Below are 71,133 nucleotides of genomic sequence, written 5' to 3' on the forward strand. Positions count from 1 at the left end.
CCCCCTCCGTCAGAGCGCCGAAAAAAGCCGCAAGATGGGATCTCACGGGTACAGAAGGTTGCGCCAGTGGAAATAGGGTTTCGTGGTGCTCCCGGATGTTTTCAGGGTATATGAGTATATATAGGCGAAAGAAGTCGGTCAGGGGAGCCACGAGGGTGGGGGCGCGCCTACCCCCCTGGGTGCACCCTCCTGCCTCGTGGACACCTCATTGCTTCCTTGACGTCCACTCCAAATCTCCTGGATTGCGTTTGTTCCAAAAACGATTCTCCCGAAGGTTTCATTCCGTTTGGACTCCGTTTGATATTCCTTTTCTGCGAAACACTAAAATAGGCAAAAAAACTGCAATTTGCACTGGGCCTCCGGTTAATAGGTTAATCTCAAAAATAATATAAAAGTGCATAATAAAGCCCATTAAACATCCAAAACAGATAATATAATAGCATGGAACAATCAAAAATAATGGATACGTTGGACGTATCACCTAACAGCAGCCAATTTTCCTCCACAGGAATATTCAAGTGATACAACCAATTAACAAAATTATCCCTAGCTTCCCCCTGGCAAGGTCCATAGACAACCACTAAAGTCCATTTCTCATTGTTTTGTCTTGAGACAAACTCAATCATCACAGCAAATTGCTGGACTTCCAAGAGGGTCCCAGCAAAGACCGAAGAGTTCCAAACCACAAGAACTCCTCCAGATGCACCCGTAGAAGGTGAGTAAGCAAAACTATCAAATCTCTTAGGACATAAACTTTTAATTTCTCTAGAATCAAAAGAGGTGCATTTCGTTTCTTGAAAGCAAGCAATGGCACAATGGCTTTCATCAATTTTTTGTCTAACAGCTCTTTGCCTATTCTCAGAATTTAAACCTCTTACATTCCAGCATAGAACATTCCAGTTTCTACATGCATTACTCATAAATAAAGATCATTAAAAGTTACAGAAACGATATGACACACAATGCCATATGTCCAAAGATCGCAACCAAGTCCAAGCCAACATTATTACAATGCAGTTTATCAGAACATAAGAACCAAAAGCATAGAGCACATTTAGGGGCTTGCAAAACCCAGCACAACATAAGCACACTAATCATTGGTGGCATCATATTCAGCATTAGCAGGATCCACCATAAGTGCATCCACAGAAAGCAATGAAGCATCAATTTCCAGCTTCTTCCCAATTGCCTGCAGACGACTGATTGGGGTAGGTGGAGGAACATCTGCATGTGCTAGATCATCAAGCATCTCAGCAGAGAGAAGCTTGGCCTTGGGCTTCTTCTTCTTGGGCTGTAGGGCAAGCTCATGGAAAGTGGGATTAAACCCATCATGCTGGGCCGAGCTTTTGGTGCATCTTCGAACAGAGGTTTCAACAAGAGAGGTTGGCGCCAAAGTCTTGCATGGCCTACTTGCCTTAGAGCGCACACAAGGAGAGGGTATAGCAACAGGTGCATCCCTGACAGCATCATCAATGAACAGGGCTCGAGCAACAGGTGTGGCAGTGTCCTGCTCCTTCCATGTCAGTAGAGGAAGATCATCTTGCCCGAAGGCAAAGTCTCAGTTCCTCTTTGAAAGAATAATAGGTGATAGGGGCTTGGGAACCAGGGGCTTGGGAAGCAGGGGCTTTGGAACTTCAAAAACAGTAGGGGCATTCAGAAGATTTTCAATTGAGCGTCTCCAAATCATCTCAGGGGGCAATGGCGGCCCAAAAGGAACAACAACAACAGATAATTCCACATCATCAACCTCAATCACAAGAGGTTGATAAACCACTATTGCCCAGTTGTTAGCATCCACCAAGTCCAGCTCAACCACCATAGGATCATCTTGACCTCCATATTGGACCTCATCAATGATAATTACAGGAGCAGGATGCACCTGTTGATGGTCAGAACTGGGGTGAGTAGAGAGGTCAATCACCATGGACTCTTGATCCTGGACAATTGGTTGTTCCTCCGGCTCATTCCAATTACCCCAGTTGTCATCTTACACTTCATTATGAGCGGGTTCAGGCGGAGGGGGTGGCACATCATTCCAAACTAGAGCAGGGTACGGAGGCAAAATAAACGGTGGCATCTCCGGGAAGGGCACACCAGGAATTGGGTGAGGATTGCCATTGATGGGCATCCAATCTTCATCCTGGGGCATTTGCTCAGCAAAATTAGCACCAAGGATATACAAAGGTGCCGTCCAAGACACCCTAGCCCCTCCCCAAGCAGCAAAATCCATAAAAACCACATCCCTAGGCACTAGTATATACTCTGGAAAGGAGGCAAACACAAGAGTTCGAACCAGGTAAGGGTCCTCACTGTTCCAATGATGGAATTTCCCAAAGGTATTGACAGCTGCTCTGATACACTCAGTGTTGTGGAGGTCGAGCGGAATCCCCAAGAACATAAGCAACCCCTGACGGAAACCTTGGGCACCCCAGAAAGATTCGCCCTCATCATGCTTCATGAATCTGACAAAACGATCGTTGCTGAGGGGTTGGGGTGGTAACTGCAGAAGCGAGAATCTGGCAGCTGCATCTCGAAGCTCAAAAATACCAACAAACCGAATCCAAGGTTGAGCCAACCTCACAAAAAACCCATGCTCTTCAAGCTATTGGACCACTTCTTCTCTAACAGCACCGATCTGATTAGGAGGAGGGATTGGCATTACCTCAGCAAGCATGAACTCCTCATGGCGGCACACAATTGGGGTATGTGGCGTCACAAAGGTCCAAGGCACATGAGCATCACCTCCGTCCACAATGTGATGGCCCGTCGGAACATACATCATGGGGGCGATGTGGAAGTTGGCCATCAAAGAAGAGCACCCTAGGCTCACCACAGACGGCGAGAACTCCGACGGAGGAGGGGTTTCAGGCGGCGCAGTCGAAGGTGTCTTGGGACCAGGGCTGATGGAACTATTCGATGGAGTAACTGGGGAAGTGCAAGGAAGGTCCAAGTTTGGTAAAAGTTGTGTAAGAGAGATATTCTCGGTAGGAGCTGAGCGATCCTCAAAAGTTGCAACATTACCGGGTTTTGGTTGCCAAACCAAACCCAGGATCCGTGCAAACTTGTTGCAATCTTTTTTGGCGTGGCCCACCCGCAGACAAGAATTACACCGGAACTTGGACGTGCATGCAGCAGCAAAATGACCCTTCCTTAAGAACTTTTGACACGTTAAAAGTTCATTGGCCATATCCAAAACCATATTATCAAAATCTTCCCTGGCTTGCTGAGATGAAGGAATATCAATCCAGTAGGAGACAACGCACAAGTCACCGAATACCTGCACAAACAATCAACAACTAGCACCCAACGAAATAAAGGGGTTGTCAATTCCTTCACGGTTACTTGCAAAAGTGAGATCTGATAGAGATAGATAAATGGTAAAGTAAATATTTTTGGTTTATAGATCGGAAAGTAGAGATTGCAAAATAGTAGGAAACTAGTATGATGGAAAAGAGATTCAATATAATGGAAAAGAGACCCGGGGGCCATAGGTTTCACTAGTGGCTTCTCTCAAGATAGCAAATATTATGGTGGGTGAACAAATTACTGCCGAGAAATTGATAGAAGAGCGCATAGTTATGAAGATATCTAAGGCAATGATCATGAACATAGGCATCATGTCTGTGTCAAGTAGATCGAAACGATTCTGCATCTACTACTATTACTCCACACATCGACCGCTATCCAACATGAATCTAGAGTATTAAGTTCATAAATAATGTAGTAACACATTAAGTAATATGACATGATGTAGAGGAATTAACTCAAGCAATATGATGAAAACCCCATCTTTTTTATCCTCGATGGCAACAATGCAATACATGCCTTGCTGCCCCTACTGTCACTGGGAAAGGACACCGCAAGATTGAACCCAAAGCTAAGCACTTCTCCCATTGCAAGAAAAACCAATCTAGTAGGCCAAACTAAACCGATAATTCGAAGAGACTTGCAAAGATATCAAATCATGCATATAAGAATTCAGGGAAGAACCAAATAATATTCATAGATAATCTGATCATAAATCCACAATTTGTCGGATCTCGGCAAACACACCGCAAAAGAATATTACATCGAATAGATCTCCAAGAACGTCGAGGAGACACATGGTATTGAAAATCAAAGAGAGAGAAGAAGCCATCTAGCTACTAGCTATGGACTCGTAGGTTTCTGGTAAACTACTCATGCTTCATCGGAGAGGCAATGGTGTTGATGAAGAAGCACTCCATGATCGAATCCCCCTCCGACAGGACGCCGAAAAAGGTCCCTAGATGGGATCTCACGGGTACAGAAGGTTGCGGTGGTGGAAAAGTGGTTTCGTGGCTCCCCTGGATGTTTTTAGGGTATAAGAGTATATATATAGGCGAAGGAACTAGGTCAGGAGACCCATGAGGGGCCCATGAGGTAGGGGTGCGCCCTACCCCCTGGGTGCGCCCTCCACCCTCATGGCCGCCTCATTGCGTCTCCCACTTCATCTCCAAGTCTTCTGGTTTGCTTCTGGTCCAAGAAAGATCACCGCGAAAGTTTCATTCCGTTTGGACTCCGTTTGGTATTCCTTTTCTGCGGAACTCTAAAATAGGTAAAAAAACAGAAACTGGCACTGGGCTCCCGGTTAATAGGTTAGTCCCAAAAATAATATAAAATTGCATATTAATGCATATAAAACATCCAAAATCGATAATATAATAGCATGGAATAATCAAAAATTATAGATACGTTGGAGACGTATCAACATCTTGGGAACTGTCGGTGTAAAAACCGGCGGATCTCGGGTAGGGGGTCCCGAACTGTGCGTCTAGGTGGATGGTAACAGGAGACAAGGGACACGATGTTTTTACCCAAGTTCGGGCCCTCTCGATGGAGGTAAAACCCTACTCCTTCTTGATTAATATTGATGATATGGGTAGTACAAGAGTAGATCTACCACGAGATCGGAGTGGCTAAACCCTAGAATCTAGCCTATGGTATGATTGTTGTTCGTCCTACGGACTAAAACTCTTCGGTTTATATAGGCACCGGAGAGGGCTAGGGTTACACAGAGTCGGTTACAATGGGAGGATATCTTCATATCGTATCGCCAAGCTTGCCTTCCACGCCAAGGAAAGTCCCATCCGGACACGGGACGGAGTCTTCAATCTTGTATCTTCATAGTCCAGGAGTCCGGCCAAAGGTCATAGTTCGGCCATCCGGACACCCCCTAATCCAGGACTCCCTCAGTAGCCCCTAAACCAGGCTTCAATGACGACGAGTCCGGCACGCAAGTTGTCTTCGGCATTGCAAGGCAGGTTCCTCCTCCGAATATTTCATAGAAGATGTTGAACACCAGGGTAGTGTCCGGCTCTGCAAAATAAGTTCCACATTCCTTCATAGAGAGAATAATATTTGCATCAATCGGATTTGCTGACGTATTCCGTGGCGTGACATCATGCCACAGCCAGGCTCTTTATTCATTTTATTGTTCCGCCTCAGTGCGTTTAGCGAGGCGGTTTCCCCAGCACGTCTTGTCAAAGCAGAGATCGTGTCCCCTTATTCCGGGATTCTCATCAATACGGGTGTGGGTAACCCAACCGTGATTTAGGTATGACTCCCTAAAGCGAGTCTCAAACGGTTACGGGGAGGGCTCCTTGTATTCACCTCCTTTATAAAGGAACCAAGGCCCGGCTCCCTTGTGCTCAAACCAATCAAATCCGCCCCTCGCTTCGAGTTCCAACACCCAAAGCTCTAGTTTTAGGCGCTTCGGACCTATGAAGATGTCCGGCTCTGACCTTCAAGGCCGGTGGATGCCTTCCTCCATTACGGAAGAAGATGTGCGAAAGCTAAGAGATGTCAGGTATCTAACCGGCAAAATCTCGCACAGACTGCCTACTCAAGGGCAAGCTGTTCCCGCTCCCCAGCCCGGTGAAAGCGTGGTGTTCGCATCTCACTTCCTTCGGGGGCTAGGCTTCCCGATCGATCCCTTTGTGAGGGGGCTTATGTTTTACTACGGGCTGGAGTTCCACGACCTAGCTCCGGAGTCCATCCTCCAGATCTCATCATTCATTGTCGTGTGCGAGTCCTTCCTCCATATCACCCCTCACTTCGGATTGTGGCTAAAAACTTTCAAAGTGGAACCGAAAATGATCGAGGGGCGGCACGCTGAGTGCGGAGGGGCTATAATAAGCAAGATGGACGACGCTCCATGGCCCGAAGGCTCTTTTCAAGAGGAGCTCGGCTTATGGCAACGGGACTGGTCTTACATCATAGCCCCTAGGGGCACCACATGGGTGGCACCACCTACTTTTCGCTCTGGTCCCCCACCACGGCTGGCGTCATGGGTTAATGAAGGACTTATCTGGGGGCGCCCAAAGACGTGCCCTTGCTGCAGGGCCGTATTCGAGTTCTTCTAGAAAGAGATATCAATTTGACCGTGGTGGCGCAAGTCATGGTGATTCACCGCACACTGCCCTGCAAACGTCAACCTCTTCGCCTGTGGGAGTTTAATCCGGAGGGACCACGAGTCCTACAACATTTTATGGGAATGACACCCATGGAGATGTACAAATTGTTCTTCGGATCACAAGCAAGGTGTCCGGATTTGTCCGAGGACGCATGTCTGAGCTGCAATCGCCCGGACGCCAAAGTAAGTAGCCCCGTATTTGAACGCACCATCCATATTTTTATCAAATCTACCCTTTAGCGGAGTTGTCCTCTGAACAGGAGTGGATGGCGAAGGCAAAGCTTATCAGGTGTCCAGCCCCCCTGCCCAAGACCGTGCCGAATCCCATGTTAACTAGGATGCTGGAGGCCGCGCCATTGGCGGAAGGCGAAGGGGGGAACCAAGGAGCTACCGCCTCCACGAAGGAGGCTGTTAGGAAGGGAAGAATCGAAAATTCTCCCGATCAGGGAAAGAAAAGGACTGCCTCTGAAGACCCGGAGGTGATAACCTCAAAACGGGGAAAGAAATCTTCGTCAGAGGGTTCGGCACCAGAGAACGCCCCAGCCGAATCGCCCCCCAAAGGGGACCCGCTCTCCCCCGAGGCGTAAGTGAAGGGAGGGGTTCCATAATGAATCACCTTCATGTTTTATTTCTGAGAAAAATAACCAAAACATTATCTTGCAGTTCAGATCTCAAACCTTCCTAGCAGAGCTCATCTTCAGGGGATCTTCGTCCAAAGATGATAGAGAGCGAAACACCTCCCCTTGTTCCACCGTCTCACGAGGCTGGCGACCCCGAGGTATCGTCCTGGAGGGTGTTTTCAAGTCCGGACTCTGGAAAAGGTCGTTAGACTAGTCCGGCACCCTTTTGCGCACCGGCGGAGGGGCTGAAGGATCTGCTTGGTGGGGCGTCCATCTCAGAAGAACACCGTATATTGATGGATACGGTGATTGGAAGGATTTCATCTGCGGAAAGCGGATTGTACGAGGCTGCCAAGAGTTTACTAACAGGCTTTGAGGTATGTAGAAATGTGTACCTTTTGGTAGAGCCGCATATTAAATGTGCCCTATATGAATAGTAGCCCCTGAGACTCTGTGTGTCGTCACGAGTGACGGCGCACAGAGGATCATAACCCCAGGTATCATATGTCACCTATTCCATGAAGGTGGTGAGGCGTTCGATGGCTAGCCAGACTGATGAATCGGCCAAACTAAGGCGGTAACTTGACGTAGCAGATGCCGACATCGCGCTTGTAAATAAGCGGCTAGACGAGGCTCAAGGTATGTTCAAAAGACACCCAGTAATAGGAGCTTGATGCTCGGGCCTTATATGTATATACTTTATGTAGATGGTGCTGCTGCCGTGGAGAACCTTCGGGCGGAACTTGCCTGAGCCAAGGAGCAAGCAAGGAAAAGCGATGTGGCTGCCGTTAAAGCGGCTGAAGAGCTAAAAGCCGAACAGGCTGCTCACTGCCAGAGCAAGAAGGAGATAGCCGAGATGGCCATAAAATTGAAGGATGCTACCGACCGTTGTAAGTTTCTTGCACAAAAAGATAGGGCGGCCCAGGAGGACCTTGAAAATATCACTGCCGAAGCCAAGGATACTCGCTCTGCCATGAGAGCGATGAAGGAGGAGCTGCGTCAGGCCGGAGATATCACGGCTGGAAAGCCTTATATGCTGCGGATGAAGTTCGGAGATCCCAAGTATGTTCCATTAGAGCGGCAGTGGAGTGCGGAAAACGCTTATCTGGATTTGGCCGCAAGTGCGGCGGACGCGACCGAACACTTCCGCAGCCGAGGTGACCATGAAATGGAAGAGCTGTTTTGGTCGCAGTACCACAATCCAGAACGCCCACTGTCAGTATCCGACCGTTTAGCCGCCTGGGCGGAGCTGAACAGATTATCCGGACTCGCCATGAAGTATGTTGCGAGTCGTCTGTGGCCGGAGGAGCCGGAGCCGAAGAGTTACTTTGGCTTGGTGCAGCAGTTCCTTGGTTCGGTGCCGCATGCTGATGCAATGAAGAGGTCGGCGTGCAACGAGGGCGCACAGATGGCTCTTGCCCGTGTCAAAACATACTGGGCAGATATGAAGGCCAGTATTGTTGCGTCCCAGGATTCGGACGGAAGCCGAGTACTTGCCAAGCACTATTTTAAGGAAGTTCTTCCTGGCGCTCGTATAATAGAGTCGCAGTGCTCGAAGGATGTTGTGTTCGAATAGCTTATACTATTTGTAAAACGAATTTTGTTTTTATGAAAAAAGCTTTTTTATACTTGCGCTTGCAAGAATCATGATGCCTCCTGTGCGGCCGTTTAATGTATATATTTGTATATAACCTGAAAGATGGCAGTCGTTGGCTTCAGCCCCCACGCATAGAATGCGGGGGTGTTCGCAAAAAGGCACCTTTTCACACTTAATCCAACGTCTTGGTCCTACAAAGGAGGTGGTGGCGTGGCGAACTAGGCAACCCGACTATAATGCTTTATCACTTTCACTTAGCCATAGGAGTTTGACAGTGGGGCTACTAAATAGCCCCTAGGGGCACCGCGCTCGCCCGAATTCGGGGCACTAGTGTGCCTGACCGGAAAGCGGCCCTTCGTTAATGCGGGGGAATCCTAAAGATTCCGAAAGTCATCGAGTGGTTGACCAGTCTCTCACTATATCATGACAGTCAGTTTTCGGCTTTCTCTACTGAGGTGCTCACCCGGCCGAACCGGGGCACAATCACAGTAGTTCTCCTGGTGCCGCGTTAGCCGATATAACGGAACGTAAGGCAGCAAAACAACAGGAGCCGGGCAAACCCAACATTTGACCAAAGACATGATTCGGAGCTGATGCATATAGGGCCAAACTCGCGACGCCGAACACTCCCTAAGGTATTCGGTCTTTATGAAGACGGGCCGGAATAGATCCCTTGGTAAAAAAGCCCCTAGTGTCCAGGTACGTGCAAAAATTCTGACGTGGCCACATGCCAAAACGCCAGCCTCCTCCTCGGCTATAGAGAAAGCCGGGGGATGTTACCAACAAGAGAGAGTAAAAAAGGTTTACCCAGGGTCTTAATCTGAAAAGAATCCTTGAACGGGTCCCTGCTGCACGTTTGCGCCTGTGTCTCCGTTGTGCCATATCCTGGACGGGCGTAGCATGATGTTCGTCTGCGAAAGAGAGGAACTTAGTAAAAAAAATAAGCGTGCGAGAAATTGAAATAAATAAAATATAGTTGGAGCAAGAGTTGGGCCGTATTGTCTCCGGGCGTGAGCACACGGAGCCCCTTGCATGGGGGTATGCGGCTGTTGAGCATGTTGACGCCAGACTCGTCGATCCGTGTCCGGGATAGTAGGGCTGGATTTGCGGGTGGCTGTCTAGGCAGTCGCACCCTTGCCCATACTTTGGGGGTCAATTCATGTTCCCCTGTAATGAAATGATGCCCTTTGGGCCGGGTATTTTGAGTGTAAGGGATGCGTAATGCGGTATTGCGTTAAAGCGGGCGAAGGATTCTCGTCCCAGTAGCGCTTGGTAGCGACTTACGAATGGGGCGATGTGGAATGTTAGCGTTTCGCTTCGGAAGTTGTCGGGTGATCCGAACGTGACTTCTAATGTAAGGGAACCCAGACTTGGGGTATCCGAACCTGGCGTTACTCCTTGAAAGGAAGTGTTGTCGAGGTGGATTGCGACTGGGTGTACCCCGAGTTTGCGGACTGTGTCCTGATACAACAGGTTCAAGTCGCTGCCGCCGTCCATAAGGACGTTTCTAAATTGGAGTCCGTTAATGATTGGATTTAAGACCAAGGCACTCCAGCCTGCGTTCTGGTCTCCTCTAGAGTAATCCAGATGATCAAAGGTAATTGGTTGTAACAACCAGTGGGGTTGCTCCTTCGGGGCTGGTTGTACGGCGCGTGTCGTTGTAGGTGTCGTTCTATTCTTCCCCTTCGTCACATGAAATAGATTGACTGTCTTGACTTCTTGTGGGAACTTCTTTTGTTCTCCGGTGATCTGCTCGTGGGGTGCGTGGTCATCTTCGCTTGGTGTGTTGAGCCCCTTGTGTTCGGCGTTGAGCTTGCCGGACTGCTTAAAGACCCAACAATCTCTGTGGGTATGGTTTGCAGGTCTCCCCGGAGTGCTGTGAACTTGACATATTTTGTCTAAAATTTTGTTGAGGTTGGATAGCTCGTCCCTATCTTCTTTGGGGGGCAACTTTTTCTGATTTTGTCGAGGGCTTTTGAATCCGGCGTTTACTGTCGTGCTCATCGGGCTTTTGTCCTTTATCCGGCGCGGTTCTTTGTTACGGCGCGGCTTCCCATTCCCATCTTTGAGTTCGAACGTATTCGGGTCGCTGGTGCTGCTTCTTGCCAACCAACTATCCTCTCCTGCACAGAAGCGGGTCATGAGGCTTGTTAACGCGGCCATTGTTCGCGGCTTTTCTTGGCCGAGGTGTCTGGCGAGCCATTCGTCTCGGATGCTATGTTTGAAAGCTGCTAGGGCCTCTGCGTCCGGATAGTCGACTATCTGATTCTTTTTGATAAGGAATCTTTTCCAGAGCTTCCGCGCTGACTCTCCGGGCTGCTGAGTTATATGGCTCAGATCGTCTGCATCTGGGGGCCGGACATAGGTCCCTTGAAAATTTGCCCAGAAAGCATCCTCAAGCACTGCCCAACTTCCCATGGTGTTCTCGAGAAGGCTTTTAAGCCAATGCCGGGTTGTCCCTTTGAGCTTAAGGGGTAAGTATTTTATGGCGTGGAGGTCGCCTCCTCTGGCCGTGTGTATGTGGAGGATGTAGTCCTCGATCCAGACTCTAGGGTCTATTGTTCCGTCGTATGGTTCTATGTTTACTGGCTTGAATCCGGCTGGGAATTCATGATCCAGCACCTCATCAGTAAAGCATAGGGGGTGTGCAGCGCCCCTGTATTTAGGCGTGCCACGATTTTCGGGTATTTTTTGCGTTGCATCACTCATTGGAGCTTGCTTTCTTGGCCTATAAATGGATCTGGTAGGGCCAATTTTCTGATGCGGATTCTTGGACGGATCGCGCGCTATATTGAGTGTGGCGTCCTTTGACGTGTGAGATTGATCGTAGGGTCGTCTATCCGACCTTGTGGCGTCCTTATTTTTTGACTGTGGGGGCTTTATGGCCTCTTCGTCAAATTCCGGTAGTAGTTTCCGCTTCGGATAGCTCTTTGTGTGGCGACTACTGCCGTACTTGTGTGCGGTATTGAGTACCTTGCCCCATCTGATCCTGAGTGCATCCTCCGCTGTCTTGAGCCTCCGCTTCTGCTTTTTCAGGCTACGTGCAGTGGCGACGAGCCTTTGGTGGAGGTTCTGATGTTCCAGTAATTTGTCTGGTGTGAGGTCGTCCGGGCTATTATCCTTCCCGGGGATTGGTTGTTCGGATTGTCCGCCCTGCTTGGATGGATGCTCGACGGCATGTTCATCGTCCGTTGAGTCGCCCTGCTCTATGGCTAGGTTTTTGTCGAGGTGGGGCTTGGCCTTGCGCTTACGCCGCCGCTTTGATTGTTTCTCGGGGGAGCGATCTCTAGCCGCATCCTTTTGGTCCTCGTAGTCGCTTTTGTTGCGTGTGTCCACCATGTATATGTCATATGACGAGGTGGCTTTCCAGTTCCCTATAGGCACTGGTTCTTGTTCGTCTCCTTCATCGGCGTCCATGCCGTCGATGTCTTTGGAGTAGAAGTCGAGCATGTCAGTTAAATCATCGACAGTGGCTACAAAGTGGGTGGTGGGTGGGCTACAAATTTCTTCGTCGTCCATGTCCCAACCGTGTTGGCCGTAGTCCGGCCAGGGCTCTCCTGACAAAGAGAGAGACTTTAACGAATTCAGGATGTTGCCGAAAGGTGAGTGCTGAAAGACATCCGCGGTGGTGAACTCCATGACCGGAGCCCAATCGGGCTTAACCGGGAGAGGTGCGGGATTTACGGAGTCCGGATCGGAGTCCGGCACCTCAGAGTCACGGGCCTTGCGAGGGACTAGGCTGGTATCCGGCTCTATCACCATAGAGATTGCAGTTTCCGGGGGTGGCGTCTAACCGTCCGTCCCCGACTGGCGTAGTGAGCTCCGAGCTAATGGTTGGAGCGGAAACCTGAGCGACGCTCTGGGCGTTGTCCGATGACAGAGCTAAATCGTGCCCATCATGACAGTGCAGCGTGCCCGGTTGTGGCTCAAATCCGTCGAAGATCAAGTCCCTGCAGATGTCAGCCATGTAGTTCAAGCTTCCAAACCTGACCTGATGGCCAGGGGCGTAGCTCTCGATCTGCTCCAGATGGCCGAACGAGTCAGCCCGCCGTGCGAAGCCGCCGAATACGAAGATCTGTCCGGGGAGAAAAGTATCATCCCGGACCGTGTCACGATTGACGAGCGAAGAAGCCATCGGGCCTAAAAGGCGACGACACAGAGGAACTATCAATGAAAGCACCAATGTCGGTGTCAAAACCGGCGGATCTCGGGTAGGGGGTCCCGAACTGTGCGTCTAGGCGGATGGTAACAGGAGACAAGGGACACGATGTTTTTACCCAGGTTCGGGCCCTCTTGATGGAGGTAAAACCCTACTCCTGCTTGATTAATATTGATGATATGGGTAGTACAAGAGTAGATCTACCACGAGATCAGAGTGGCTAAACCCTAGAATGTAGCCTATGGTATGATTGTTGTTCGTCCTACGGACTAAAACTCTCCGGTTTATATAGGCACCGGAGAGGGCTAGGGTTACACAGAGTCGGTTACAATGGGAGGAGATCTTCATATCGTATCGCCAAGCTTGCCTTCCACGCCAAGGAAAGTCCGTTCCGGACACAGGACGGAGTCTTCAATCTTGTATCTTCATAGTCCGGGAGTCCGGCCAAAGGTCATAGTCCGGCCATCCGGACACCCCCTAATCCAGGACTCCCTCAGGAATGATATTACATCAAGGATGGTTATCTTATGAGAGCTAATAAACTATGCATCCCCGAGTCTTCTCTTGGTTTGCTACTTTTGCAAGAATCTCATGGACAAGGACTTATGGGACACTTTGGACGCGACAAGACATTTGCTACGCTCTCCAAGAACTACTTTTGGCCCAAGATGTTCCGCGATATCTCACGCTTCACCAACCAATGCTCTACATGTCGCAAAGCTAAGTCCAAAGCTCAATCTCATGGTCTTTATATGCCAGTTCCTATTCCGTATCACCCTGATATGTCTCCAACTTATCTATAATTTATGAAGTATTCATGCATGTTTATAATTTTTTTACATGATTTTGGTATGATTTGATTAGAACTAACCCGGACTGGCGTTGTTTTCAGTAGAACTACCATGGTGTTGTTTTTGTGCAGAAATAAAAGTTCTCGGAATGTGCTGAAAATCAATGGAGAATATTTTTGGAAAATATAAAAAATACTGGAACAAAAAGCTACTGGAGGAGAGTCCTGAGGCCACCACGAGGGTGGAGGCCGCCCCCCTAGGGCACGCCCCCTGCCTCGCGGACTCCCCATGGGCCCCCTTGACGTGAAACCAACGCCAATTCTTCCTATAAATCCTAAAAACCCCAGAACAGAAGAGAGATTGAAAGTTCCACCGCCGCAAGCCTCTGTAGCCACGATAAATCAATCTAGGCCCTCTCTGGCACCATGCCGGACGGGGCCATCATCACTGGAGGCCATGGAGGAGGATCTCGGAGGGGCCATCATCGCCATGAAGGCCAAGGACCAGAGGGAGAACCTCTCCCCATCCAGGGGGAGGCCATGGAGGAGGAATCACAAGGGGGAGAACCTCTCCTCCTCTCTCTCGGTGGTGCCAGAGTGCCATTGGGAGGGGAATCATCGCCGCAGTGATCGTCTTCATCAACATCACCATCATCATCACCATCCTCATCTCTTTTACGCGGTCCACTCTCCTGCACCCCGCTGTAATCCCTACTTGAACATGGTGCTTTATGCCACATATTATGATCCAATGATGTGTTGCCATCCTATGATGTTTTGAGTAGATTTCCTTTGTCTTTGGGTTGATTGATGATCTAGATTGGTATGAGTTGTATGTTTTATTTTGGTGTTGTCCTATTGTGCCTTCTGTGCCGCACACATGTGAGGGATTCCCGCTGTAGGGTGTTGCAATATGTTCATGATTCGCTTATAGTGGGTTGCTAGAGTGACAGAAGCTTAAACCCGAGTAAGGGGGCTGTTGCGTATGGGATAAAGGGGACTTGATATGTTAATGCTATGGTTGGATTTTACCTTAATGATCTTTAGTAGTTGCAGATGCTTGCTAGAGTTCCAACCATAAGTGCATATGGTCCAAGAAGAGAAAGTACGTTAGCTTATGCCTCTCCCTCATATGAAATTGCAATAGTGATTACCGATCTTGTTAACAATTTCTTAGGAAAACTCCGCACACCGACCCATCATTATTCTACACTCGCTATTTATAATACTTAAGTAATATATTCTAACTATATGATAACAGCACCTACTTTTATATTTTAGCTCTCCAACATCATGCAAAGTTATCCTCTTCATACCCACAACTCAGTTTTATTTCTCGTTTCTAGTTGGAAGCAAACGTTCAGTGTACGTAGAGTCATATCAGTGGCAGATAGGACTTGAGAGAATATTGATCTTACCTTTAGCTCCTTGTGGGTTCGACACTCCATGCTTATCACTTCCACCTTTGGAAATTGCTACAATGATTCCCTGCACTTGGGTATTATCACACCCATGGGAAGATATTAGTATGGAATTTGTGCTTGATTTGCCTAGAACTCGAAATGGCAAAGATTTCGTGTTTGTTGTTGTGGACCACTCCTCTAAAATGGCACATTTTATACCATGCAATAAGATAGACGATGATTCACATGTTGCAAATCTCTTTTGTAGGGAAATCTTGCGTCTACACGGAGTGCCAAAGACGATTGTCTCAGACCGCGACATCAAGTTCCTAAGCTACTTTTGGAAGACCTTATGCGCCAAGCTCAGAATCAAGCTTTTGTTCTCTTCGGTCTACCATCCTCAAACCGACGACCAAACAGAGGTCACGAACCGGACGCTCTCCACTCTCCTACACGTGTTGATCAAGAAGAACATCAAGGAGTGGGAAGAGTGCCTACCCATCACCGAGTATGCCTACAACCGTGCAAGACACTCTACTACCAGCAAGTCCCCCTTTGAGGCCGCCTACGGTTTCAACCCGTTGTCCCCATGGGATATTCTACCTCTACCACTACAAGAGCGCATCAACATGGATGCAAGCGCACGAGTGAGCTTACTCAAGAAGATGCATGAAGATACAAGGCACACTATCGAGCGCCAAGTACAACGACTCGCGACCAAGCTAAACATCAACAAGCAACCCATGATATTCAACATTGGAGATCTTGTGTGGCTACACCTTCGAAAGGACCGCTTCCCCAACGAATGCAAGTCCAAGTTACTACCTCGAACCGATGGACCCTTCAAGGTACTCGAGCGCTACAACAACAATGCATACAAGATTGACTTACCATGTGACAAGTACTCCGTGAGTGACATCTTCAATGTCAAAGATCTCTCCCCGTACCATGGTGATGAGGATTTCGATCCGAGGTCGGATATTTCCCAAGGGAAGGGGAGATGATGCGGAGCATCTTAAGGTCATTCCCATGGACCTACCTACGTCTCCCACGACACCACTTGGACAAATGACAAGAGCTTGAGCAAAGGCTATCTAAGATAAGGTGAACTCGCTCCTCTCAGAACTACCCTATCGGTGTCAAAACCGGCGGATCTCGGGTAGGGGGTCCCGAACTGTGCATCTAGGCGGATGGTAACAGGAGACAAGGGACACGATGTTTTTACCCAAGTTCGGGCCCTCTCGATGGAGGTAAAACCCTACTCCTGCTTGATTAATATTGATGATATGGGTAGTACAAGAGTTGATCTACCATGAGATCAGAGAGGCCAAACCCTAGAAGCTAGCCTATGGTATGATTGTTGTTCGTCCTACGGACTAAACCTCTCCGGTTTATATAGACACCAGAGAGGGCTAGGGTTACACAAAGTCGGTTACAATGGGAGGAGATCTACATATCGTATCGCCAAGCTTGCCTTCCACGCCAAGGAAAGTCCTATCCGGACACGGGACGAAGTCTTCAATCTTGTATCTTCATAGTCCGGGAGTCCGGCCAAAGGTCATAGTCCGTCCATCCGGACACCCCCTAATCCAGGACTCCCTCAGTAGCCCCTGAACCAGGCTTCAATGACGACGAGTCCGGCGCGCAAATTGTCTTCGGCATTGCAAGACGGGTTCCTCCTCTGAATACTTCATAAAAGGTGTTGAACACAAGGATAGTGTCCGGCTCTGCAAAATAAGTTCCACATACCACCGTAGAGAGAATAATATTTACACAAATCTAATCTGCTGGCATATTCTATAGCATGTCATGCTACGGCCAAGCCTTTATTCGAATCGTTTTACTGTCCCACCTCAGCGCATTTAGCGAGGCGGTTTCCTTGGCACGTCTTGTCAAAGCAGAGATCGTGTCCCCTTATTCCGGGATTCTCATCAATACGGGCATGGGTAACCCAACCGCACCATTAATCACGGCGCTTGGGAGATAAGCGAGTTTTACCAGGCTGGCGGGGGCACATAGTTTCGGCCGCCCATATAAGGGGATAAGGATCCGCCCTTTCAATCGATGCCTTCTTCCTCCTTTGCTTATCCATTTCCGTGCACTCGAGCTCCAGCGCCCAAGTCCGCACTTCCCACCTCAACCTTCTCCAATCATGTCAGGAGCGGGAGGTAGATGGATGGCCTCCACCGTCACGGAGGGTCACATCAAAAAGTTGAGGAAGGTCGGATACTTGTCTAACGACATCGCGCACCGGCTCCCAGATGAGGAGCAACTCATCCCCACCCCTAGGCCCCATGAGAGGGTGGTGTTTCTCACCCATTTCCTCCGCGGACTGGGCTTCCCACTTCACCCATTTGTCCGGGGGCTCATGTTCTACTACGGCCTGGATTTCCATGATCTGGCCCCGAACTTCATCCTCAACATCTCGGTGTTTATCTTCGTGTGCGAGGCCTTCCTCCGCATCAAGCCTCACTTCGGCCTATGGCTGAAGATCTTCAGCGTCAAGCCGAAGGTCGTGGGCGGCCGGCAAGCGGAGTGCGGAGGCGCCATGGTGGGCAAGATGCCCAACGTCACATGGCTCGAGGGCTCCTTCGTGGAAACCATCAAAAGGGTGGCAATCGGGGTGGTTCTACATCACCGAGCTGCGTGATCCTGAATGGGTAGTGGCCCCCGAATTCCAATCTGGCATCCCCACATGGCTCACATCCTGGAAAGAGACGGGCCTGTTGTGGGGTAATTCGGAAGAGGTGACCGGACTCCAAACCTGCGTCCAAGACCTGGTGAACAAGAAGGTTAAACTTGTCAATGTAGTGCAGGTCATGCTCTTCCGCCGGATCCTCCCGTGTCAACGACGGGCTTTCAACTTGTGGGAGTTCGACCCGGCCCAGCACCAGACTTTGTCCAGGCTCTTCGACACAAAGCACGAGGATGCCTGGAAGGTGCTATTCAAGAGCTCCGAGGTCTCCCCTCCCGTCACCGAGGATTGCGGATTCTGCGCAAAGCGCCAAGCCACTGAAGTAAGCTTGTTTTTGTCCTTTACAGGACACTTGATTTTCATAGTTTGACTCTATGCAGGATCTAAACTCCCGCTCCTTTGACAGGACTGGAAGAGGATGTCCGAACAGTTTGACTGTCCGGCCCCTTTGCCCGAAGGCCCAGCAGATGCACGCTTGACGAAGCTGCTAGTCCCGGCACCTCACGTGGTGCCGGAGAAGAAGGCCAAGAAGAAGGCCATGGGGACTCGAAAGAGTTCCCGGCGCCTGGTGGTGTCGGATTCATCGCCCGACGACCCCGAAGCGCACTCCGCCTCCGAAGACGAGGAGGAGGAAGAAGAAGCCTCTCCCCCTCCAGTGGAGGGGGGAGAAAAGGAAGGCCACCCCAACTGGGGAGGCCGGAGGGTCCAAGAAGGGGAAGACCCTTCTTCCGGATTATGCCTCCGACGCCAACGAAGGCGGAGAGGAATGGCCATCCAGGGCCAAGCCCCTGGCAAAATCGTAAGTATCCGGATACCAGAATAACTCATGGCGTTCCTCTATTGTACAGTACCTTCTGACGCCGAATTCAATCATGCAGTCCGCCGAAGTCTCAGCTCGGCGATTCGTCGAGCGGCTCCCTGGATTCGTCGGATGTGAATGGCGCTTCACTCCCGACTGCTACCTCCCCTCGCCCTACAGACGATGCTGAGGTGGAGTCCCAAAAGGGGCTAAACCAGGAGGAGGTGGTCCTGGAGGCGCCGCAAGGCGACCTCCCGGACTCCAGGCCCAATGGGGATGAAGCCCCAGAGGGATCTAAGTCCGGCCCTGGACCGGACACCACTCCGAAACCTTCAGTGATTCCGGAGTCCGGCAGGCGGCCCCCTCGCAAGAAGGGCAAACCTACGACGCCCGCGGCCTCTGTCCAACCAGAGGCGCCGGACAATTTGTTGGAGGTGCTTAACGGCGCCTCCATCGACGAGGAGCACCGTACTGTTATGAGTGCGGTGATCCAGAAGGTTCAGTCCGCCAAGAGCGGGCCGACAGAAGCATGTACCAGCCTTCTAACAGGTTTCGAGGTATGTATTTAAAACATGTAAAAATGTTACCGCATAGACAATAGCCCCTGATGCTCAGTTTGGTGTTCTGAAAGAAAAGCCGGACTGAGGATCTAAAAAGATATACGCAGGAGTCTAACATAAATATGTCAATATGGGAATGCAGGCTGCGCTGCTGACCTTTGTCGCACTGACTGCGGAGGTCGATGCATTGAAGCAGAGCCTCGAGCGGTCCGAGAACGAGCTCGGCCGTGCCAAGAAGCAGCTCGAGGACAAGGAAGGTATGTAGTACCTTATGTAAGTATATATAAAAATACCTGGTTGCAAATAATGACAGGACGAACGTGAATGTTACAGGGGCCACAACCGAGGTGGCGACCCTGAAGGAAGCGCTTTCCAAGGCCGAAGACAATGCAGCCGTGGAGCGCACCGAGCAAGAGAAACAAGAGGCGCATGTGGTGGAGGTGCGGCAAGAGCTCAATGCTCTTGTGAAAAAACATGAGAGTTTAGAGCTTGACTCGAAGACTCGAGAGTCCGAGCTTGCCTCGGCACTTGAAAGCGCCAAATCTGGAAGGCCGAAGCCCAAAAAGCCCTCCAAGAAATTGAGGTGATGAAAAGGATTGCGGCGGGTAAGGCATTCTTTATGCAAAGCAAGCACGTGAAAGTAAATTACCTGTTACTTACCCGAATCCGGAGCTCTCCAGGAGCATTCGCATATCTGCCCCGCAGTGTATCCGACGCCGCCGCATTCTATCAGGCCGAGGAAGGGAGCTCGACGGAGAAGGTGTTCTGGTCCCAGTATGCTGAGGCCGGACACCAGGTGCCCCTGAGCGACCAGCTGAAGCAGTTGGTCGAGCTTCATAAGGCAGCCGAACAGGCCATGAAGGGCCTGATAGGCCGGCTGTGGCCTGGGGAGGCCATGCATGGGAGCTACTTTGGGCTGGTGCGGCGGCTGGTGGACGCCTATCCACGGCTTGAAGTCATCAAGCGCTCCGTATGCATCGAAGGCGCCCGTAGGGCCCTTGCCCGTGCTAAAGTGCACTGGGGCAAGCTGGATGCTGAGAAGCTGGTGACAGAAGGGCCACCAGAGGGGAAGGAGCATCGCAAGCCCGAGATGTATTATGAGGGCGTCCTGAAGGGTGCCCGCCTTGTGGCAAACGAATGTTCCAAGGATGTAATTTTTGAGTAAACTTGCTCGTGTTTATCCTGTGCGCTGAAAACTTGTTCATATGCGCTAAGCAACGCTGTTTGAATTTAAAATATTACCTTCTGTGTGGCCGTCTATTGAATCTGAGAGATGCAAGTCGTCGGCTTCTACCCCCATGCCACGAGTGCTGGGGTGTTCGGGATAAACCTGAGCGCTCTTGTTCCCATTCTTGGGTCCTTCGAGGGAGGTGCTCAGCGCAACGAATAAGGTAATCTGACTTATAATGCTTTATCACTCTCACTTGCCATAGAATTCTATAATTTTAAATTTCGGCGAAGCCCCTAGTATTCGGAAGACCGAGTTCGGGGCGCTATCCACGCCTAGGCCGGACAAAGCCAGCTCCTCGCTCTAAGCGGCATGAGTCTTTAGGGACTCGAAAAACCTCTCGAACAGCGACCGGTCTCTCGCCCTATCATGAAGGTCAGTTTTAGCTTTCTCTACTGAGGTGTTAACCCAACTCAGCTGGGGCACAATCGCAGTAGTTCTCCCAGCGCTACCTTAGCCGACATAGCGGAACGTAAGGTACCAAAACATGGGAGCTGGGTAAACCCAACTATTGACCCAAGACATGATTCAGAGCCGATGCATATAATGCTATAAGTTCGGGGTGCCGCACTCATGAGAGTGTTCGGTCTTCTCACACCGTATTTTGGGGTACTTAAGCCCCTGGTGTATTGGCCGTACCAAAGTGTACGGTTGCATAATGTCATAACTGAACATATTTACATAAAAAATGAATGCAATAATAGACAAGAGATATGTATTGTTTATTAAAGGGCTGCTATGAGAGCAGAACAATACAAATAGTGTGATAGGCAAGAGATGGGATTATTTGACATGTCCCCCTCTAGGGGCAAGCTGCGAGACTTTAAGTAAGACATGTATTTAGCTTGTTATAGAGCCCACCTGGACATTCGATGTGGCTTGTTGTCTCCCTGGCTATTGCATCGCGTGTTCGGCGATTATACTGCCGGACAGGCCTTCCAAATAGTGGAGTCCTAAAAGTATATATATATAAAAAGAAATGGCAAAATCGGGAGCCCCTAGTGCGGTTGAGCCGCATTCTGGGCGTGCCGTGGTTGTGCCCCTCCCCTTATGCCCATGGTATTTCCAGAGCGTAATTATGTACGCGTGGTACTGGTATCGCAATCTCGCGAGGGCTGGGGTTGGGGCCGCACTGCTATGCTTGCTCGGAACGTGCCAGACGGTCTTGTTGTAGGTTACTTCGGGCGCGCTTGACGTTGTCCGAACGTCTAACAGCCGGACTGGAGAATTGCCTTAAGAGGCTACTTTGTACTTTCGCCGCCAGGGCCGCCGTGTGCTCCTTTGTTCGGAGAGAGCGTTCGGTGTTTCCATTGACCATAATGACTCCTCGAGGGTCTGGCATCTTGAGTTGGAGGTATGCGTAGTGTGGCACCGCATTGAACTTTGCAAATGCGGTTCGCCCGATCAGGGCGTGATAGCCACTGCGGAACGGGACTATGTCGAAGATTAACTCCTCGCTTCGGAAATTATCCGGGGATCCGAAGACCACTTCAAGTGTAGCTGAGCCCGTACAGCTGGCTTCTACACCTGGTATGACGCCTTTAAAGGTCGTCTTTGTGGGTTTAATCCTTGAGGGATCTATGCCCATTTTTTGCACTGTATCCTGGTAAAGCAGGTTCAGGCTACTGCCGCCGTCCATGAGGACTCTAGTGAGGTGAAATCCATCAATGATTGGGTCTAGAACCAATGCGGCGAATCCGCCATGACGGATGCTAGTGGGGTGGTCCCTACGATCAAAAGTGATCGGGCAGGAAGACCATGGTTGAACTTTGGGGCGACTAGCTCCAACGCATATACGTCCCTGAGTGCACACTTCCGCTCCCTTTTGGGGATGTGGGTTGCGTATATCATGTTTACCGTTCGCACTTGTGGGGGAAAACCCTTATGTCCTCTGTTGTTCGGCGACCGGGGCTCCTCCTCGTCATCGCTATGCAGCCCCTTGTCTCTGTTTTCGACACTTAACTTGCCTGCCTGTTTGAACACCCAACAATCCCTGTTGGTGTGATTGGTTGGTTGTTCGGGGGTGCCGTGTATCTGGCACGAGCGATCGAGTATCCGGTCTAAACTAGACGGGCCCGGAGTAGTTCTTTTGAACGGCTTTTTCTGCTGGCCGGGTTTAGAGCCTCTGAATCCGACATTAACTGTCGTATCCTCAGTATTGTCGTTGTTAATGCGGCGCTTGTGCTTATTGCGACGTGACCTGCCATTGTTGTCCTTGGTATCCGAATTACCAGGGCTCTTGGTCATGTTATTGCTACGAGCTAGCCAGCTGTCTTCTCCCGCGCAAAAGCGGGTCATGAGTGTCGTGAGGGCTGCCATGGATTTCAGCTTTTCCTGTCCAAGGTGCCGGGCAAGCCATTCGTCACGGATGTTATGTTTGAAGGCTGCAAGGGCCTCTGTGTACGGGCAGTCGACTATTTGATTTTTCTTGGTTAGGAACCGTGTCCAGAATTGTCTGGCCGATTCCTCTGGCTGCTGAATTATGTGGCTTAGGTCATCGGCGTCTAGTGGTCGCACATAAGTGCCCTGGAAGTTGTCAAGGAATGCGGATTCTAGGTCCTCCCAGCAACCAATTGACTCTGCTGGCAAGCTGTTAAGCCAATGCCGAGTTGGTCCTTTAAGCTTGAGCGAGAGGTATTTGATAGCGTGTAGATCATCGCCGCGGGCCATGTGGATATGAAGGAGATAATCCTTGATCCATACCGCAGGATCTGTTGTACCATCGTATGATTCGATGTTTATGGGTTTAAACCCTTCGGGAATTTGATGATCCATTACTTCGTCTGTGAAGCATAGTGGGTGTGCGGCGCCTCTGTACTGGGCTATATCACGACGTAGCTCATACGAGCTTTTCCTGCCGTGTTCGGCCTGGTCGTATTTGCCATATCTGGCGTGACGGTTATCGTCACGTGCCGTGGGGCGCCCACGCGATCCGTAGATCGATCTTGTTTGCCTGGCCTTGTCCTCTAATATGTCTCGCAGGTCTGGCGCGTTTCCCCGTGCCTTGGTATTTTTTGAGCAGCGCCGGGGTGCGGCTTGAATGGATGGCCGAGAGGCCTCTCTGTCGCGGCCACGAGGTGGTCGATCGGCCGCATCATACGCTGGTGATGTAGGTTTAGTTGCTTCCTCCTCTAGTTGGGGTAGCAGCCTGCGCTTTGGGTAGCTCTTGGAGGGGCGTCCGAGTTTGTACTCTTCAGCCGCCAGGACTTCAGTCCATCTGTCGGCTAGCAAATCTTGGTCAGCTCTAAGCTGCTGCTATTTTTTCTTGAGGCTGCTTGACGTGGCCATAAGCCTGCGTTTGAAACGCTCTTGTTCGACGGGATCCTCGGGCACGACAAATTCGTCGTCGTCGAGGCTTGCCTCGTCTTCGGAGGGAGGCATATAATTGTCGTCCTCGACCTCTCTGTCTGCCGCTCTCTCATGAGGGCTGGCTTCTCCAGCCTCCTGCGCTGAATCCTGCTGGAGGGGGTTGTCTTCGGCACTGTTCGGGGTGTTATTGTCTCCGATGCCGGACTCGTTGTTTTTGCTTTGGCGGGATTTAGAGCGGCGCCACTGATGCCGGTGCTTAGGCTGTTTCTTGGAGGGGTCATCCTCCGTTGTTCCATCGCCATTCCCTTCTTTTGGGGTGTCCACCACGTATATGTCATATGACGAGGTGGCTTTCCAGTGCCCTATAGGCGCTGGTTCTTGGTCGTCTCCTTCATCAGCGTCCATACCGTCGATGTCTTCAGAGTCGAAGTCGAGAATGTCGATTAAATCATCGATAGTGGCTACAAAGTGGGTGGTGGGTGGGTTTCGAATTTCTTCGTCGTCCGCATCCCAACCTTGCTGACCACAGTCCGGCCAGGGCTCTCCTGATAAAGAGAGAGACTTTAGTGAATTCAGGATGTCGCTAAAGGGCGAGTGCTGAAAGATGTCCGCGGCGGTGAACTCGATGATCGGAGCCCAATTGGGTTCGATCGGAAGGGGTGCGGAAGATTCAGAGTCCGGAAAGGAGTCCGGCACCTTGGAGTCACGAGCTTCACAAAGGACAAGGCTGGTATTCGGCTCGATCGCTGTAGAGATTGCAGCCCCCGAGGCGGTGTCCAACCATCCATCCCCGATTGACACAGTCGGCTCCGAGCTAAGGGTCGAAGCGGACACCTGAGCGGCCTTCTGGGCACTATCCGGCGGTAGAGCTAGATCATGCCTATCGTGATAGTGCGGCGCGCTCGGTTGTGGCTCGAATCCGTCGAAGATCAAGTCTCCGCGGATGTCAGCCGTGTAGTTCAAACTTCCAAATCTGACCTGATGGCCAGGGGCATAGCTTTCGATCTGCTCCAGATGGCCAAGCGAATTGGCCCGCAGTGCAAAGCCGCCGAATACGAAGATCTGTCCGGGGAGAAAGGTCTCACCCTGGACCACATCGTTGTTGATGATCGGAGAAGCCATCGGGCCTAAAGGTGACGACACAGAGGAACTCTCAATGAAAGCACCAATGTCGGTGTCAAAACCGGCGGATCTCGGGTAGGGGGTCCCGAACTGTGCGTCTAGGCGGATGGTAACAGGAGACAAGGGACACGATGTTTTTACCCAGGTTCGGGCCCTCTCGATGGAGGTAAAACCCTACTCCTGCTTGATTAATATTGATGATATGGGTAGTACAAGAGTTGATCTACCACGAGATCAGAGAGCCTAAACCCTAGAAGCTAGCCTATGGTACGATTGTTGTTCGTCCTACGGACTAAACCTCTCCGGTTTATATAGACACCAGAGAGGGCTAGGGTTACACAGAGTCGGTTACAATGGGAGGAGATCTACATATCGTATCGCCAAGCTTGCCTTCCACGCCAAGGAAAGTCCTATCCGGACACAGGACGAAGTCTTCAATCTTGTATCTTCATAGTCCGGGAGTCCGGCCAAAGGTCATAGTCCGTCCATCCGGACACCCCCTAATCCGAGACTCCCTCATACCCCTTTCTCATATGAGTCATGGCTACTACCTCAAGCGAAGACCCTATGCGCGATCAGGTACTTGGAGGAAGGCCACGGATCAGCTACGGCCAACGGACAAGACGGCAAGGACACCAAGTACCACGAGCGAGAAGAGAAGTAGATAGAAAGTCTCCAGTCACCGGTCGTCAGATCAGCCTCAGCCTGCGAATGCTACAGTGGCCGGACGTCCGACGCGCCTCAGATGACCGACACCCCCCTACGCCCGGATGACCTGCACCACCAGTACAGAACCAAAACGTCAGAAGTATGGAGGCCACCGGACGACAGACGCCCCAGACGTCCGACCCCGACCAGACATCCGACACGGCCTGTTTAGAGCCGAAACATCGGAAATCCGACAAGTACAGGCCATCCGAGCCCCTGCGAGACGTCGGATGACCGGTAGCTGTCGGACGTCTGACGCCTGTGTGTTGACTGCGTGTTGGGCCGAAGCCCATGTACCCCTTCGCCCACTTAGACTATATATACTCCTCCTCCTTCCTCTTTTTAGGGTTAGCAATGTGATAACTCATTTGTGAGAGAGAGCTTTGCTCATCCACTTGATACCTTCTCCATCGGAGATCACGACCTCTACGGAGAAAATCCCCCAAGTGGATTTAAGACCCCTCACGGGAAGACCTTCAAGACCTCCTCACGGAGAAGAACTTGCTACTTGTATCGTCCTTTGTTGCGTTTTAATCTTGTATCACTCTTTATTTTCATGGATCTAGCACATGTGTGATCGTCCCGGTTGATTTGAGTGTTTCTCCTTGTGTTTCCCCCTCGCGTTTCCCCTCGTGCTCGTCGTGTTCTTTGTAGGATCCAATCCATTTCGTGAAAGATCGGCCTTAGAATTTCCATCCTACATCAATGCCTTTCTTCCTGCTTCTAGCCCGTCGTGGAGCCCTTCATGTATACGACATGGTACAACGGCTTATTGTCAACCGTGAGAGGCATACAGGGTTGGCAGTGTCGACGTTGTCACACACGGCTAGAGATTTTGAAAGGGGGAATTGGGGAGTCTGATGTCACGAGCTAGGGATTTGGATAGTGCCGGCTAGGAACCTTCTAAAGTAAAATTGGTACACCGTGGGTAGGTTTTCTCATAATTTACCGAGAGAGGGGTGCATGCCGCAAGCCGATGTGGCGTGCCAAGTGTCATCGTGGGAGCAATTTGTAGGAAATTAGATCCGCATTAGTGTTAAAGGGCCACTTTTCTGCGTGTTTTTATTTCTTGTATGAGTACAAGTTTATGTACTAAATGTACTAGTATCACCAAATCAAAGGCCAATTCTTTTGGGGCTTATGGCCGGATGTGTAAATAAGCTTCCTCTTCCCCGGGTTATTCTAGAAACCATACATAAAATTTTATTTTTAGAAGCTTGCCGGTTCTTTTGGGGCTTATGACCTGTTGTGAAAATAAGCAACCCCTGCCTAGCTTATTCTAGAAGTCCAGCATAAAATTTTATTTTTAGAAGCCTGCCAGTTCTTTTGAGGCTTATGAGTGGCTATGAAAATAAGCTGCCCCTCCCCAACATATTCTAAGACTAAACTAAAATTTTATTTTATACTAGAAGCCTAGCCCCGAAAGAACCATCCCTAACTCTGAATTCACCATATAGCCAAAAGAAAATGGAAATGTTTGCGTACGGAGGACCGGCTGAAAACTCGGCCGGTCACGCTCAAGCCCTTGGACGGGAGGAGATCAGATGCCCCACGCTGCACAGTTACTGGGTCGACCAACCACCCACGTCCCCAACTTTATCTCTTGACGTGGTTTCCTCAGGGCCATTTGTTCACCACCACATCTCTTCTCCAGACCATGGCTTGTTCCTTCTCCGCCATTTTTTCTGCGGCCGCCAGGATGCGCGAGAGGACGAGGTGGCGAGGAATACTAGCAGGGGAGTTGCAACCTCGCGTAAAAAGTTGCAACCTCGTAGTGGAGGATCTGCAACCGGAGAGGCCGAGCTTCAATCCCCCAACGCGCGCACATCATTGTCGAGGGGAGGCTGCAACCAGCGACGCCGCACATCCTCGCTATGGTGGGATGTTGGTACCCATGACGCGAAGCTGCAACCTTGGCGTGGAGAAGCTACAACCCCCTGTTGTCGAAGCAACGTGGCTCGCCGGTCACCGCACTCACCACAATCAGTTCCAGCAAATATGACCACCGTTCCCAGCAAATGCAAGTGCCGGTTCCAGCACATTGTCTCGCTGGATTCAACATCCTCGGCGTGTTTTTGCTAGAGACGACGAAGGCCGGTTCTAGCAAAATGTGAGTGTGGTTCCAGCAAATCTTCTCGCAGGTTCCAACATTCCTCGATATTTTTTTGCTGGAGACAACAAAGGCCTGGTTTTTGCTGGAATCGACGGCGTGCAATGCTACAACCATCATCTGCGGCGGCTGCAACCGACATCCACTACTGCCATCATTGGCCGCGACTGCTACAACCGTTGTCTACGATGGCTACAACTGGCATCCACTGCTGCCATCCTTGCTCATGGGTGCTACAACCAGGCAACACACACTAGTACGAGCGTCGCGTCGGGCCATGTTTTGCTGCATCCATCGACAGGAAGCTGCAACTGACCACGACCATGCTACAACCATCATTGGCGGAGATGCACTCAAAACGGTGGTGGAGCTGGAGCCGACAATGGTGGAGCTGCGATCGGCGGTGCCCTGCAGCTCACCAATGGGTTGCGAGACCGTCTCCGTGAGCGACGAGGCGACGAGCTGAAGAGCTGCGAGATGTGCGATGCGGGGGGACTTCTTTTGTCTTCATGTGAGATCGATGACAAAAGAGAAGGGCTGAATGGAGTGAATGCCAGACATATCAAGCAGCCGCGTGCTAACCGGCGCAAATTTGGGCCGGTGCACCAACGCCTAGCACTCACCAAAAGAAAAAGAGGAAGAAGCACGCTCACCTCACGTGACCGTCCGCACAGCTTCCTTCCTTCCGTGCCACGCCTACAGCTAACCAACTTTTAACCCATCCCTCCTCCGATCTGCACAAACTCCAGCGTGCAGCACACTTTCCATCAATCAATTAAACTAAGCTCGCAATCAATCGCAGCCGCACTCCGCTAAACCCACGCCGATCATCCCTTTCCCACCCACGCAGCTCGCTCGATTCCCACTCCCACCAAATCCCCTGCCTCCCCGCGCGCGCGCCCGAGATCCAAATCCGGCCGCCACCCGCGATGCCGGAGGCGGCGTCGCCACCGCCGCTGCTCCCGCCGCCGGCCTCGGCGAGCTCCCCGGCCGCCTCCGTGCTGCGGACTCGGCGGCGGCGCAGGGCGTGGCGCCGCCCGCGCGGGCTGCTCTGCTGGGGCGCCCTGGTCGCCTTCTTCTTCCTCATGAACTGGTGGATGTTCTCCCGCCTCCAGGACCCCGCCACGCGCCCGCGCTTCCGCCTCCGCCGCCACCCGCCCCGCGCGACCAACTCCTCGCTCTCCACCCTGGTAATGCCGGTGCTTCTCTTTGAGTGCTTCCTGCCTTTGATTCGGCTTAGGTCCTCGGGTTATGCTTGCTTCTAGGGGACGGAGAACATGGCTCGTTGCTACATTTCGCAATCTGGCTTTTGGTTAAGAGGGTTTTTAGCCGCCGGACTTGAAAGAGTGCAAAATAGCAAAATGCAGTGTGTCGCGATGTTGAACTACTATTTCATAAGCTTCAAAATTAATGTTCTAATTTTCAAAAAATAAAATAAAATAATGTTCTGTTCTTCGACAAAAACTTCGTAGTTGTACATCTACTATCCATCAACTTGCTTTAGTACTACTGAGCTCAGAAACCCACTCTCTTGAGGTCATGGAAATTTATGGAGAAAAAGGACAGCATTTTCATGATATGCGCCTACAATGTCAGAAATTTCAAATCCAAATTCGAACTACACGTCGAGAAAGAAAAAAACAATCCTGCTGTCAGTATTGTCTGACTCTGTGGGCTATTACTCACCCGATTTGGATCAGACGTTATGCACAGCAGAATTCGTCCTTTCTGTTTATCAACGTGTAGGCCGAATTTGGGTTTGATTTTTTTATGTTATTGCAGGTGCATGCTGTGTTAATGTTGATATTTCGTTATTTTCAGAAATTTTCATGACCGTTAGAGGATTTCTCTGCTTGGGAGCACCGGGGGTACTATAATCCCGGGATTAGTCAATACACCCTCCTTATTTCCATTACTGCCATACATTATTGTTTTTACGGACAATGTCATTATGGGATTCCATGTAAGGTGCATCTTGCTTGAGGGAATGAAAGCTATCTTTTTTTTTCTTTGTATAAAGGTAAACATGTATGCTGTTGGATATAATATAACATTACCCAGGGATGATTTTGTGTTTTCAAATGTTTCAAGGAAGAGGTGAATGCTACTGAAAAGGGGAAGAGGCCTCACCCGGTCATGCTCACACACCTGCTCGCTTTGGCGGCCCATGCTTTGGCAGAGGTAGCAAAGCATTCGTAAATGCAACTATGTGTTCATCCCAAGTTCAAAGTTGGTTCGCATGTTGATGAAATTTTTTCTTTTGTAATGTGTACTGTTAATCACCTAGGCAGATAATAGGCCAGAACCCAAAGACCTATGGAAAGAGCCAATAAATGCTACTTTGTGGAAACCTTGCTCTGACCAAAGGGATTGGAAAGCATCAGGCAATATCAGTTCATCAGGTAAGCATTACTGTTGCTGTTTTGCACTTACCCACACACTATCAATGATTTTTTGTCTCCCACCCCTTTCGTGTTATGATTTACCATTCTGTTTTTTTAATTAGCCCCCTGTTTGTTAACTACAGAGGAAACCAATGGTTACATCATCATCAGTGCAAATGGTGGAATAAACCAGCAAAGGGTAGCGGTGAGTAGTCCTAACTTGTGTAACATCAGATGCGCTCTATTTAGTCCTCAAGGTTTTAGTGTGGAAGAGGTCTGCAGTTGTTACATGCAAATAGACAATGAGAAGAAGACTCTGTTTTCTTCGTTCCTTGATGGATTGGAGGATGGTGGTTTACTTGAGTTCTAACATCATACAAGACTCTGGGTTGTTCATTACCTGAATAATTGTAATCAATGTCACACTTTACTTCATTTTAGGGGGGGCATAAATTTAATACATTTCATTTTTTAAAGCAAGTTATGATTTATCCAGACTATGAAGTATGTTCTGTGTTGAATCCGTATCCTCTTTATAAAAAGGTTTGCCATAAATATGATGCCAAAGCTTGGCCAAGGATGACAAACATCATTAGCATGAATCCCACAAGACTCTCACTTCACAGCAAGTTGGAGCAAGAGGATTGTAAACATTTTTTTGTCTTATGTAATTTGAAACATCTTTCAGTTTTCCTGGTCTAATTAAAAAAAAACTTGAAGGAAACTGCAGTTCAAGCTCTAGATTTCTTAACTGCTATTCAAACTTATTTCATTAATTTTAAGTGCATTCTGGTTTATCTTCTAACAGATCTGTAATGCCGTTACCATATCCCGGTTGCTCAACGCAACTCTCGTCATTCCAAAGTTCTTGTACAGTAATGTTTGGCTGGACAAAAGGTATATTTCATCATTTCCTTACAAAATAAGTTCATCTTAGTCTTATGTGTTGATAGCTTGTGTCAGTGGTTGAATAATTCTACTATGTTCTAAAGTACAATTAAATTCAATATCGTAGCCAGTTTCGAGATATATATCAGGAGGATTATTTTATCAAATATTTGAAACCTGATATTCGGATTGTGAAGGAGCTTCCTTTGGAGTTGCAATCGTTAGATTTGGAGGCAATTGGTAGCCTTGTAAGTAATCTCTGATTTGCAGAAAGCTCTAGAGGTTGAAAAATGGTTTTGATGCTCATACTGTATTGCCCAACTCTTATTCTTCTGTAGGTTAATGATACAGATGTCATGAAAGAGGCAAAGCCAAGTATATATGTAAAAAAGATACTACCAATTTTACTGAAGAACAGAGTTGTCCACTTTGTAGGATTTGGCAATCGCTTATCTTTTGACCCGATACCTTTTCAACTTCAGGTATTGCCATTTTCTATTGATTGTTTCCATTTACCTGCAAAGGCATATGCGTGTTAAATTCCATGAGTTCTCTTCAAACATTGTTAGTCTAAGGTTGCATAAATACTGGTGGTGGGCAGTGTATTTTTACAAAACGCATACCAGAGCTATGACACGAGTTCCAACCCATATATGAAGTGAGATACAATAAAGAAGCTATTACTATGTTTGCTAGGTTTCTTATTCCTCTGTTCCTGATTCAGCCACATATTAAAATTACATACATGACACATGGATAAAGCATTAGAATTTCACTGTGTAAGTGAGAAATAATAATTTGAAAGCATGTTCTAATTATATATGTGCTAACTGTTCTACAGAGATTGCGATGCAGATGTAACTTTCATGCTCTTCGTTTTGTACACAAAATACAAGAAACTGGTGCATTACTCGTAGAGAGATTGCATGGCCACATGCCCCATCTATCTCCTTTGCAAGATAATCTTTTAGGTCATTTTGCTGGGAAATCCATCCCCAGTGGGAACAGAAACGAGTCGTCCAAATATCTAGCAGTTCATCTCAGATTTGAGATTGATATGGTTGCATACTCAATGTGTTACTTTGGTGGTGGGAAAGATGAGGAAGAGGAATTAGAGATGTATCGTCAAATTCATTTTCCTGCTCTGACAGAAATCAAGAGGACAACAAAGTATGTATGCCATCCTATGCTTTCCATTTCTAGATACTTTTTGATGCCCTGTTTGGGCATTCATGACAATGAAATGGTCTTCTTTGTATCTAATTTTGAAAAATGTTCCATCCAAATCAAATGATGTCCAATCAAATATACTTGCCTCTCAGAAAAAAAAAATGTGTTTCTGAAAGTCCAATTATTGTTTCAGGTTGCCCTCTGCTGCTTTCTTGCGATCTGAAGGCAAATGCCCCCTTGCACCTGAAGAAGCTGTGCTTATGCTTGCTGCTATTGGTTTCAAGCGCAGGACTAGTATATACATTGCAGGTGCTGAAATTTATGGAGGGAGGCATAGGATGGCTGCCATAAGTCGCCTTTATCCTGCTATAGTAACTAAAGAAACACTTCTGTCCCCATCAGAGCTTGAACCATTCAGAAACTTCTCATCGCAGGTAACTTTTGATAAGATGTTTTATTTGATTCCGTATATAGGTAGAAAACTATGCAAACACAATGTCGTTAGACATGGATGTAAATCATTCATAAGCAAAGACGCTTCTTGAAGGCTTTAAGCCTCGAATGGGTATGGACCTTCGATATAGCCTACAATTTGATTGAAATGTATACAAGTTTGCATGTGCAACACCAGGAATGCTCTAATTTTACGTGCTCCACTGTAAGGGTGGCTCATGTGGGCAGCTTAAGTATTTCGTTTGCCAGTTCCGTACTTAAGGTGTCTCATGTGTGAAATTCAAATTCGAACCACTAGAGTGGCATACATGATAAAGAATATTAGCAATATCAGAATTTTGAATGAAAGTCTGCACGTACATGATAAAGAAGTCGAGCCTTTCGTTTTCGAGGGGTCAGCACCAACAACTGTGTTATCAGTTTCATTTTGAATGAAATGAAATTGGGAGCTCTGCTCCTTAATTCGAAAAAAATAAGCACCTTATGCATTCTAATTATACTTGATGAAATATTTTTTTTCTCTTGTCATTTGCAGTTGGCAGCTTTGGACTTTATTGCATGTGCATCAGCTGATGCATTTGCTATGACTGACCCAGGCAGCCAGTTCTCTTCTCTTGTTCAAGGATACCGCATGTACTATGGTGGTGGGGACCTTCCCACATTAAGACCAAATAAGCGTCGCCTAGCCAGCATACTTGTGAAGAATGCCACAATAGAGTGGAAGGAATTTGAAACTAGAGTAAACAAACTCATACAACAAACTAAGCAAGTCCATGAGAGGCCAATTGCGAGGAGCATATTCAGACATCCACGTTGTCCAGAGTGTATGTGCAGAACAGATAATTGAGACATTCTGGGAGTTTCTTGTGCCTGTAACGGTATTATGCAGCCAGAGGCCCAGAGCTTGTTTTGGCTCTTTGGCTGATACCTCGACATGAAGCACCACCGGAATCAACTTAGATTGGGTGACAAAGTTCTCGCTTTAAGCTGAACAACAACCGTGCATTCTAAATATGCTTCCAGCACAGCTGATTGGGATCAAATTCAGTTTACTGACTGCTCTGATCAGCTTGACATTGTGTTGCACTTGGATTGTGGTAGATCAGGAACTAATTTTTGCATCTGAGCTACGGTGTTGCTGCTGCCGTATTTTTGATAGGTCAGGCTGGGAACAGCATTGTTACCGCGAGTGTATTATCTGTATATCTGACAGACGGAAAAACAACTATATTATTTCTGTTCAGAGTTCAGAAGATCTATCATTTGTCAACATAGGCTTCTGGCTTCCTAAGATTGGAGCATGCCATATCAATTGTGGTTCGTCCATCATTTGTTGAGTCGAGTTCTCAAACTTGCTGTACATTTTGTTCGCATTCCTTTTCAGTGGGTAATGTTGTACTATACGAGCCGTACATATTGTAAGGTTATACCAAAGGGCAAGGTTAACAATGCTGCCATTTTGTGTATCTATACGTTGTGTATCATCAAAGTGCAGACTTGCAGTGCCATGCTGCTGCTACGAGGACGATCTCCATTCTCTTTTCGAATTTCCTCAACCGGTGATTTTGGCAGAAATACTATTGGAATTTCTTACTAGCTCCTGTTCTTCTGCTTCCAACTTGTACAAGTTGTACCTCTGCAGCTCCCTCTTGGTATGTCATACGGCTGTCTGAATCCTTGATGGCCGAGGCCTATCAATTGAACAGTTGCTTGTAGTAATCCTGGTTTAGCATATACGTTCATACAGAGTAACAATACAGTGAAGATTCAGTACAATAATGTTCATCTAATGTTGTCTAAATTTCAGTTTCACATGAATATATATTTACTAAAAGACTTCCACTATTTGCACCAGAAGGCATCGTAAATGGTCCTCCAATGTGTTCTTCATGCTGAGCCCTACAACGAAGGAAGAAGGGGAACAGGCGATCAAAGAGTAAGTAGCATAGAAGTTTGACATGAATATATGCTCACTAAAAGACTACCACTGTTTGCACCAGAAGGCACCAAATATGTTCATCAACTGTGTTATTACCTCTGAGCTCTCTCACTGTCCTCCTAAATTGGTACTTCTTGTCAGTACCCAGCTGGATGTTTGGATTACAGTGTCAGTTTTGTTTCAGGGAGAAACAACAATTACCGAACAGAAGACTCAGGCTAAAGTGAAACATCGTGCATTTACTGCAGAGCAGCCATGACAAAAAGAGCAGTGCGTGTCTATTAAGCAAGGAATGACAACGTGTGCTATATACTAATCCAACAGATTTCGATCCATAAGCAGTCATAACAAATAGAGGCGGGAATTAACACCTTCATCGTCATTGATCCATATGTGGTCATTGATGTTTGCTCCATTCATCCTAAATTTGTGATTTGAGTTTCATAAGTGTCCGAATCAGCATCTATTTACCTATTTATGTATTATTGCACAATGCATTTGATAGTGGATTCGCTTGTTGGTACAAATGTACACACGACCTTGCTATAATTATTTTGACAGGCTATAGTTCAATTAGAAAATATAGTAGCAGCAGAAAATATAGTTTACTAATAAATCAATGGAAAAGATGAAACTTAAATGTGAATAAGGTAGGAGCGGGTACTTCTGTACTAACAATGCCCGGGGCATTGATGGCAAGAAGGGGATAGTTCATGACCCGTAGGAACAAAATGAGCAAAAAGAAATAGAATTATTGAAGCTGAAAAATTGAACACCTTTGTAGAATGCACAAATGTAAGGGGAAAACACCAGATGGATTACTGATATACAATATTGGCATCATCTAAATACCAAGGAATCGCTACTACATGGGAACATAAAATTAGTCTCAATCCTTCTACGCAAGTCCAACTTGGATGCGTCTACTACAGGCAGTAAATATAATTCTATGTCTCTGCTGCATGTGCAGCCGGCTCTTGATCATGGCTGCAACACACACATGTTGAAACAATAGTCATACAGAAAGAAACAACTGCGACCCGATCGGCCGAGGCTGGGATAACAAAGGACTATAGTAGTGATGCATATATTAAAACTTGAGCGGTTACACACTAAACCTCACATAAACAAGTGCTACTTTCGAGTATTTCCATCATATCTGTATGCATCACTACTAAAGAATTGAATAAACCAACTTCAAATCAGATCAACGTCGGGTACACACGGACAAAGATGACATGTTGGTACCTGTCAATAGATGTCTAATGTCTTAACCTTCCAGATTCAGTTTCTTTGATAACCTATTCTTGTAGATGCAAGCTGCTGCACCAACAGATAAAGTGACCCAGAATTTCAAATAATTCCAAGTAAAATAGGATTTGAACAGATAAAAAAGGTGAGGGTAGAAACACATACTGTTTAGTTATTTTCTTTGAAAGAATAAAGTTGTATACAACAGAAGACATATTCTATACATAATTTCCAAAAAGAAAAACCGAAGCAAGCAAAAACTAACAATAGCAGAAATTGTAGGACATGAGCAGCCAGGGCCGGCCACAAGCAAGACATGCGCAACAGCCGGCAATCAACAGCAGTAGCAACACGACACACAGCAAAAATAGCAGCAAGAGCCGGCCACGATCAGGACGCACACACGTCCACGAGCACGACACACGTGGGGCCGCCGAAGGCAAGAGAAAGCAGAGTTAAACATGATTGGTTGTCGTGATTTACCCCTTGGGCCTTGCCATGAATATATACTTGATGATACTTCATCATCAAGATTACATCCAGATGTACAGGATCCCAATTAGGATCAATCTACGATTACAATAACAAAGGCTATCCTTAATTACATGATTCTCTAGGATTTACATTGATTAACAAGCAGCACTGCCAGAAAAATGCTACTACTTCCATCAAAGATAGGAGGATACCTTAGAGAACAACAAAGCATTACATAGAACTAAGGCGCATATATGTGAAATATTTGTACTAAAGCCAAATTGCAGTTACTTTTTCTAATGATTGTTTGACTGCAGATATATGTTGATTTTATATACAAGCAGTATGGTATGCAGAAATAGATATACACAGCAATATCCTAGATGTAGAGTACTTGAATTCTATAATAATCAGGTATTATACCCCAAAGTAAAATTTCCAAAAAAACTATAATCAAATTTGGTTTGGATTTGTGCATAAATCATGGTGCCCTGGCTCCATGGAGCACCAATTCAATGTCCAATATATACTGTATCAGTAGCTTTCTCCCTTACTGTTTGAAAACAACAGATTGACGTAGTTGTGAAATGAGCAGCAGGGAGAATATCCAAGAACCAAATGGAGCATCTGAATTACCTGGGTGGTCATTGAAACAAATTGTTCATGTGGATGCCGAGCATGGTTATCCTGCCATCAAAACCAAATGGTTACTACAGGAACATAACAATATAGAACTCTTAAATGACAAAAAATGGGCAGTGCCAAACTTCTAGAGTATACTACTTATATACTTGGTAAATCTATAATGCATTTCTTTGGATTGAACAATAATATCATAATTGAACCAATTTTTTTGCTGGTTAGCCTATTTCAGATTGTAAACACATAATTGGTAAATCTATAATGCATTTCTTTGGATGAAAACAACCTATACTTGATCCTAAGGAGAAAGTATCAGTAGTTAGTGATATTTATACACATGGTCTGCTTATTCCCGTTCTTTTTCATTCATACATAATGAAATTTCAGCTACAAAGTACAACGGATCTAGAAAAAGGGCAACCTGGTGCATGTAGCTCCCGCTTGCGCAGGGTCCAGGGAAGGGTCCGACCACTTTGGGTCTATAGTACGCAGCCTTTCCCTACATTTCTGTAAGAGGCTGTTTCCAGGACTTGAACCCATGACCTCATGGTCACAAGGCAGCAGCTTTACCTTAGAGAAGAAAAATAAAAATGCCACAAAACTCCATGAACCATCTAAACTAATATAATCCAAAAAATAATAGGTGTGCCAACAATGTCTAAATTAGCAGGTCACACAGTATTCAAAATGATAAATATATAGCAATAAATAAGGCAAAGCACCACTGAAAAAACACCATTACAGTATAGCAACTAAAACAAGAGGAAAATGAAATGCTCGGGAAAGGAAAAGTTCATCACCACACACATTTGATGGTCTGGAGCATGAGTTCCAAGTGGATCTGTGAGGGATACACGGATTGCATCAACCAAGCCATCCTTCAAGACAACAAACAGAATATATCATGGAAGAACCAGAGGCATCAAATCACATAAAAGACATGGCATTAGCTTTCAGTCCACAAGGAAATCGAGATTGAGACGGAGACTGACTTCTTCCTCTGCGGTTCTGTCCAGGTGTTCTTGTTCCACAAGTGCGCCTCAAACCGCCCCATGCACTCTGATAGAGAAGGAAGAAGAGGAGAGGGTAAGAGCTAGAGCAGATCAGATCAGAGAGAAGGAGGAGGGGGATGAACTCACCAGAAATAGAGGATGCCCAGCCCGATGCGCCCCTGTAAGGCTGCACCCCATGGCCGGCGGGAAGCGGAGCCGCGCGTGGGGACGGAAAAGGAGACGGAGAGGAGCCACCGGAGTCCACCGGAGCCGCGCCGGCGACGAAGGCGATGCCCAGCCTGAAACCCTAGCCATGGCCTCGTCCTACCCACCCGTGCCCATTTTTTGTGGCGAGCCAAGATACGAACAGCCAGGAGAGTAGACGCTCTAGGGTTCCCAAGGAGGAGAAGATGATGCGGCGGCAGCGGCAGCGGGCGAGCTCGGCGGCGAGAGCAGCAGTAGTGAGGCAGGCTGCAAGAGAGGAACAACGATGGGGAGTGGATGCTAGGGTTCTCACCCAATCGTCGCCCTCCTCACCGATTGGGGACGAAGCCACGAATCGACAGAAGGCACGAGGCAAGAGGCTATGCGAAATCCCAAAATTACCCTCGCTGGGCGATGAGAATCTCGGCGGTGGCACGAGATCTTTTGCCTGTCGTGAGCACCGACGAGCCGCACGAGAATGCGTTCCAGCCACAGCAAATGACACGCGGGGCCTACCAGCGAGAGACCCCACGCGTCGGCGAGAACCGGACGGAAATTACGGAGTAAACGAAAGCGCGAGGGAAGAGTTACTATTCATTGCTACAGGAACCCAAGTTTGATCCGACGGCGAAGGCTCTCCGGTGGCTCGATCCGACGGTGGGAGACAAATCAAGCAAACGAATCGGACGGCCAGAATCAACTAAACTCTGAGGAGGCGCAGAAAGCGCTCGATCCCTTATTTCTCGATGAATGGGGCACGTATTATCATGCAAAAAAAAAGCAACCTAGATGGGTTGACTAGGATGGCCTAAAAATATAAGAAAGAAGGATTAAAAATCTTGGCACAAAACCCCGACAGAAGTTTAAAATTTAAAATCAAGAGACATAAATTATCACAATTGAATAGAATAACATGTTCTATATACATGGCATGAATCATGCCCTTTTTTGAAACGTGCAAGCACAAGTGAAATATGGTGCGACTTTGGGTTAGAAAGTCAACTTAGATTGCAAAATATTCTGCTGCCTAGGAATTAGCAAAAGTGTAGTAGTTTTTCTTTTCGAACCATGCAAGAGAGCTAGTACATGTAATCAAATAGATTTAACAAGATGACTGCATGCATCGTTTGATGCAGAGGCCGAGGTAATCCTCCTTTTTAAGAAAAATGTAACCAAATAGATAGAAAGACAATGCTCCAGCTGACCAGTGCAACGTCTCAAGAAAGAAAGCTCCCTTAATGTCTGCAATCCTTTCTTCTTTCTTCCCTCAAACTTCTTACCACTCCTAATTTTTTTTAAAAAAAACTTCCTGCCACTCCTTCCCCTTCCATTTTGTTTTTATGTTCGAGCTTGTTCGTATTATCACCTTCCCAAGAAGATTGGAGGAGATCAAAAGCGATTTTGACCTGCAAGAGATTTATATTAGTCCCCCTCAATCATCTTCAATCCCCATTAAACCCAACAAGCCCTTAAGGTGTTGACGAAAGAGCCAACCAAAGTCATTGGTTATAAGGTTTTTAGCATGGTTAGGATATTTTTAGACCCATAGCCAAAGGTGGTAGGTGTCTTATAGATAAATTTCATCGGTCGTTATGGTGATGTTGGTACTCCTATCTCTTTTCTGTTGTAACAAAATGTACGATGTAATTTATTATGGCCTTGTTATTTTTTCCCCTCAGAAGATAATCAAGACATAATTATTGCGAAAGACTGAGGGATGAATGTGGCACAATAATAATGATTTTTAGACGACATAATAAAAATGAATTAGGGTGTAACAAATGTCCAATTAACCCCATTAAAGGCCATGATCCATTCCATTTCACACAGTTAGGAAAAAATGTTATTCATCCGAACAATGGTTTTGGCTACTATTCATGGTTAAAATTGTCAAAAAAAATTTGGGAAATGATAACCCTCGAACGATTCGAGTGTTAAGCATGGCAACCCGAACGTTTTTCACGGTAACTTTAGTTCACGCGGTTCACGCGAGGTTGGAAAACATGACAATTTTCCGACAAAATAACGAACTGGGACAAAGTTGTCATGTCTTAACAACTAAAGTTGCCACCTCACGTCAACTAAAGTTGCCATGAAAAAATGTTCGCGATGAAAACGTTCGTTTGTCGGGGTCCATTTTTTTTCATGACATGTGGATCACATTTGTGCTTGAAATTTGGTGCCACGGTAGACACACGTTCAGTCAACGTCGCGTGCAGAATTTTGTACGAATAATATTGGAGGTGATCACCATTCCTTTCTTTAACTCGGCATAGTATAAGCCCATTTGCCGGCAACCGCAATCCAGAATCGGCGGCAGGATATGTACGAATTTCGAAGATTGACAGCTACTACCAGAAGAAATACGGAAAGAATGTCAACTTTGGGCGAAATTTAAGCGTCGAAAACGGAAGTGGAGGAGCACAACTGGCGGTCGACAGCGAGGCGCCGACGACGACTCCCAGGTTGAAATCCTATTGAATTTCAAAAAAGGGCGGAGGGAGAGGAAATAAGAAGGGGAGAGCCGACCGACAGGTGGCGAAATCCCCCGAAGCCGTCCGTACACTTGCAGCAGATCGGCCGGCGGAAGCCAGCAGGATGGAGGTGGCGTCGCTGTACCGGCGGGTGCTGCCGTCGCCGCCGGCGGTGGAGTTCGCGTCGGCGGAGGGGAAGCGCCTCTTCGCGGAGGCGCTGCAGGGTGGGACCATGGAGGGCTTCTTCAACCTCATCTCCTACTTCCAGACGCAGTCGGAGCCGGCCTTCTGCGGCCTCGCCTCCCTCTCCGTCGTCCTCAACGCGCTCGCCATCGACCCGGGCCGGCCGTGGAAGGGGCCCTGGCGCTGGTTCGACGAGTCCATGCTCGACTGCTGCGAGCCCCTCCACAAGGTCAAGTCCGAGGGCATCACCTTCGGCAAGGTCGTCTGCCTCGCGCACTGCGCCGGCGCCAGGGTCCAGTCCTTCCGCGCCGACCAGACCACCATCCACGACTTCCGCGCCCACCTCACGCGCTGCGCCTCCTCGCAGGACTGCCATCTCATCTCCTCCTACCACAGGAGCCCCTTCAAGCAGGTCGGTTGGTTGGTACACCTTCTCTTTGTTCCTCAGTTCCCCAAAATTCCACCTACCAGTAGATCACACAATGTCTGATGCGGCGTGCGGGGGTGCAGACTGGAACTGGCCATTTCTCACCGATCGGCGGCTATCACGCCGAAAAAGACATGGCGCTCATCTTGGATGTCGCGCGCTTCAAATACCCTCCTCATTGGGTTCCATTGACGCTTCTCTGGGATGCCATGAACACGACTGATGAAGCAACTGGACTTCTCAGGGGGTACCTTCTCTTACCCATCTCTCTGTCTCTTATTATCACCGTTTCCTTGGTCAGACATTGAACTCCTGTATATAAGATGGTATTGAATGTAGTTCAGTTCGCTGTCTTGTTACTTTGCAGTCAAACAGGAGATTTGGGATTAAGCAGCTGCATTTAGGCTGCACTACTGTTCATTGATTATCTGGATACACGCTGCTGCTTTGATCTTGTATTGACATGCGGTTTACTAATAGCTCTAAAATTTATATTTGGTTTAAGAAAACCTGCTTTGTGTGGTTGGTATTTTTATGTACTTTGGTATCATAGTAAACTTTGCAACCTGCCCTATGGACTGCAGTTTCATTTTTATTACTTCCTCTGTTCACTTTTATAAGGCGCTGTAGAGATTTAAGACAGCATGCAAAACAGTTTAATTTCAGTTGTCTAAAACGACTTATAAAAGTGAACGGAGGGAGTAGGTTCTTGAGATATGTTATTTGAAGGGAGCATCTTGATTTCTTCAGTTGCAATTGTTTAGTTCATTTCCTTTTTGCCTTCTTGATTGGCTCAACATGCTCATTGGGAGAGGCTGAGTGTTTATCCATCTTTCTGTCTCTTACCACTGTTTCCTTAGTCAACATGTACTCCTGTAGTCCTGTATAAAGATGCTGTTGAATGTAGTTTAGTTTGCTGTCTTGTTACCTTGTAACCAAATAGAACAGCTTGGGATTAATCAACAGCATTTGGGCTACACTACTATCAGTGATTATCAGGATACGCATTTCTTCTTTGATCTTGTATTGACACGCAGTTTACTAATAGCTCTAAAATTAATATTTGGTTTAAGAAAACCTGCTCTGTATGGTTGGCATTTTTATGTACTTTGGTATCATAGATAGTAAACTTTACAACCTGCCCTATGGGCTGCAGTTTCATTTTTATTAGGTTCTTGAGACATGTTATTGCAGGGAGCATCTTGATTTCTTCAGCTGCAATTGTTTAGTTCATTTCCTTTTTGCCTTCTTGATTAGCTCGACATGCTTCATTGGGAAAGACTGGGTGTTTGCTCTAACTCAATGCTACTTGAGGTGCCTGATTGTTTTGGCTCTGATGTAATGCTACTCCAGTTGTAGTTTAGTAGTCTTACAGCTAGCTGGCTAGCTGCATTGTATCATGTGTCTGTGTAGAGTCGTAGACCTTGACATCACATTACACATGTTTTATCTCCTATACATTCAGATCTTTCCAGGTAACCGACTGTAGACCTGCCTGTTCATTTAGAGAAAACATAGACTGCAAAATTGCACTGTTGTTCTAGTTCTTCCTATGGAAATTCAAAAATAGATTATGAAACTGCAGTGTTGCATGCCACCTTATGACAGTGTTGTCTTCGTATTTGATAGGTTCATGCTTGTATCAAGGCGCAGTTCAGCTCCTTCATTTCTCTACACAGTGGTAAACATGCCATTGCTATGCTGTATCAAGTGCAAATTGACATCTTCGGTTCTCCTTTTCTCATTGCTTCCAATTTTTTGAAGAGTTGCGGCCATGGAAGTTGGAAAAGCATGGCAAAGTATTGTGTGGAAGATGTACCCAATCTACTGAAGGATGAGAGTCTAGACAATGTTACAACACTTCTGTCCCGCCTAGTGGAATCTCTCCCAGCCAATGCTGGAGATTTGATCAAATGTGTCATTGAAGTTAGGAGAAAAGAGGAAGGTGAATCAAGCTTGAGCAAAGAGGAGAAAGAAAGACTTTTTTTGAAGGTCAGTTTCCTTTTGCTTTGCTGATGCTGATTTTACCGTTACTGTTTCTCCCTTGCATAACACACCATATACTCTGTTAATTTTCAGGAAAAAGTATTACAGCAAATCCGTGATACTGATCTTTTCAGAGTAGTCCACGAACTGCAATATCCCAAGGGGCTATGTGGTAGTTGCTCGTCTTCAAGTGATGAAGATTCGCTTGCCGAGATTGCAGCCACTGTGTGCTGTCAAGGAGCTGCATTCCTGTCTGGTAACCTTGTATCTAGAGATGGGTTCTGCTGCCGAGAAACATGTATCAAATGTATAGAAGCAAATGGTGATGGACTAAAGACTGTTATCTCAGGAACCGTGGTATCTAAAGGGAATGAACAGGGTGTTGATTTGCTTTTACCAACATCCTCATCAAAAACAAGCTCATGCAATTCAAACTTGAGGAGCAAGATTGTCAAGTATCCATCAAGCACAGATGTTCTAACTGTCCTACTGCTAGTTTTACAGCCTAACACATGGCTTGGCATAAAAGACGAGAACGTGAAAGCTGAATTTCAGAGTCTTGTTTCAACAGACAATCTTCCTGATCTTCTTAAACAGGAGGTGCGTTGATTCAGCCCAAGTATCTCACGTATCTATTTACCTTGCTCCTTAGCAACATGTTTTAAATTTATTTTTTCTTATGCAAATTATATCAAGCTTTGTGCTAGATGGATCAGTAATTCAGTATCCTATTAATACTCAATAGGAAACCTGAGATAGGTATCCGAAACCAGCACCACTAACGACAGACAAATAGAAAGCACAACTGAATCTTTTTTTATCCTCTTTACACTAAAGAAGTTAATCTTATGTACTTCCTGTATTGAGTGTGGTAGTCTGGGACTCAGGGATATATTGGAAGTTTTGACTTTCTGTTGTGTTTGGGGTATCTTAGGCAGTGGTAATCTGCTACATGAGTCCATGAATTGCTCACAGCTTGCACAGCCTATTAAAACTTTCTTTTGTTTTCCTGAAATGGATTTTGTTCTCGGTGCATCTTTTTTATGTCTTTTTATTTAAATTTATCTTGGCACATTGCGGTTTCAGCCGGCTAACTCCTACAGATGCAGACATTGGTCTACATGCCATTGTATAAGATGGATATTCTAAGTTATAGCAAGTTTTCATATGAATTCAAGAGCTGACTTGTGTATCAAACTGTTATGGGCACATATGTGAGTAAAAAACGTAAGCGAATAGGTGAGAATGAGATTAAGGGTAAGGATACAAAAAACGGATCTATTATCGCAGCAAGTCAGTACTCGGAACCAGGTGGTTATCAGCCGGTTACTGTCTTACTGGTCTTTATGTATCTTCGTCCTCAATGTCTGTGCTCCTTTGGTGATTCATGAGCATTTGCAACAAAGTTTTCATTTAATTTAGTGTTAGAATACCTCTTTCCAGATGGGTATCTACTTTACCAGCCCAGCTCATGCTGTCAATTTTCCTGACTGATATCTCTCTCTGACAGCAGACTAATACTTTTAATCATCATTGTACCCACATGTTTTTCTTCCTGAATAAGCCTTCATTCCATGGGACAGTCCCATTCATATTCCCATGAGAGGAAACAATAGTTAATTTATTCCTAAATGAACTCCCAAAGCCTATTATGCATGAAGTATTATATGTACTGTAACTGGATTCTCTTTCCTGTTAATAGATACTGCATCTAAGGCGGCAGCTCCATTATTTGGCTGGTTGTAAAGGACAGGAGGCATGTCAAGAGCCTCCATCCCCTTAGCGACGCTGCTGCGACAATCTGCTCACTTGGTTAGGAGATAAGGCCCTTGGAGATCCCACGAGCATACTATTGAGGCAAAAATATATGATTCAATAAACAGACTTACTTCGTGAGGTAGGAGGACATACTAATGATCAAGTAATGGGATTTTGAGAGAGTATTGGAGCCAAGATAGCTGGTAACATCCTGGTTACCGGTCTCTTGGTTCATTATATGTGTAAATTCTTTTGTGTTTATATAATTTTCTTCGACTATGTATCCATTCGGTTCCATTAACCATGAACACCAAGATTCCACTGAACTAGTAAAACACCTGTCAGCCAATGTGGAGACACGGAATAACCTGCTTCTGTGTGGAACTGATAGATTCACATGAGCAAAATTATACAGATGCCAGATCGTAATGAAATTTAAATTGGTATTCACAACAGATATGCTACTCTGTATCCAATTGTCAGACTAAGCTTGCATGAATAATAGCCGGCCACCTGACAGTGAGTGTTGGTAAAAATGCTACTCATCCAATGACATACTTTTTGTGGCACATAGCTCACATTTTGTTGGTAAATTAATAATCAAAATTAAGCATAAATATATGACGTGGTCTTGTATACAAAAAGAGGGAGTACTGAAATTTGTAGCTACTCAATCCTGACTACTTGGAGTGCAAGCCGCTTGTTCCTCTGCGCTGACCTGTAGTGACAGTAGCTCAGCATTTGATATGTTTCGTCTCTACTCCCTCTGTCCCCAAAATAAGTGTCTTAACCTTAGTACAAAGTTGAGACACTTATTTTAAGACGGAAGGAGTACTGTCAAAGAGACGGCCTTTTCAGAAGCTTGTTTTGCATATAAAAGTGTTTAAGAAGCAACCGCTATAAACAGAAGTTGGCGGCTCTAATCCTTGTGATAAGAAATGTTGGGGTGCAGCTATTGCTGACTACTGTGGCAAAACGGACTTGTTGACCAAGGCAGAGAAATCGGGGAATTTCTGCCTTCTGGAAGGGGGTGTCAAGATGAAACGACTTGTTTTACTTGCTTTCCAAGAAGTTGTTTGTTTTGTGGGGGTGGGGGACCTCTGATCTATTCATCTACTGTTAAGTTATTACAAAGAATGATTCAAAAAAGAAAAGATAGTACAAAGAACATCAGAAGGAATTATATACAGGTCCGTAAACCACCTAGCGATGACTACAAGCACTTGAGCGAGTTGAAGGCGCACCTTTCATCGCCTCATCACCGGAGCCGGCAAACCTTGTTGTAGTAACCAGTGAGAAAATCGTCGTGCTAAGGCCCCAGAGGACCAGCACAATAGAACAACAAGCGCCGTCGATGAAGAGAAGCGTAGATTGAAAGAATCCAACCTATAGACATACGAATATAGGCGAACAAAGACCGGATCCTAAGAAATTGTTTCATTAGCGATTCATTTACGCGCGTGTGTGCTAACAGTAAATAAAATAACTAATTATGGGTCCAAAGGGCATGTATGGTGCAGGGTGTTTAAATAATATAGACAACGAAGACCGGATCCTAAGAAATTGTTTCATTAGCGACTCATTTACGTGCATACCGATAGTAAATAAAATAACCGATTATGGGTCTTAAGAGCATGTACAATGCAAGGTGTTTAAAGAGGAGATTGTAAAAATGAATTATTTTTTTAAAGTACCGGTGCTTATTTGTACAACATGTACTTAGGCCCCTAAGCTATAGAAACAAGCACTGATGCTCAAGCAAAAAATATGATTTATTACAAACACCTTTCTAAGTATCTTGCATTATTATTGAATTCATATTCTAGCCGACTCATCCAAAAGTTCAAACTGATGGAGGAAGGCGGGTAATATATTTCAACACTCCCCCTTCTGTCTAGACTATTTTAGTCCTTAGGTGTGGGATCGATGTAGGCCACAAAACCATTTTTATTTAATACTGCGTTGGCAGAGTCTTGAACTCAAGACCTCTTGGCTCTGTTACCATATTGAATTCATGCTCCAGCCAACTCATCCAAAAGTCTGAACTGATGGAGGGATGCGGGTAATATATTTCAACAATTGTACATGGTCTAAGTCAACAAACGGTGTGTATTTTTGGTGGCTGCGCAATGCCCTCGTGAAAGTTGTTTCGTTTAAAAAATATATTATTTTAAGTAGAGCCTAAAAGACATAGTGTTATTTTAGCAATGCCAAATAGGATGACCGTGAGTTAGAAGAGAAATGGAAAATAAAAAAATGTTTTTTGTTAGCAAAAAAATGATATATCTCCAATATTGCTCTAGTTTAACTTAAATCACACTATAATTTTGGGAGCGCATCCATGAATTGATAGAGATTACGCCAATATATATTTCATTTTATATCATGTCTCATGTCTATAGTTGAACTTATTGCAATTTTTTTATCTTTATAGACCATCATATGCATTGTTGAGGAAATCGTTAACTGATAGCTGCTCGGTTGGCTGGCGAGAAAGGGATTAATAGGCTAATTAATTAGTCATTTAATCAAGTAATCGGTCGATTACCCTACGAGTAGGGATTAATCAGCAAGTTAACTAGTTAATCGGATAAATTCTTGAATATGGATCATATGTAAGAATGCAGGCGGACGCGTCTGCACCTGTCGGCATGATGATGGATGGTCCCGGACGCACCCGCCTGCACCCCTAATTATAACCACTCAAGGGAGGCACGTGGTTCGTACTGTATAGCAAAATCTTCATGTATTTCTTAAAATATAGTGGACATCTCCTATAATCACATATGCAAAATAGAGATTTTGAGTGGTTATAATTAGAGGTGCAGGCGGATGCAATGAAATTGGGCTGGTTTGATTGCTACAAATAGGATGCAATGTATGCTCATATCATATGAATTTTCTTTGGTTTCATAGAGCTATGCCATTATATTCTTCTAGTATTGTTTGAATTATTCTTACCAATGAAACGATCTATTTGTGACAATCACTTACCATTTCTAAAGTTCCATTTTGGGTGGTTGTTTAAACAAAGAAGGATCCAATTTTTGGTGATTATGTTGTTTTGCAAAGAAAGGTGTGGAAAGTCATCAAATTCCCACTTAAATGACAACATCAAATGAATATTTGTTATTGTGTTTTTTTACTTAGTCTATATTTTAGCAATCAAAATTATATCTCTAGTGTTATATTTGAAGATGCATAATTTCTTTTACTATTCGTTTTTGCAGGTTCAATATATCATATTTCCAATACTTAGATCTTTCTTAAATTTTCATTATGATCTTTTGCGTTTCAAAATTTCACATTCAGACATAAAAAATAATCACAATTTTTCTGATGACATTTAGAATAATTAATAAATATAAATACAAAAAAAGAGATCTCAAACTTCAATATTGAAATTATAGTTCACAATATGTAAATAAAATATTGTTTCAGTTGTTGAAAGTCCAAACTACTATACCCTGAATTACTTTATACTCCCTCCGTTTCAGTGCGTATAGATTTTTTAAAAAGTCAAACTTTACAAACTTCGATCAAGTTTATGAAAAAAACTATTTATATTTATAATATTTAAATATATAAAATACAAAACTACATCTTATGATAAATCTAATGACATATATTTGGCATTCTAGATGGTAATATGTTTCTCCATAGCGTAATCAAATTTGTGAGGTTTGACTTTATTAAAAAAAAATCTACGATTGCTACATTATGAAACGGAGGGAGTATTTCCTTCAACCAACCAAGATAAAACAGAGATTACGCACGCATGATCGGACGGTTGAATCTCGCTGCATCGGACGGCTGGAGCTGGACTGACCCAACAGTTAGGCCGGTGCACCGGCGCAGATCACTGCCCTTTCATAATCTCTGTTTATGAACGTTCACTACATAGTAAAATCACATAGTAGTATAGCTCAAGTAGCTACGCTGACATCCACGTCACTGCTTATGAACGGCCGTCTACATAAGCAGCCTCCGACCTTTCTGCAAACCACTGCACCGCACACCACCTGCTCGATCAAATTACACCGCGCCCGAACAACGCCGCTAGCCTCCGGCCGCCTCCGCCCCTTCCGATGAGCTTTCTCGCCGGGCGCCTCGCCGCCCAGGAGGGCGCCTACTTCCTGCAGGAGTCCAAGCTCGCCGCCGGCCGCCTCGCGGCGAAGCTCCCCGCGTCCGCGCGTGGGCCCAGGCCGGCGTCCCCGCCTCCGTCGCCCGACGTGCTCCCGGAGATCCTCCGCCACTCCGTGCCCATCAGGCCTACGCCGCCTCCGGCTGACTCCACCCTCTACGGCTCCACTCGCTGGGTCCTCCCACAGGGCGGCGCCGAGACAGCCGGCGTGTCGCCCGACGTGCTCAACCCGCTCCGCTCGTACGTCGCTCTGCCGCAGGCCACCTTCGGCCCCAAAAGGTGCGGCTCTGCTGCCTTCAGTTCTGCTCCAATTTTTTCGCTCACAGTAGCTTTGAAATCGGGTGCTCGCTCGGGTCTGCGTACGTTCTGAATTGGGGAAAACGTGCACCCGATCATTCATGCTCGGATAATCAGCAAGGGATTAAGAATTTGTGCTTATGGGTGATGTATATTTTGATCCGTGAGAGCAATTGTTAGTTGCCTATAGTTGGTGTGGACAATATACCTGGGAAATCATATATATCACTGATGCACACGTTGGAAGAAAAACGGGCATATGAGCTTATGTGAGGTGCAGGGTGTGCTTTCATATGGAAACTGTTCCGAAAGTTGATTCTATTCACTCGATGCAATGAGCTATATGTGATTTTACACGGGTCACTTCAGAATGTACAGTCCGATAAATTTCATATGTGTTCCATATGTACTTCCGCACCTATGCTCTGCTCCCAATATTTTTGACCAAATCCTATTTGGTTTGGCTTCTAGAGTGGTTTTCCACTGAAAATAGCCGAATCCCAACCAAACAGCCTTTTCCTACCTTCAGTTTCCTAGCTTTGACCAAGGCACTTACTTCAGTTGCACGTAGGGCGCGAAGCAGCCAAGAGGTGCTTCTAGCAAGAAAACTGGCTTCCACGGAGCCCCGTTATGGAAACAAAATGCCACCGCACCCTACGAGGCTTCATAGAGCAGTTTTGCTGGTACAGCCAACCCAAAGTTGCTTCGAGTGAAGCCACAACCCAACCAAAAGGGTGTTAGTTCTAAGTTTCTAACTGAAAAACTTATGGCTTAGGTGGATTTCTTTAGTCAGTCTATAACTCAGGCTTTTCTCAGAGGAGGAAAAGAATGAAGGTGTGGGCAGGAAGGAGGAGAGAATTTGATAACCCAATGATTTCTTTTCCGTCTTTCATAATACGGTGATCTATCAAATCAATTCATGGATGAGAGTTATATTTCATGAAGTTTGTATATATACTTGCTACAAATCTCTAGCGACTTAAAGCATGTGGAGCTGAGCTAGAGTGGTAGGGATGTAAATGGAGTAAGGCAAAAATACTGAAAAAGCAATTATAAATTTCGTCTGTAATTATCTGTCACTAGATAGTTGTGGACTTGTGGTCAAGCAAGAAGCCAATCACAAACCTACACTTCTATAAATCATGAATTTGAGACATTGTTATTTTATTTGCAGCCTGCTTTCTATAATGTCATAACGAAGGGTCTAAAGTGGTCATTTTTTTAGCACGTGCATAAGCACTCGTTATGAGTCCTCTAGGAATGCAATTTCGTACTTGCACTGTTGCACATACCAGAAACAGAACCGTAAATATATAATGGCTCAACCTTTGTACTAGTTGGTTAGAGAACTCAACTTGATACTAGAGCAAGAGGTTATGTGCTACCTCCTTCATTTATTCATTTTTATAAGATGAACACACTGTTTAAGATTAAAACTTTGCAACGTTGATCAACAATTAGTTCTACATACTGAGTGCTGCAAATGGTACCATGAGATTTTTAGCAGGAGTACTGCTTCCTAAATTTAAAGAAAACTATCTCTTCTCAGTGTACCATGTAGTAGTCCTACATATTGAGAGCTGTTCTGCCTGGCCATTCTGTGAGGTAATTAAGTTAACGCTGTAAAACCTAACTTGATGATTCATTTTCATATTTTTCTGTCTTTGTCATGAATTTACAGATGGGAACTTCCAACTGAGCAGCCTTACTACTCGGCGGCAACCGCCAATGAGCGGCGACGTGATATGCATCCTCCTCCCATGGACCCTGAGAAGTTGAAGGCTGTAATTGATGGATACTCACAGGGTATGTAATTATGCCAGAAAATTTTGTGTTGTGGTGTTGTTCAAGATCTGTTGTTCTCACCTTTTCATTGACGCAGTTGGAAAGGCATTTCTTGCTGGGACTGTTTTGGTGTTTGGAGGAGCAACAGCTGTGCTGCTGTACACTGCCAATAAGCTACAGTTGCATTCAGTAAGTCACGGAACTTGCTCTAGACTGAAATATACAAGAGTAAATATACTTCCTACCTTCAAGAAAAAGAAAAAAAATGCCATATCAGATCGCAATAAAAATTCTAGGTTCTGTGGTTACTGCATGATCTTCACCTGTCTTGTTTGAGATTTATGATTTGTATTCGAGTTTTGTACTTCCATTGTTTTCCTGTCTTCAGTTTTTCATGTATTAATTTCCAAAATATGTGGTTTTCAAAATTGTTATGCTCCTTCAGCATCTTTTAGTTAATACGTAGTCATTGGCATACTTAAAATGGTAAAGAACCAACTTGTGCCCATTCATATGTCAGTGTAGATAAAACCAACTTTGGATAAGCCGACGTCAACATACTAATCAGCATCCTTGATAATAACAATGAACAACAAAAGAGATGGAAGTCAAGACATCTAATTGACAAATATCCTCTCTGAAACAACACTGGTATCCCCTTTCAGGTAGACGACGTCAAAGCTAAAGGAAAAGACGCAGTGCAACCACATGCCGATATGATCAAAGAACAAATAGCTCCACTGAGGAAATGGGTAACCAAACTTCGGAACCCATCCTTTGTTTCTGGCTGTCGTATTGATCCTCTCGTCTTGATTGTACTTCAGAGTTGGTCTTGCTCTGGTTTCTTCTGTTTATTGTACAGTAACACAATTGACATGCCGTTTCCACACACTGAAATTGCAGGCCGAGGACACGTCCCGGAAATGGCATTACGAAGCCGACAGAGAGTCCGGGGAGAAGTCTGTCCTTGTTAGAGAGCTGTCAAGAGCACTCGGTGCTAAGACACGCTCGAATTGATCAATACTACGGGCGAGTGGCTGTTGTCGTTGTTGTTGTAACCTGTAAGTCCACCGTTATGAAGCTTTCTCTTGTTTTACGTGTCTGCCTTGTCTATATGTGTAAGGCTACAAGGAACGAAATCAATGTACATATTTTACCCCTATGTTAAATAAAGCAGAGTCCATTTTGATGTGGGGAGGCTATAGCTGGTATTGGTCGGGGCTTGTGTTTATCTGCAGCCCTTATTCAGTGCTGACGCAAATTTGCCACGCTAGTGAAGAGAAGCTGTACAAAGACGTATCTATCCCCGCGTGCTAAACCGATGCGGGTGAGCACTGCAGCAGGTTCTGCTGTAGCCCCCGTTGATCATGCGCGTGCATTCCACCACAAGGAGGCCGGGCTGAGGGTGTCCGAGAGTTCAGACCTGCCACTGAAGCTCTGAAATGGCTGGGCGTGTAGTTTACTGGTGTCCGGTGAACGGCGCGCGTCCGTTTGCCACGGCCGGCCTCAGCTTGTCTCGCCGCCAGCGGGCAGCGGGGCGCGACCATGCCTAGCTGGTACTGTCTGCATTGTGTTTTTCAGAGTGCGAGGCTGTTAGAGTTGGCTTCTTCTTTATCTTCTTCTTCATCTTCTTCTTCTTAATCTTCTTCTTCTTCTTCTTCTTCTTCTTCTTCTTCTGAAATACCTTGAAAATTGTCTTGCTGGATCTCTGGAATGTGTTGTGAATAACTCCGAACCTTTAATTATGACCTACAACATGAAAGAGCATTCCTACTCGCTCTTCCATAAAGTTGTGGATGCTATCTTTTAGCAACCCATTGGTCGTAAACATCTCCACTAACTTGTCAAAAGGTCTTTTCACATTTGAAGGATGTTCACAGCCTCTACGTCGTTGCTATTGTAAATGTACTTCAGATTCGCCATCTTCTTCCTATCTCAGGGTAACAATGAATCATAACGGATCACATGTTTATCACTCTAACGAACCACTCTTCTGTGGACCAACATGGCCTAGGCCTGAATCACAGTTATAAGTGATGTTGCATAAACAACCAGATTCATCCTTTCACTGATGTGACAGTAAGTAATGGCTAAGTGTGGATGTATGGTCCTTGTCGCCATCGAAGCCGATGATGCGACCATGTTTGGAGACGAGGGAAACGAGACGTAGATGGAGGCGAAGGGGATAAGCAGGTCATGCCGCCGGAGATGAGTGAGTAAATGGGGGTGAGGCTAGATTTTGTGCCATCGTGCGCCGACAGATTTTGGTCTCCTATCATCTTCATGCCGATTCCCTCCTGCACCACCGCGTACTTTGTGCCCCCTTTTGCGCTCGAATTAGTCTAGCTCGCTGAAAACTCCCGATTCGAGGGTTTCTAATAGAACTGCTTTAAGGTTTGTGCGCGTGCAAAACAACTCTCATGTATGCAACCAAACTGTTTTCTTTACACTCAATGAATCTGTTTGAGCTAATGCAGACTACCCACCATGCATCAATAGCGCACAAAACATGTGGGTGACGCGCTGGCGGCAAGGGCGTGGGGATCCGGGATGCCATTGTTGACGCCGGCCGGGTGCGGCCATCCCGTGTCCTGCTGTCGGAGTCAAGCTAGGGGAGCGCCCGCGGGAAAGGAGACTCGCTCGGCGGCGCCCACCCCCCACGTGAAAGACTCGGAGCTTCGTGCCCTGCCCAAGCCCCACGTGAAAGACTCGGAGCTTCGGGCGTGTTCTGAACTCCTGCAACTTCTGAAAACTTCCCAGATTCTGCTTCCTCACGTAGCTTCTCACTTCACGTAGCGATGGGAAAGCGTTCGGGAGCTCTAGTGGCTTCTCCCAGCGGTGCAGCCCATCTGGGAGCTAGCTGGCCTAGTTGGGCTCCAGTTTGGGCCGGTTGGAGGCAGCCCAACTTGGTGGTTCAGCCAGAGAAGGAGCCCTCGTACCGATTCCATCGAGGGAGCGAAGAGCGATCTGTTACGGAAAATCCTATTCGCCGCTCGCTGCGGCAAACTGTCGAGCGATCGCACAGGGGCAGCGCAGCGAGCGAAGAAATGGGCCGGCCACACATAATGCGTCCAAACCGGTTTTGGGAACCTTCCAGAAGGTTCCCTAAACCGGGTTTTTTTCCTGTATCGTTTTTTCCTGGTTCTTTTTCGGCTTTCTATCGTTTTTTTATTTCTATTTTTTTCGTTTCTGTTTCTTTTTCATTTTTTCGTTTTTTGTTTCTTGTTTCACTTTCTTTTTCAAGTTTCTTTTTCTTTTTCAGAATATGTTCATAGTTTTACAAAATGTTTATGATTTTCTTTTTTATTTCCTTTTCTTTTCTTCTCTTTATTTAAAAAAAATCAAAAATTTAAATTTTGTTCGTGTTACCAAAAAATGTTCTCAAAATTCAAAATTTGTTCTCGTTACACAACAAAGTACAAAACTTCCGAAATTCAGAAAATGTACTGAATTTTAATTTTTTGTTCACATATTCAAAAAATGTTCGCGCTTCCAAATTTGTCCGGGATTTTTCAAAATTTCTCTCCATTTCAAAAATTGTTCTCAAGATTCAAAAAATGTTCGTGCATTAGAAAATTGTTCAGACTTCCAAATTTGTTCGGAATTTTTCAAAATTTCTCTCCGTTTCAAAATATGTTCCCAAGATTCAAAAAATGTTCGTGCTTCAAAAAATTGTTCGTGCTTCCAAATTTGTTCAGGATTTTTTAAAACTGTTCACCATTTCAAAATTTGTTCTCAAGATTCAAAATATTTTCGTTTTTACTGTTTGTTTTCTTTCTTTGGTTTCTTATTTCTTTTTCTTTTTCTTTTCTCTTTTTTTCAAAATATTCAAATTTTGTTTGCCTTTCCATAAAATGTTCAGTTTTTTAGAAATTGTTCTCAAAATTCAAAAAATGTTCTCGTTACACAAAAAAGTGCAAAACTTTCGAAATTAATATAATGTACCGGACTTCAAATTTTTTGTTCAGGTTTTCAAAAAATGTTTGCGCTTCCAAATATATTCGGGATTTTTCAAATTTGTTCTCTATTTCAAAATTTGTTCTCAATATCCAAAAAATGTTCGTGCTTTAAGAAATTGTTCGCGCTTCCAAATTTGTTCTACGTTTCAAAAATTGTTCTCAAGATTCAAAAAAAAAATGTTCATGCTTTGAAAAAAAATCCGTGCTTCCAAGTTTGTTCTCTGTTTCAAATTTTGTTCTCAAGATTAAAATAATGTCCGTTTCTTTAAAAAATGTTCATGTTCAAATTTTGTTCTCAAATTTCCTCGCTTACAAATTTGTTCTCTGATTCAAAATTTGTTCTCAAGATTAAAAAAATGTTCGTGCTTTAAAAAATGTTCATGTACAAATTTTGTTCTCTAAATTCAAAAAATGTTCGGGATTTTAAAAAATGTCCAGTTTATCAAAAATTTGTTCAAGCCTTTTAGTTTTTCTTCTAAAATTTGGAAAGTGTTCGCTTTTTAAGAAACACCTTTTCAAAATAATTTTCGCGTTAGGAATTTCAGAAAATGTTCGGGCCTCCTTTACATTTATCTCCGCGCGCCATATCAAATCAAGGAAGGTTGTCTATTGCGATGGCTATGGTCGTTCGTTGAAAGTTGGAGGTCCCTGGTTCGATCCCTCTCTCGAGCAGAGTTTTTTGTGATTTTTTCACTGCGTTGCGCGAATGGGCCGGCCCAGCTGGAGACGCGCCTGTGCGTCCGCTCGACAATTCGCCGCAGCAAGCGGCGCATAGGAGCTCTCATCTGTTACAGCGAGCGTACCGGTTCGATCGGAATTGACTTGGCGGTGGCAGCTCCTTGTAAATTCGGTGAACTTCTCCTTTTCCAAATCGGTGGAGCTGGGCTTTTGGTACTCCGTGTTTTTACACTGGAGTCCGGCTGAGCTTCTCGCTTCTAGCTTCTTGGCAGTAATTCGTTCGGCTCAGCTTCCCTCCATAAATCCGTGAAGCGTGGAGCTGGAGAGCCTTTGAACACGCCCGATTCGTGCCCTGCCCACCCACAATAGGCAGTAGTGGTAGATGTAAAAACCACTGGTCTGATTTAATTTTTGGAATCTGCAATTTGTAATTGACTCGATTTTGCTGGTCAACTACTCGACGCAATAGTTATTCTTACAGATTTGTCTATTGCTGCTTGTTTTTTTGTGCCAAGCTTGATTTGCGTCGCCCGTTGCTTCCAGTGTCGTAGCTGTCTTTTTTCTTTGGCCTCGTACGTGTGCTGCTTTCATCGATTGTTTTTGGCCCGCTGTCCCTGTGTCTGTTTGGGCCTGTTTTTGGCCCGTTGTCCTAGTTGAAAGTCCACCATCGAATCGTAACTAGGCTCATAGTTGTCCAAGTACCATGTCCACCTTCGGCTCACAACTAGAGCTTGTGTTTTGTTTTTCATCCCGGTTCCGAGTCCACCCTTTGACTCACAAGTGGGCCCATAGTTTGTTTCATTCCAGTTGCAAGTCGATACTTGACTTGCAACTAGGCTTATAGTTTCGTAGTTATCTTAGTCGCAAGTCCACCCTCGTGACTCGCAACTCATATCGTAGTTTCGTGTAGGTGTCCTAGTTGTACGTCCACCCTCGACTCGCAACTCGTATCGTAGTTTTGTGTAGTTGTCCCAGTTGCAAGTAGACCCTCGACTCCAAACTAGGCCCGTAGTTTGTTTCATCTCAGTTCCAAGCCCATCCTTGACTCGCAACTCAACCCGTGTTTAGTTTCACATGCCGGTTGTAGGCCCACCCATGACTCATAACTGGGCCTGCAGTTTGTTCGTCCCAGTTGCATGTCGATACTTGACTCGCAACTGGGCTCGTAGTTCTGTACTTGTCCTAGATGTAAGTCCGCCCCCGTGACTCGCAACTCGGCATGTGTTCTCTTTCATCCTGGTTGTAGGTCCACCCTCGACTCGCAACTAGGCTGGTAGTTTGTTTCATCCCAGTTGCAAGTCGACCCTTGACTCGCAACTGGGCTCGTAGTTTCATAGTTATCCTAGTTGCATGTCCCCCATCGACTCGCAATTGGGCTAGTAGTTGTCCTAGTTGCAAGTCCACCCTCGTCTCGCAACTGGGCATGTGTTTTTCTTTTTCATCCCAGTTGCAAGTCCACTCTCAACTCGCTACTGGGCTTTAAATTTGTTATTGTTTCAGTTGCAAGTCCACCCTTGACTCGCAAATGGTATCATAATTTTGTGTTGTTGTTCGAGTTGCAAGTCAAACCTTTGATGGAAAACTTGGGCCCGCCTGAGCCTTTACGTTGTCCCAATTGCAAAACATCCTTGACATGTAATTGGGGCATGCTTTTTTTTAATCCTAGTTGCAAGTTCACACTCGATGCGCAACTAGCGGTCTACTCATTATTGCCTTAGTTGCACCTCCACCACCGACATGCAACCAACCCCCATTTTCCCTAGTTGCAAGTTCATCCTCGATATGAAACTTGGGGATGAGGAGCCTGACCCTTTTGTCCCAGTTGCAAGTTCACATTCGATGCACAACTAGCGGTCTACTCATTATTGCCTTAGTTGCTATTGGGGAACGTAGTAATTCAAAAAATTTCCTACAATCACGCAAGATCTATCTAGGAGATGCATAGCAATGAGACGGGAGAGTGTGTCCATGTACCGTTGTAGACCAAAAGCGGAAGCGTTTAGTAACGCGGTTGATGTAGTCGAACGTCTTCACGATCCAATCGATCCAAGTACCGAACGTACGGCACCTCCGTGTTCGGCACACGTTCAACACCATGACGTCCCTCGAGCTCTTGATCTAGTTGAGGACGAGGGAGAGCTCCGTCAGCACGACGACGTGGCGACGGTGTTGATGATGTTACCGGCGCAGGGTGATAATGTCACGCCCAAGATGCGACCCTATCCTAAAAGAACTCGAAGGTCCCACCAAGGATAGAAGCGCATCTTAAAGATGCTTTTACAAGGTGGATATCATTACATCAACATTACATAATAGTGGGGATACATCCAATGACACATGAATACAACAATATATCATACATAAGAGCAACATCCGACTACGGATGGAACACAAACAGAAACTCAAACGCCATCCACCCTGCTAGCCCAGGCTGCCGACCTGGAACCTATCCCCTGATCGAAGAAGAAGCAGAAAAAGAACTCCAAAACAAGTAAACATTGCTCTCGCGTCATGATCATCGCATAACCTGTACCTGCAACTGTTGTTGTAGTAATCTGTGAGCCACGAGGACTCAGCAATCCCATTACCATGGGTATCAAGACTAGCAAAGCTTAATGGGAAAGGAAGGGGTAAAGTGGTGAGGTTGCAGCAGCGACTAAGCATATATGGTGGCTAACATACGCAAATAAGAGCGAGAAAAGAGCAAACGGAACGGTCGTGAAACTAGCAATGATCAAGAAATGATCCTGAACACCTACTTACGTCAAACATAACCCAAAACCGTGTTCACTTCCCGGACTCCGCCGAGAAGATACCATCACGGCTACACACGCGGTTGGTGCGTTTTAATTCGTATCTGGTGTCAAGTTATCTACAACCGGACATTAACAAATTCCCATCTGCCGCATAACCGCGGGCACGGCTTTCAAAAGTTTAAACCCTGCAGGGGTGTCCCAACTTAGCCCATGATAAGCTCTCGCGATCAACGAAGGATATACCTTCTCCCAGGAAGACCCGATCAGACTCGGAATCCCGGTTTACAAGAGATTTCGACAATGATAAACCAAGACCAGCAAAGCTGCCCGCTGTGCCGACAAATCCCAATAGGAGCTGCACATATCTCGTTCTCAGGGCACACCGGATGAGCCAGACGTCGGGTTGGCATAGACCCTGTTGCCCAGGGGGCGCCGGACATCGCTCGGTTTGGACCAGCACTTAGAGAAGCACTGGCCCGGGGGGGCTAAAATAAAGATGACCCTCAGGTTGGCCGACCCAAGGGAAAGGTATAGGTGGTGGTGAGGCAAATGGTAAAACCAAGGTTGGGCCTTGCTGGAGGAGTTTTATTCAAAGCGAACTGTCAAGGGGGTCCCATAAATCACCCGACCGCGTAAGGAACGCAAAATCGGGGAACATAACACCGGTATGACGGAAACTAGGGCGGCAAGAGTGGAACAAAACACCAGGCATAAGACCGAGTCTTCCACCCTTTACCAAGTATATAGATGTATTAATTAAATAAGAGATATTGTGATATCCCAACATAATCCTGTCCACCATGGAGCAATCTTCAACTTCACCTGCAACTAGCAACGCTATAAGAGGGCTGAGCAAAGCAGTAACATAGCCAAGCAATGGTTTGCTAGGAAGGGTGAAAAAGGTTAGAGGCTGACATGGCAAATTGGGAGGCTTGAAGGGCAAAAGATAGGTAGCGCAGCAAAGCGATAGAACGAAGCAACTAGCATAGCAATGATAGTAGTGAGATCCAAGGTAGCGGTCATCTTGCCTGAAATCCCGCTAGGAAGAAGAACGAGTCCATGAAGAAGATGAAGCCACGAAGACGAACCAAGCGTAGAAGAAGGAATCCTCACGATCGCAACGAAACGGGAAACTATCGAGAAGAAGCACACAACATGGTAAACACACCACACATATACAAGACATGATGCACAACCAAACATGATGCATGACAAGGCGACATGAAGCTATTCATGGCAAGAGATGATGAATACAAGAGCAACACATCAAGGCAAGTTTAAATGAGGCCGGGAACAACATATAACAATTCCGGAAAATCGTCATATGATATTTTGATTTGGTACTGTTCTGCCCTAAAACATATTTTAATGTTGTTAAACATGCAAAACAGTACCACCATTTTAAACTATGCATTTTTTCACCCCATTTACATATAAAGTTTATTTAAAACCAAGCTACGGTTATATAGTTATGAAATAAATCATTTTAGCATGGCATTTATACAAATTTTAAACAAACAACATTTTAAACATTTTAAACATGGATAAGAGTTGCATATTATGAAACTAGATGCAATTCTAAGCATTTTACATATATAATTCATTTAAATCCGATGCACCATTTGTGAGTTATTAAATGCATGAACTATAGGGACTTTTCTGTAAAACTGGTAACTCTGGATAATACTAAAACGCAGATCTGAAAAAAAACAAGACACGGGCCAAAACTGCTGGGCGCTGGGGCGCTCACCATGGGCCAAGCCCAGTCGGTGGAGATGATGCTGGCAGGCAGAGCCCGCTGGGCCTTGGAGAGGCTCATAGCCCACACGAGCAGGAATAGAGGAGGCGGGCGCCTGACGAGCGTGCTCCTGTTCGTTGCAGAGGAAGCAGAGGCCGGCGATGGCGGCTTCAGGCGAGGAAGGGGACAACAACTTGGCGCGGGACTTGGGGCGCCGGAGGTGGGGACGAGGCGGATCCGGCTGGCCGGCGCCGGATCTGGGCAACGACGGCGTGTGCAGAGCTCAGGGGCGGCGTCGGTTCCCTGTGGAAGAATGACAGGGAGGGAGCGCATTCAGAGAGAAAGAGAGAGCAGGGAAGGAGAAGGAAGCAAGGGCTCGGCCTGGGTGCTGGTCTTGGACGCCGGCGGCGGGGTCTTGGCAGGTTCGGCGGCAGACAAAGCAGCTCTGTCGGTGGCGCTCGCCGATGTGGCTGCCGGAGGCGAACGGAGGTGGGTGCGGGCTCCTGCGCGGGAGGAGAGGGCATGACGCTGGGGTTTGGGGACGAGGCAGACGCTCGCAGGCGAGGGGCTCGGTCGGGCTCGGGGACGAGCCTCTCCGCTCGGGGAGGCACGTGGTCGAGGACGACTGGGGCGACGACCTGCAGCTGCTTGAGTGGCCGGCGACCATCGGCGCGAGGTGGGGCATGGAGGAGCTCCTCTCCTCCGGATCAAACAGGGAGGAGAAAGCAGCGGGGCGCTGGTCTCTGGCGAGGCCGGTCAAAGACGACGACCTCAGGTAGGGGAGCTCGGGCTCCTGGATCGAGAGGGAAGGCGCGGGAAGGATGGACCCAAAGGGATACACTGGTTGGGTGGCGGCGGAAATCACGGAGATGGTCGGAGGTAGCAGGTTGGCTGGATCGGACCTGGGAGGATCCCGAGAGAGAAGGGAGTTGGTCGGGTGGCGGCAGATGGGAAGGATGGATGGGACAAGCCCCTAGGATCTAGGGTTAGACTGTTTAAATAGCTAGGTGGGATTAGGTTAGGGGATATCTCGTCCCTCCGATTAGAATCGAACGGTCGAAAATAAACAGGTTAGGGAGTCCAATTAAGAAAATGGAGATATTTTAGGGATGTTAGGGGATGATCCGGACCCATCGGTAATGACAGACCGGTTCGGGTTCGGGTAAGTTTCGAACACGCACACGAGGGGTCTGAGAGAGGTCAACGAGGACAAGGGGCCTGACAAAATGACGACGAAGGCAAAGAGAGAAGGGGCAACTGCGAACGGCTACGAGTTTTATGAAAACATGCGGATGCAATGCACATGATGCTATGAGATGAGGTGCAACAAACAAATAAATAACACAACTGACTCGCAAAACAAGGAAGGCATCTGGAGCGTCGGTCTTGGGGCGTTACAACACTCCACCACTACAAGAGGATCTCGTCCCGAGATCTAGGATGGCACCGAAGAGAAACGGAAGAGGAAGAGAAGAGGTAAAACTAAGTTGCTTCTTCGACAAATGCGTGAAACCAAAGAACTTTGAGAGGTTGAAAATTTGAAAGAAAGAACATAACAGAGTTAAACACAATTGAGAGCACCGCGGTAGAACAAATAGAAACAAGGAACACCATGTGAACCTTGGGGGTTGAAAGACATAAGAAAAGGGTTACAATGGACAAGAAGTACATGCAAGCACTCCGGTTGAAATGAGATGTACAAGGAATGACAAAGATCAATTAAGACATCACTCCGGTTGGAATTGGGAGGAATAGAATATGAACTTGAGAAGATGGGATGATACTTGATGAAATCAACAACACACTGCCTCCGAAACTATTGAAAGAATGGCATAATGGTTAAGAAGGATTTCAGACAACACTCAGGTTGAAAATAGAGGCAAAACTTGACAAGTTGAAAGAACTTGAATTAGAACACAACACTCCGGTTAAATGGATAAGCAAGAGAATAACATGATCTTGACAAAACGAGATGATGGGTCAACGAGAGCAACATCACAATGCCTCCGGAAGAAATGAAAGAATGGAATGGAATGAACGGAGGGAAACAAGATCTTTAAAGAGCATGCTTACAAGAAATGCTAGAACGGAGTTGTTGGAAAACCAACAACGAAACGAATAAGCTTGTAGTGGGCTTATGGAAAACATCCCAAGACTAAGAGGTGAAATTCTGCCACTAACAAAAAACAATTGCTTGTTTGAGATCAAAGAAGAGATGAAAACTTGTTTTGCCGAGAGGATAGGAGAGAACTCGTATCATTGATAAGCACCACAAATAGCAACATTCCTTAGGGAAGGCTTTAGGTGAAATATAACCCAAGATAACTCCAATGAAGAGATTGATGGGTTGCAAAGGATCTCCTGGACGAAGAGAAAATGATGGGTTTAAATATCTCATTCTTAACAACTTGCGAATCATGAAACACGAAGTGAAATTGTCAAGAATGACATAAGACCACCTCAAAAGATAAGGTAGAAAGAATTGCACTTTGGAATGCAAGATGAAGAATACTTGAGCTCCTCAAAACAAAACATGTGTTGAGAACCATGTTTATTTTAGAGTATAGCTTGGCGGGTCATAACTTCGAGAGAAATCTTGAAGAACAATTGAAGAATGAAAGGAATCCTTGACGAACCACCATGTAGAGCCTCAATGAAGAACTCCGGAAAAGAAAAGATGAAACACTACAACAGAGAATTACTTCATCATGAACAATCTCCAAAGAAAAGAATTAATCAACTTAACCACGATGAAATGAGAATAAGAATTATGTTATGCTTATCCTCCACCAATTAAATTGATGAGAAACAATGGATTTGCATACTACTTATTCACGTAGAAAGGATTAAGAGAGATATAGCGCAAACTTGAAGAAGTCTTCAGCGAATCACCAGGAGGATTGGAAAGAATGAATGAAATGATACGATAACAAGAGAAGATGAATCTTGAATGGACCACCGTAAGAATTAAAAATGAAAGTAGCAAAGGCACAATTCACCGGGAAGAATTGGAAAACGAATGAAGATACTTGAGGGGATTTAGATACATGAGAACGAAGAGATCATGAACTAATTAGAGGATATTTGAATGATTCACCGGTAAGATTTGGAGAATGATAGCTACATGCTGAGAATGAATAATTATGACATGATGGCCTTCGGAGGAAAGAAATGGAAACAACTCATGAAATGCTCCGGATGGTAAGAAAAGAATTCTCACAATCAAAAACAATTATAAGAGGATGACATAAGCTAGAACTATGAATCTTCAAGAGAACGGACCAAGATTTAGGAGAAATCCTTCTTCGGTCTTCAAATGTTGAGAATGATGACGAGAAACACCACCATGGATTGTTGAGATACTCCGGGAGAATTAAAAGAGGAAAGGTTGAGCCAAAGATGAAAAGAATTTGAAAACGACCTTGGAGAAGGCATGTGACTGATGAAAATTCATTCTTACGTCAAACTTGGAAATGAATTTGAGAATCACTCCTGATAAGTCGAAGAGTCAGGTAAGGTCCTAGGAAAAGACCTGTGGGTTAGGGCCCACTCAAAAGAAAACACCGTTGGAAATGATTTTAAAGAGAGATTGCACCGGTTGAATTAAATGGCTTGAATGAGATAACAATCTCCAAATAGCTTGAACGGATTGAGAATGGAAACACAAGTCTTGTGAGATATCTTTAGCACTCTGGAACAAATGAATAACAAGAGGTGAGTGATTGAGAGGTGCACTGGCATGAGAAAGCATTAGAAACGAGGAAAGGAATATGATGAATATCGAAAGCTTGAATTGGATCCACCGGAGAAGAAAAGAGAATGAAGAATAATAAACTTGAAGCTCGTGAGCATCTTCACGAGGGATCACCGGATCAGAACATTGATTGAAAAGAGTGAAGAGACTTCACATGAATAAAAGGATACTTGATTAACAAATCTGAGTCCTTGAAGAAAAAGGGTGGGAGGGTGGGAAAACAAAGGCAACTTGGGGACGGATGAAACAAACACCGGTGAGAAAACTTAGAGTTGATCTTGCGGATGGGGGGAATGATGGGATCATCTCGAAGAGAAGCGCACCGGTTGGAAAAGAATTAACATGACAACCTTAGTGATCAAGAAGGATCAGTACTCCCATAAAAATATGAGAACACCGTTTAGGAAAGGTATGGATTCAACATTTGACTTCGAAGCAACTCGAATACCACAAATAAAACAAAACAAAGGATTTGACTTGCAGAATAAGCCAGAACAAACATATGATAGAGATTTGGTCCGAAGTTTTCGTGGTGGGGCCCACACGGGCTCGATCGTACAACACCATCATGTACAAGGCAGTGCACATGACATACGAAGTGTCCCCGAATCGGCATAGCCAAGGATTCTTTAAGACACAACGAGACCACTGTAAAAACGACCGTGGATAGGCGGACCACTTGACGTCGAACCCCAATCTCATATCATGCATCTGTCGGAAAGATATTCTAGGAGCTAGTTGAATTCCCACCTATAAAACTCTTGAAACTTTCTGGTTATGCAATCTGGTGTTGGGGATACAGGGGAAGCAATATATCTCACCCAAACTAACAATCCCTACATCCAGCTGTATCCATCCGTCAACACATAACCAAGAAAACTCCGGAAATCGTGTACCTCAACCTTCGAAAAGCATCCGTTATACGAGCTATGACAATACTCCCGAACTCCCGCCCAGTACTGGGTGGCGTCGAGGTTATCTCACCAACAACTGCATAAAAGAGATTTTCGATGTCGGCAAAACTCAGGTATTCCAGAACTGCAACGATAAAATTATGACGACAACACCTCGGAGCTCAACTCCCCGGGACACTGCCACAACCCCTAAATGTCAGGAGGCACCAAGAACAATGTTCTCATCATAAGAATATTGGAACTATCCTAAGATACCCGCTTGATCCTAAAAAAATTAGTGAAAATTTGAGGAGAGGAAAGACAAAACATCTATGTCAGGAGACCTCACCAGAGCGACGAAGGGGCTGAGGAGTAAAAAGAATCCTACTCTCCGATATATATAATCCTAAGACTCAAAAATAGTTTTCTTCTAGACTCAACAATGGCCAACAATAAAGGGGGCTCCTATGGTCGGTCGAGGCTCTGATACCAACTTGTCACGCCCAAGATGCGACCCTATCCTAAAGGAACTCGAAGGTCCCACCAACGATAGAACCGCATCTTGAAGACACTTTTACAAGGTGGATATCATTACATCAACATTACATAATAGTGGGGATACATCCAATACATCCAATGACACATGAATACAACAATATATCATACATAAGAGCAACATCCGACTACGGATGGAACACAAACAGAAACTCAAACACCATCCACCTTGCTAGCCAGGCTGCCGACCTGGAACCTATCCCCTGATCGAAGAAGAAGCAGAAGAAGAACTCCAAAACAAGTAAACATCGCTCTCGCGTCATGATCATCGCATAACCTGTACCTGCAACTGTTGTTGTAGTAATCTGTGAGCCACGAGGACTCAGCAATCCCATTACCATGGGTATCAATACTAGCAAAGCTTAATGGGAAAGGAAGGGGTAAAGTGGTGAGGTTGCAGCAGCGACTAAGCATATATGGTGGCTAACATACGCAAATAAGAGCGAGAAGAGAGAAAACGGAACGATCGTGAAACTAGCAATGATCAAGAAGTGATCCTGAACACCTACTTACGTCAAACATAACCCAAAACCGTGTTCACTTCCTGGACTCCACCGAGAAGAGACCATCACGGCTACACACGCGGTTGATGCGTTTTAATTCGTATCTGGTGTCAAGTTATCTACAATCGGACATTAACAAATTCCCATCTGCCGCATAACCGCGGGCACGGCTTTCAAAAGTTTAAACCCTACAGGGGTGTCCCAACTTAGCCCATGATAAGCTCTCGCGATCAACGAAGGATATACCTTCTCCCAGGAAGACCCGATCAGACTCGGAATCCCGGTTTACAAGACATTTCGACAATGGTAAAAGAAGACCAGCAAAGCCGCCCGTTGTGCCGACAAATCCCGATAGGAGCTGCACATATCTCGTTCTCAGGGCACACTGGATGAGCCAGACGTCGGGTTGGCATAGACCCTGGTTGCCCAGGGGGCGCCGGACATCGTTCGGTTTGGACCAGCATTTAGAGAAGCACTGGCCCGGGGGGGCTAAAATAAAGATGACCCCCAGGTTGGCTGACCCAAGGGAAAGGTATAGGTGGTGGTGAGGCAAATGGTAAAACCAAGGTTGGGCCTTGCTGGAGGACTTTTATTCAAAGCGAACTATCAAGGGGGTCCCATAAATCACCCAACCGCGTAAGGAACGCAAATCCGGGAACATAACACCGGTATGACGGAAACTAGGGCGGCAAGAGTGGAACAAAACACCAGGCATAAGGCCGAGTCTTCCACCCTTTACCAAGTATATAGATGTATTAATTAAATAAGAGATATTGTGATATCCCAACATAATCCTGTCCACCATGGAGCAATCTTCAACTTCACCTGCAACTAGCAATGCTATAAGAGGGCTGAGCAAAGTAGTAACATAGCCAAGCAATGGTTTGCTAGGAAGGGTGAAAAAGGTTAGAGGCTGACATGGCAAATTGGGAGGCTTGAAGAGCAAAAGATAGGTAGCGCAGCAAAGCGATAGAACGAAGCAACTAGCATAGCAGTGATAGTAGTGAGATCCAAGGTAGCGGTCATCTTGCCTGAAATCCCGCTACGAAGAAGAACGAGTCCATGAAGAAGATGAAGCCACGAAGACGAACCAAGCGTATAAGAACGAATCCTCACGATCGCAACGAAACGGGAAACTATCGAGAAGAAGCACACAACATGGTAAACACACCACACATATACAAGATATGATGCACAACCAAGCATGATGCATGACAAGGCTACATGAAGCTACTCATGGCAAGAGATGATGCATACAAGAGCAACACATCAAGGCAAGTTTAAATGAGGCCGGGAACAACATATAACAATTCCGGAAAATCCTCATATACATATTTTGATTTGGTACTGTTATGCCCTAAAACATATTGTAATGTTGTTAAACATGCAAAACAATGCCACCATGTTAAACTATGCATTTTCCCACCCCATTTACATATAAAGTTTATTTAAAACCGAGCTACGGTTATATAGTTATGAAATAAATCATTTTAGCATGGCATTTATACAAATTTTAAACAAACAACATTGTAAACATTTTAAACATGGATAAGAGTTGCATATTATGAAACTAGATGCAAGTCTAAGCATTTTACATATATAATTCATTTAAATCCAATGCACCATTTGTGAGTTATTAAATGCATGAACTATAGGGACTTTTCTGTAAAACTGGTAACTCTGGATAATACTAAAACGCAAATCTGAAAAAAACAAGACACGGGCCAAAACTGCTGGGCGCTGGGGCGCTCACCATGGGCCAAGCCCAGTCGGTGGAGATGATGCTGGCAGGCAGAGCCCGCTGGGCCTTGGAGAGGCTCGTAGCCCACACGAGCAGGAATAGAGGAGGCGGGCGCCTGACGAGCATGCTCCTGTTCGTTGCAGAGGAAGCAGAGGCCGGCGATGGCGGCTTCAGGCGAGGAAGGGGACGGCAACTTGGTGCGGGACTTGGGGCGCCGGAGGTGGGGACGGGGCGGATCCGGCTGGCCGGTGCCGGATCTGGGCAACGAAGGCGTGGGTAGAGCTCAGGGGCGGCGTCGGTTCCCTGTGGAAGAAAGACAGGGAGGGAGCGCATTCAGAGAGAAAGAGAGAGCAAGGAAGGAGAAGGAAGCAAGGGCTCGGCCTGGGTGCTGGTCTTGGACGCCGCCGGCGGGGTCTTAGCAGGTTCGGCGACAGACGAAGCAGCTCTATTGGTGGCGCTCGCCGATGCGGCTGCCGGAGGCGAACGGAGGCCGGTGCGGGCTCCTGCAGGGGAGGAGAGGGCACGACACTGGGGTTTGGGGACGAGGCAGACGCTCGCGGGCGAGGGGCTCGGTCGAGCTCGGGGATGAGCCTCTGCGCTCGGGGAGGCACGCGGTCGAGGACGACTGGGGCGACGACCTGCAGCTGCTTGAGTGGCCGGCGACCATCGGCGCGAGGTGGGGCATGGAGGAGCTCCTCTCCTCCGGATTGAACAGGGAGGAGAAAGTAGCGGGGCGCTGGTCTCTGGCGAGGCCGCTCGAAGATGGCGACCTCAGGCAGGGGAGCTCAGGCTCCTGGATCGAGAGGGGAGGCGCGGGAAGGATGGACCCGAAGGGATACACTGTTTGTGTGGCGGCGAAAATCACGGAGATGGTCGGAGGCAGCAGGTTGGCTGGATCGGATCTGGGAGGATCCCGAGAGAGAAGGGAGTTGGTCGGGTGGCGACAGACGGGAAGGATGAATGGGACAAGCCCCTAGGATCTAGGGTTAGACTGTTTAAATAGTTAGGTGGGATTCGGTTAGGGGATATCTTGTCCCTCCGATTAGAATCGAACGGTCGAAAATAAACAGGTTAGGGAGTCCAATTAAGAAAATGGAGATATTGTAGGGATGTTAGGGGATGATCCGGACCCATCGGTAACGATAGACCGGTTCGGGTTCGGGTAAGTTTCGAACACGCACACGAGGGGTCTGAGAGAGGTCAACAAGGACAAGGGGCCTGACAAAATGACGACGAAGGCAAAGAGAGAAGGGGCAACTGTGAATGGCTACGAGTTTTATGAAAACATGCGGATGCAATGCACATGATGCTTTGAGATGAGGTGCAACAAACAAATAAATAACACAGCTGACTCGCAAAACAAGGAAGGCATCTGGAGCGTCGGTCTTGGGGCGTTACAGATAACCCACAAGTGTAGGGGATCACAACAGTTTTCGATAAGTAAGAGTGTCGAACCCAATGAGGAGCTAAAGGTAGAATAAATATTCCCTCAAGTTCTATCGACCACTGATACAACTCTACGCACGCTTGACGTTCGCTTTACCTAGAACAAGTATGAAACTAGAAGTACCTTGTAGGAGTGATAGGAAAGGTTTGCAAGCTAATAAAGAACACGTAAACATAAACTAGGGGCTGTTTAGATAAAGAAGCAAATAAAGTAAATATAACGAGTGTGCAAAAGTGGTGGTAGGAGTTATGAAAGTGTCCCTAAGCAATTGACTACGTTACTAGACCGATAGCAAGTTTTATGTGGGAAAGGCATACGCTAACATACTTTCTCTTCTTGGATCATATGCACTTATGATTGGAACTCTAGCAAGCGTCCGCAACTACTAATGATTCATTAAGGTAAAACCCAACCATAGCACTAAAATCATCAAGTCCCCTTTTATCTCATACGCAACAATCCCCTTACTCGGATTTGTGTTTCAGTCACTCACGCAACCCACTATAAGCGAATCATGAACGTATTGCAACACCCTACAGCGGGAATCCCTCACGCTTGCGCGACACGGAGGGCACAATAGGACAGCAACATAACCACAAGCAAATTAAATCAATCATAGCAATTCATCAACCACCAATAGGACAACGAAAATCTACTCAGACATCATAGGATGGCAACACATCATTGGATAATAATATGAAGCATAAAGCATCATGTTCAAGTAGAGGGTACAACGGGATGCGGGAGAGTGGACCGCTGGATATAGAAGGGGGAAGGTGATGGAGATGTTGGTGAAGATGACGACGGTGTTGGTGAAGGTCGCGGTGATGATGATGGCCCCCGGCAGCGCTCCGGCGCCACCGGAAGCAAGGGGGAGAGAGGCCCCCTTCTTCTTCTTCTTCTTCCTTGACCTCCTCCCTAGATGGGAGAAGGGTTTCCCCTCTGGTCCTTGGCTCCCATGGCTTGGGAGGGGCGAGAGCCCCTCCGAGATTGGATCTATCTCTCTGTTTCCGCGTTCTATTGATTCTGCCCCTTCACCGTTTCCTTTATATCTGGAGATCTGTAACTCCGATTGGGGTGAATCTTTCGCCCAGATTTTTCTCGTAAAATTAGCTTTCTTGCGACAAAAGTAGAACCTCAACCGCCTTACGGGTGGCCCACGAGAGCCCAGGGCGCGACCAGGGGTAGGGGGCGTGCCCCCCTGTCTCGTGGCCACCTCGGACACTGTTTCGCGTTGATTCTTCCTCCAGAAAATCCCAAATATTCCAAAATAATTCTCCGTCCGTTTTTATCCCGTTTGGATTCCGTTTGATATTGGTTTTCTGCGAAACATAAAACATGCAACAAACAGGAACTGGCACTGGGCACTGGATCAATATGTTAGTCCCAAAAATAATATAAAAAGTTGCCAAAAGTATATGAAAGTTGTAGAATATTGGCATGGAACAATCAAAAATTATAGATACGACGGAGACGTATCAGCATCCCCAAGCTTAATTCCTGCTCGTCCTCGAGTAGGTAAATGATAAAAAAGATAATTTTTGATGTGGAATGCTACCTAGCATAATCTTGATCATATATCTAATCATGGCATGAATATTAAGACACGAGTGATTCAAAGCAATAGTCTATCATTTGACATAAAAACAATAGTACTTCAAGCATACCAACCAAGCAATATGTCTTATCGAAATAACATAGCCAAAGAAAGCTCATCCCTACAAATCATATAGTCTGGCTATGCTCCATCTTCGTCACACAAAATACTCCCATCATGCACAACCCTGATGACGAGTCGAGCAATTGGTCATACTTTTTAACGCGCTTCAGCTTTTTCAACTCTTACGCAATACATGAGCGCAAGCCATGGACATAGCACTATGATGGTATATGGTGGTGATTGTGAGAACAAAAAGAGGGTGAAGATAGTATCACATCAACTAGGCATATCAACGGGCTATGGAGATGCCCATCAATAGATATCAATGTGAGTGAGTAGGGATTGCCATGCAACGGATGCACTAAGAGCTATAAGTGTATGAAAGCTCAAACTGGAAGCTAAGTGGGTGTGCGTCTGCTACCTCTTGAGCACTGCGTTGGATTTCCCCGAAGAGGAGAGGATGAT

The 71,133-nt window shown here is 46.3% G+C and overlaps 3 protein-coding genes and 1 long non-coding RNA gene across 6 annotated transcripts; 3 read left to right on the plus strand and 1 right to left on the minus strand.

Moving 5' to 3' along the window:
• Nucleotides 1-28,238: 28,238 nt before the first annotated feature.
• On the plus strand, nucleotides 28,239-33,917 carry LOC119336200 (O-fucosyltransferase 15-like). Of its 2 annotated transcripts, none has more exons than XM_037608208.1 (10): nucleotides 28,239-28,723; nucleotides 29,625-29,714; nucleotides 29,821-29,935; nucleotides 30,061-30,122; nucleotides 30,726-30,814; nucleotides 30,933-31,053; nucleotides 31,144-31,287; nucleotides 31,647-31,975; nucleotides 32,169-32,409; nucleotides 32,964-33,917. In XM_037608208.1, the coding sequence occupies exons 1-10, from the start codon at nucleotides 28,463-28,465 to the stop codon at nucleotides 33,273-33,275; spliced, it is 1,764 nt and encodes a 587-aa protein (XP_037464105.1). In that variant the 5' UTR covers nucleotides 28,239-28,462; the 3' UTR covers nucleotides 33,276-33,917. The 2 variants fall into 2 exon arrangements, with proteins under 2 accessions (XP_037464105.1, XP_037464106.1); XM_037608209.1 differs by having other exon boundaries at nucleotides 28,644-28,723; nucleotides 29,629-29,714.
• Nucleotides 33,918-34,138: 221 nt separating this feature from the next.
• LOC119336201 lies at nucleotides 34,139-38,271 on the minus strand. 2 transcript variants are annotated; one of them, XR_005162245.1, is made up of 5 exons: nucleotides 37,874-38,271; nucleotides 37,727-37,793; nucleotides 37,542-37,612; nucleotides 34,464-36,779; nucleotides 34,139-34,327 (listed from the first exon to the last, which is right to left on the minus strand). It is a non-coding gene; the product is annotated as an uncharacterized LOC119336201 (long non-coding RNA). The 2 variants fall into 2 exon arrangements; XR_005162244.1 differs by having other exon boundaries at nucleotides 34,139-36,779.
• A 2,115-nt stretch (nucleotides 38,272-40,386) lies between these two features.
• Nucleotides 40,387-45,084, plus strand: LOC119337742 (glutathione gamma-glutamylcysteinyltransferase 1-like). The gene is made up of 6 exons (XM_037609919.1): nucleotides 40,387-40,999; nucleotides 41,098-41,261; nucleotides 42,644-42,695; nucleotides 42,779-43,006; nucleotides 43,094-43,600; nucleotides 44,703-45,084. Exons 1-6 carry the CDS (start codon nucleotides 40,529-40,531, stop codon nucleotides 44,781-44,783), a joined length of 1,503 nt encoding a protein of 500 aa, XP_037465816.1. The 5' UTR covers nucleotides 40,387-40,528; the 3' UTR covers nucleotides 44,784-45,084.
• Nucleotides 45,085-48,765: 3,681 nt separating this feature from the next.
• Nucleotides 48,766-52,175, plus strand: LOC119341514. The gene is made up of 5 exons (XM_037613386.1): nucleotides 48,766-49,181; nucleotides 50,881-51,005; nucleotides 51,082-51,173; nucleotides 51,650-51,736; nucleotides 51,888-52,175. Exons 1-5 carry the CDS (start codon nucleotides 48,847-48,849, stop codon nucleotides 51,999-52,001), a joined length of 753 nt encoding a protein of 250 aa, XP_037469283.1. The 5' UTR covers nucleotides 48,766-48,846; the 3' UTR covers nucleotides 52,002-52,175.
• Nucleotides 52,176-71,133: the final 18,958 nt, after the last annotated feature.

Source organism: Triticum dicoccoides, chromosome 7B (assembly GCF_002162155.2).
Source record: "Triticum dicoccoides isolate Atlit2015 ecotype Zavitan chromosome 7B, WEW_v2.0, whole genome shotgun sequence".
Taxonomy (NCBI): domain Eukaryota; kingdom Viridiplantae; phylum Streptophyta; class Magnoliopsida; order Poales; family Poaceae; genus Triticum; species Triticum dicoccoides.

Coding starts and splice junctions, on each gene's coding strand:
- LOC119336200 (XM_037608208.1), top strand. CDS start 28,463: ATGCCGGAGGCGGCGTCGCCACCGCCGCTGCTCCCGCCGCCGGCCTCG. Junction 31,054..31,143: donor TGGAGGCAATTGGTAGCCTT/GTAAGTAATCTC, acceptor ATTCTTCTGTAG/GTTAATGATACAGATGTCAT. Junction 32,410..32,963: donor TCAGAAACTTCTCATCGCAG/GTAACTTTTGAT, acceptor TGTCATTTGCAG/TTGGCAGCTTTGGACTTTAT.
- LOC119337742 (XM_037609919.1), top strand. CDS start 40,529: ATGGAGGTGGCGTCGCTGTACCGGCGGGTGCTGCCGTCGCCGCCGGCG. Junction 41,262..42,643: donor GCAACTGGACTTCTCAGGGG/GTACCTTCTCTT, acceptor CGTATTTGATAG/GTTCATGCTTGTATCAAGGC. Junction 43,601..44,702: donor CTGATCTTCTTAAACAGGAG/GTGCGTTGATTC, acceptor TCCTGTTAATAG/ATACTGCATCTAAGGCGGCA.
- LOC119341514 (XM_037613386.1), top strand. CDS start 48,847: ATGAGCTTTCTCGCCGGGCGCCTCGCCGCCCAGGAGGGCGCCTACTTC. Junction 51,006..51,081: donor AATTGATGGATACTCACAGG/GTATGTAATTAT, acceptor TCATTGACGCAG/TTGGAAAGGCATTTCTTGCT. Junction 51,174..51,649: donor ATAAGCTACAGTTGCATTCA/GTAAGTCACGGA, acceptor ATCCCCTTTCAG/GTAGACGACGTCAAAGCTAA.